General features: G+C 49.4%; 5 protein-coding genes and 1 pseudogene across 5 annotated transcripts; 3 read left to right on the top strand and 3 right to left on the bottom strand.

Annotated features, from left to right (window-relative positions):
• Positions 1-10090: 10090 nt before the first annotated feature.
• LOC112877244 (protein TORNADO 2-like) lies at positions 10091-11250 on the bottom strand. The gene has a single exon (XM_025941482.1). It carries the CDS (start codon positions 11070-11072, stop codon positions 10254-10256), a length of 819 nt encoding a protein of 272 aa, XP_025797267.1. The 5' UTR covers positions 11073-11250; the 3' UTR covers positions 10091-10253.
• Positions 11251-12788: 1538 nt separating this feature from the next.
• On the top strand, positions 12789-15250 carry LOC112873459 (protein NRT1/ PTR FAMILY 7.3-like). The gene is made up of 4 exons (XM_025936405.1): positions 12789-12797; positions 12904-13051; positions 13475-13692; positions 13781-15250. The coding sequence occupies exons 1-4, from the start codon at positions 12789-12791 to the stop codon at positions 15248-15250; spliced, it is 1845 nt and encodes a 614-aa protein (XP_025792190.1).
• A 31082-nt stretch (positions 15251-46332) lies between these two features.
• On the top strand, positions 46333-47833 carry LOC112874725 (ribose-phosphate pyrophosphokinase 1-like). Its single transcript, XM_025938226.1, has one exon. It carries the CDS (start codon positions 46549-46551, stop codon positions 47701-47703), a length of 1155 nt encoding a protein of 384 aa, XP_025794011.1. The 5' UTR covers positions 46333-46548; the 3' UTR covers positions 47704-47833.
• LOC112874724 lies at positions 47769-50887 on the bottom strand. The gene is made up of 9 exons (XM_025938225.1): positions 50570-50887; positions 50366-50493; positions 50191-50262; positions 49962-50107; positions 49768-49882; positions 49615-49695; positions 49011-49148; positions 48371-48458; positions 47769-48267 (listed from the first exon to the last, which is right to left on the bottom strand). The coding sequence occupies exons 1-9, from the start codon at positions 50793-50795 to the stop codon at positions 48101-48103; spliced, it is 1161 nt and encodes a 386-aa protein (XP_025794010.1). The 5' UTR covers positions 50796-50887; the 3' UTR covers positions 47769-48100.
• A 141-nt stretch (positions 50888-51028) lies between these two features.
• On the top strand, positions 51029-52486 carry LOC112874726 (annotated as a pseudogene).
• Positions 52487-58314: 5828 nt separating this feature from the next.
• Positions 58315-59176, bottom strand: LOC112875711 (probable pterin-4-alpha-carbinolamine dehydratase, chloroplastic). Its single transcript, XM_025939657.1, has one exon. It carries the CDS (start codon positions 59131-59133, stop codon positions 58414-58416), a length of 720 nt encoding a protein of 239 aa, XP_025795442.1. The 5' UTR covers positions 59134-59176; the 3' UTR covers positions 58315-58413.
• Positions 59177-70889: the final 11713 nt, after the last annotated feature.

Here is a 70889-nt window from a genome sequence, read left to right as displayed (position 1 = left end):
ATTTGCGGGATAGCATTCCAACGAAGCTCATTTTTTGAGAACGGCGAATTTGCAAATTTATCTGTGAATGCTGGGAGGGATGGTAAACTAAGACTATCTCCAGCGACATCCTCTAGATCTCATCCCCTATCCTTTTCCTCCACATCAACTTCATCCTCTATACCAAACTTAACTCCAACAACATCCTCTATTTCCATCCTCTATACCCCACAATCTCAATTTTTACATTTCCTCCAACTGCCCTTTCCCCAACCGCCCCTCCTCCCGCGCCCCTCTGCCGCACTCCGCCCCGGCCCGCCGCACTCCGCCCCGGCGCCCTCCGCCCCGCCGCACGCCGCACGGCGCCCTCCGCCCCGGCCCCGGCCCCGCGCCGGCGCCCTCCGCCCCGCCGCACGCCGCCCCGCCGCCTTCCGCCCCGGCCCCGGCCCCGCGCCGGCACCCCCTCCGCCTTCGCCCTCCGCCCCGCCGCACTCCGCCCCGGCCCCGGCCCCGGCGCCCTCCGCCCCGGCGCCCTCCGCCCCGCCGCCCTCCGCCTCCGCCCCGGCCCCGCCCCGGCGCCCTCCGCCCCGGCCCCGGCGCCCTCCGCCCGCCGCACGGCGCCCCGGCGCCCTCCGCCTCCACCCCGGCCCCGCCCCGGCGCCCCGCCGCACGCCGCCCCGCGCCGTCCCGCGCGCCGCCCCGCGCCGTCCCCGCGCCGTCCCGCGCGCCGCCCCCGCGCCGTCCCGCGCCGCCCTTCCAGCGCGCCGCCCCCGCGCCGTCCCGCGCCGCCCCCGCGCCGTCCGCGCGCCGCCCTTCCAGCGCGCCGCCCCCGCGCCGTCCCGCGCCGCCCCCGCGCCGTCCGCGCGCCGCCCCCGCGCCATCCCGCGCCGCCCCTCCAGCGCGCCGCCCCGCGCCGTCCCCGCGCCGTCCCGCGCCGCCCCTCCCGCGCCCTACCGCCCCCCGCGCGGGAGACGCCTCGAGCGCCCAGCCAGCCGCCTCCCTCATCGTGCGCTGCTCCTCCCACACTATGGACTTCGAGGACTGGTTACAGCAAACGGAGATGGAGCGAGAAGCACATCAGCGATATATGGAGATGGAGCTAGACGATCTGGAGGACTTCACCCTCATGTCGATGTGCATGGAGGGTGCCCAAGTGCCTCGCGAAAGGGTGCCTCGCCAAATCGTGCCTCGTGATCACCATGATGGTTTCCGTCGGATATGGGCAGACTACTTCGCTCCCCAGCCGGTGTATGGGTCCCGGCTGTTTCGAGAACGGTCCGTCGCATGCATGTGTTACATAATGTTATCTGCGTTTTCATGGCGAGTGGACTAATTCTTGTTGTCTTTGACTCCGCAGCTTCCGTATGCGACGGCATGTGTTCCTTCGGATTGTCGACGCGGTGCAGAGGGTGGATCCTTATTTCATCCAGCGTCCGGACTGCACAGGATATTGAGAGAGCATTTGGTGTGCTTCAGGCCCGGTGGGCAGTGATTCGAGGGCCGGCCTATCCATGGGACAGGGACGACGTGCGGGATATGATGACCGCATGCATAATTATGCACAACATGATCATCGAGGACGAGGGCGACAGGGCAACGAACACCATCTTTGAAAATCCCGGGCAGCATGTCGACCTATCAACGGGGAACTTGGGGGACCGACATGCTTTTGTTCAAGCACATCACCGGCTACGAGATCGTGATGTCCATTTTCGCCTGCAGTCGGACCTAATTGTGCATAATTGGAACCTACATGGGTCGAGGCTTACCAGTGCGACGGATGTGCCACATGTGTGACCCCATGCACGCCAAATCCCGATAGGTACTACTTTGTTCCAAATGTGAAATTATCATACATGCTATGCACTGATAATTGTCATACTATTCCAGTTGTACACGATCACCCGGGAGGGGGGGGGAGGGCAGATTTTCATTAAACTAAATAAGCATCCATCTTATTTTTGTTTCTTAGCAGCCGTGGACCATTTACCTTTTGCATTCTGATGCTCTAATCACTTTTTTTTCTTTAAAAAAATTGTTGGCACCACCTTTAGATGGTGGTGGTAGTGGTGCTTGTTCAGCAAAGCTCAAGTCAATCCCTGTCTTGCAATATCTGTAAAGGTTGAACCAAAGAAAGGGCTAAAACTGAAGGCAACAATATATACCTAATGACCCTGTATTTAGTAACTAAGAATGATGGTCAATTATGTTGGGCTATACATTATACAGAACCAAAGGAGACCAATGGATAGAATGGAGCTCTTTGCTGGGCAAGTGTCTACATTCATGATGCTAATCTTAGTTGACTACTACTTACTAAGAGACCAAATCCCGATACACCAATCTGCAAAGAAAAGTCAGTTATCATTGTGCATAATGCCTCTTTATTCATTGTTTAACGTTGCAAATGATGAGCACCTGATTTTGTGAATGTTGACTGATCAATAATAAAATATATCATTAGTCTGCATGTTTGGATGTTTTTCATCAACACAAAGTGGTGAAATGCAATTTCTTATTCCTGCAAATTAAGTAATATAGCCATTTAGGTGTTAAACATATACTTTTCAGAAAGGAAGCTGCTTCCTCCTGGGTAGTTGCAAATGAACCTGCTGTCAATGGGAATCGATCAAAGGATTGCCTATAGAATACAAGACTGTTTCAAGCACTATTTTGAGTGTTTAGTGCCCTAGTGTCTACCTAATGTTCTTAGGCTATTAGAAAATATTTGTACACTGCTGCTTCCTTACTTCTTCGTTGGATGTTTATATGGTTATGCAACCTATTTGCGCATCCTTGTTTTTTCTAATAGTTTGCAGTTTCTCAGAATTTTGTTGTACCAGGGATAGAAGTAGTGGTTGGCAGAAGTACACCTGAGAGACTAAATTCTCGCTTAACCTCTTGCGATTTTGAGACCTTGCTGCTCTTGTGTCGTTTTGTAAAAATTCTTGTGATGCTGAGAGGAACTCTGGAAGTTTGCCAGTGGGTTGTACGTTTCAGCTGCGCCCCTTTGTGCTTGGCCTGGCTGCTAAATGGTCGGTTCAGTCCGCTGTACTGTACTGTGATTTCATTTCTGGTAATGAAATCTGGCTATCCACGTATTTGGAAAAATGGATGTGAGATACCGAGTTGGACTTTGTTGTGCATTACTTTTCCTAAGAACTGAGCAAGGCTGATAAAATGAGCAGCTCAAGATGGTGCACTGTAAAATGGCGCAAGAAGAAAAGGCATCACAGGCCTCAGCTCAGATCAGAATTCCATTTCGCCCTTACGGGTAGCAAGACCCTGACATACGCGAGATGAACGCAACACATATAATGGAAACTAGTAACTACTGCTTTGCTTAGCCAGCGACCCATTCGGTCGCTGCAATCGTTGTGACTAAGATTATCTAAGATTTGTTTTACATTTGCACTCATCATTAATATTTCTCAAATGCATATAAACTCAAATCCTACAACTTGTATAACGACCATTAGGCCCTCCACAATGTGCACCGATTCCCTGCTGATTAATTGAAGGAAACCTAAATCTCTGCACTTGATTCCTTGTGCGCACGCTTACAAAGACTTTTGGAAATAACCGTGTTTTCCAGATTGATAAGTGTTTTCCAGATTGTTTTCCAGTTCAATAGTACGATTCCTTGTGCTGCATGCTCGTACAAGCTGCAATCACAAAAGATTTCGAACCACACATATCTATGTAACAAGCACAATAGTTGTACACACAGTTTGGGCACGCAAGCGGCATCTCAAATTTCCAGCACACAGTTCATTTAAACAATAGTTCTCGCACTTCATACAACACTCAACACTTAAAGTTCTCAAACAGGTAACAGTAGTTCTAAGAACAACAATGCACGCAAAGTTCCGGAATCGTACACAAAGCTCTCAAATAATACAGACAACACAGAGTTCGGAAGTCCGATAGCAGTCACGGAGGAGGCAACGAGTACTTTGCAAGGATCTGCTCCTGCTGTCGCTTGTAGAACAGTCGTAGCGCTGGCGAGCACCTGTCGAGATCTATACTAAGAATACGTTCCTCTTCCGCGCGTTCTTCCTTGGCGGCCCGAGACCGCTGCATCTCCATCCGACTCTCCCTGTCACTCTTCTCCATCTCCAGCCGACTCGCCTCCATTGCCAGCCGACTCTCCTCAAGCGCCAGACGACGTTCCTCCAGCTCCCTTTCCGTAGACATCTTCATCTCCTGCAGCTCCCTGTCCGTACTGATCTTCCTCTCCTGCAGCACAGCCATCGTGGCGTGGTGGGTGGCAATCTCAGCATGACTCTCCTTTATTAATGACAGCTTGTTGCCCCACATATCATTCATTTGTGAAATGTATTCCGACGAGGACGACGACGTGGCGGCCTTTTTGCTCGCTGATTTACTGGAATCCCTCCCAATCGGCCTCTTGCTCCCGCTGGAGGCCGGGGCATCGGACTCGGCTAGACCGCCCACTCCGTTGGCACCGCCAGCTGCTGCATCGGAGGAGTCGTCGTCAAGCACATGTACCTTGGAGTGAGCCCCAATGCACGCCTCCCACTTTGGCTCATCCTTCAATAACTTCCAGGAGTGCATCTAGGTGAAAGGCTTCTGCAATGCCGCAGCATACCGAGCCATTGCCTCCGTCGTCTGCAGATGCTCAGAATACAGAAAAATGAAGGGGTATCAATTGTATAAATTGGTTATCTGTATATAAGTGAAATGCAGGTCCATGTTGTCCATGAATGCAACCGTACAGAACTTGAGAAGCATGTCAAGTACCTTGTCCGCGTCCGACATGCCGCTGGGATTCAAACGCAGAACGGCACTGTAGAACTCCGAAAACTTGGTGTAGCACTCTTTGATGTAGTCCCAACGAGTCGTGAGCGACTTCTGAGACCTCTCCGGGTAAACCCCTCGAGATGAGTTGTAGCCTTTCATGATCCGTAACCAAAACCCTTCTTTCCGCTGCCCGGTATTGACAACCGGGTCAGTACTTATGTTTAGCCACCACTTTGTCAGGTTTACGTCCTCTTCGGGATTGAAATTGGGAAGCTTGACCTTAGCACCACTTTTCCCAGCATCGGGCTCGACCACTCGGACCCTCGGAGCTTCACTGACATGCTGCATTGGGGGTCCTACTGGAGGCGGCACGGTTGGTGGAGGAGGGTAAAAATAAGGAGGTACTGGTGGCGGCATTCCATATGGATGGAAGGATCCCATCCTGGCAGCAGCTTCAACCTCCTCTCTCTCGTCATTGCTGCTGCATCCTTGCATGGCGTAATTGGTCACGCGGTCCATGACCCTACAAATCAAAAACCACAAAAAGTTGTCAGACTTACACTACAAAAGAGATATATATGGCAAAATAATAATGATAGCTCTTTCGCTCAATCTATGTGTTGATGTAAAGCTGTTACTCTTGCGCCGGCTATATATGCTTGATGAGCATGCTTAGTCAGAATCATTGCTCATTACTAAAGGAAGTTTTAGAACCTGAAGTGACTTCATTTTGATTTACATACCTGTCACTTTGTCAAAGTTACTTTGAATGATTCATTAATACGGCGCTGATAAACACTTATGCTTGAGGTTTTCTTGCTATGAAACATATTTATTAGTAAATGATTAAAACATCTATGGGCACAGGATTGTATCAGGATATCTATGGCAAATCCAGATTAAGTGAGAACTGGGATGGATTTGTTAGTTTGTATCAGGATATTGATGCATATCAGTTACATCCTGGATATGGCATGTTTGCTTTCATGCTTTGTAACTGTCAATAGTGTAGTGTATGAGAATCATGGTATGCTATGCAATTGTAGTTCCAGGTTTGACATATCACAAATGTTGCATCTCAAGGATTGCAGTTGTAGCATTGCTCCTTATCTTGTACAGAGTTATTGCAGTTTCAATCATAATATACTTCATTTGCATGACAACATATTTTTATTTTTCCAGAATATAAAAGACTAGGTCCACTGAAATATTTATGTGGAAGGTAGCAGCAAAAATAACTGTTATATTAACTAAGCAGAAGTTATGAGCTACATGTTGCATGCAAGGTTAACATCAAATGTGCCCCACACCAGCATTCACTTTGTGCAGCATAGCTTCAGATATACGATCACAAAGATGATCTAAACTTAAAGCCACATAGACCAGAGCCAGCCTAGTGTCATAAGAGGAAATTCAGAATTCTAGATGGAACCATACAATCAACTCTTACAAAAGTCATGTCCTGTTAGGTGCTCATGTTAGTGGAAATGTGGGATTGTACTTGTCATATGTGTCCTGCATTGCAGAATATGGTAATTTTTCTGCTTCCTATATTTGCAACAATTTCAATTACTAAAACATACTGGCCTATTACAAGAGGAGCATGTTGGCTTCAAGTCCTTCAACTGAGAGAATGACAACTGTTATCTAACATGCTAGATGAAATGGTCCAGCTTTAAGATGAACTGACCATACCTAGTAAATCTAAGTTCCCCATGTAAAGTTGAACGATTCGTAGTCCTTTTATTTTTAGGAGGTATAGGCCCCTTTGCTGGTAATGTGAGCCGTGATAACATAGTCCAAGACTAATTATAAGTTCACATATTCTCCGGAGGAAGAAAGTAGTGTTTGATCAATATATTTTGACAAGGAAATCCCTCTGTAAACACAACTTGACCTTTAGGGGAAAATCTCATCAGGTACACAGCAAGAAAAGTATAAACATGAACCGACTGCTCAACCCCGGCAATCACAAAACAATCTTTTTGCCATCAAATTTAACAAACACAAGTACAATCTTATTATCTGCCTGAAGTCAAACTTCTAATCACTTAAGAAAATCAAATCATTAATAGAAAATCCGGAGCACTTCATCCAAGTACGAGAGGTATACCTTCCCCTCCGGCGCCGCTTCGAGGAAGACGGGATATCCGCGGATCTGGAGATGAACCGCCGTCGAGGGCGTGCCGACCGCCGCCTCTTTCGTCTCCCTTCGCCGCTGCCCCCTCCCTTTGCAGATGACGGCCGGGAGTCACTCTCGCCTTCCCCTCGGCCGGGCCCGAAGGAGGAACTGTCGCAGTCCTTCAGATCCGCCGCGTGCCGGGGACCCTGCTCGGCTGCTTCCTCCTGCGGCCGCGCGGAATCACCTGGTGAAGATGCGGCCGTGGGCGACCAGGATGGATGACGCCAGCCGGGACTCCCTTCTCCCCGTGCGCACGCCCCAGCCGCCGCGCGGAGGCCCTCCAGCGCAACGCCGCGGTGGACCGAGACGCGTCCGCCGCTCCTGCGCCTCCTGCCGATCTGGCCCCGCCGCCCCTCTTCCAGATCTACTCGCCCGCGCCGACCCGCCGCACCCGGCAGGCCCTCCCCCACCGCCGACCCGACGGCGGCCGTGGCTTTCCCCTCCCCGGCTGTTTCCTCCCGCGCCCGCGCGGAAGAGGCAGCTGGAGATCCGCTGGAGGGCGCCCGGGATGGAGGACGGCGCTCGTGGCCGTCTGTGTGCGGGACGCGATGGAGATCCCCCATTTTACCAGGCGCGATGGAGGCTGCCGCTGGAGCGGTACAGGCGCAACAGTAAACTGCATATTAAGAGTACCGCACGTGTTTTAGAGATCCTCGCTGGAGACAGCCTAAAGCCAGTGGAGGGTAACTGACTGCTGGGCTGCCGGCGGAAGATGAAGTGACACGACGTATCATTTCAGCGAAGCGGTGCCTCCTTAGCTGCCCGGCTCCCACAGTCGCACCACAACCGCATGGAGCATATTTTTTGTATTTTAGTTCTTTGTTGAAAAGTTTTTTTATATTTAAACCCGGCGGAAAGAATTGCAGAAATGGAAGTTAGCACAGCGTCAAAAGTTATGGTGCCGTTGTATAACAGCGCCGCGCCGTAAACTTTAGGGCCGTGCTTTTTCACGTGATGCCAACCTTGAGAGGTTTAGAGACACGGCGCCGTGCTGCCATGCTGCAGGCTGAGGCACTTTCTCCGGGCGTGAGGGCGACTAGCAGCGGTAGCAAGCAGTACTGAAGAAGGAACTTAGGCAGTGCAGGCAATCATAGTGCTGTGGCCTAGCAAGGGCTAAAGGAGAGGGTAGGGTAGGGCCGTAGGTGCCGCGCGCACGAATATACTCCAAGGGCAGTAGGGCTAAGGAGTATTTTTTTTTTTTGGTTAGAGATGAGATAGATGCATGCACGCCTTAAATGCTACCCGCCCTATAATAGTGCTTGCTCTTGCGTGTAGTAAAATTCACGCATGCATACTGCGTGCATGGAGAGTGTGAATGCATGAATTTTTACCGCGGCCGTAAAGTTCACTTGTGAACATATTTAATTGAACGTGTAAAATATGCCTCTAAAAATTACTTTTAATTGTTAAATCAAATAATGCTAGTATGATCCTGTAGCTTCCGCGATACTTGATTTTTGCCAACACGGGAAGCCAAAGCCACCGCGAGCCTCCGTCCGTCCATATGTAGCTGCTGGAGGAACTCACCCAGACCAGCCAGCCAGCAGGCCGTGAGGCAAATATTGCGTGCGCACCAGCACAGGATCTGCACCGGAACTAATGATGCCATCGTCTGTTCCAGAATGCAGTATATGTTGCACTCCAAATATCAGCGAATATGAATGCATGCATTGCAGAAGAGAAGAAGATCGGACTTCTATCCTACGGCTTGTCAGTCGCAGTGTATGCTCGCATGCATGGAGCAATCGCTACTAGAAAAATGGTACCGGTTGGTAAGGCTTTAGGCACAAGTTTTCCAAATGATACCGCGAACCCGCGACCTCTTGGCTCGCGCATACCTTTATTACCATCTCATCTACACAACATTTGTAATTAAGAGATACTTAACCCATGAAGGATCCCTTAGTATCGGATGTTGTTAACCGGATGGTAACACCACCCGGTACCAAAGGCTAGATATTGGTACCGGGTGGTATAATCACCGGGTGCTATCCTGGTACCAAAGGCTAGATATTGTTACCACCCGGTACTAAAGCGTCCTTGGATCTTTCCATCCATCTTAAAAGTACCTGCATAAAAAGATAATCCGGTACTAATACTATGTTGGTACTTCGATGCCGTCAGTGCATCAAAGGGGAACACTCAAAGATAAAATAAAAATTATTACTAAGAAGACGTAAAAATATTCATCATAGGAGAGACTGTTTGAAGATAAGTATGCCGAAAATAAAATTAAATATCATAAGAACAAAGTATGTTCTAAAAAAATATTTTAAAAAATTATTTTGTAAGGATTGTTACGGTGTTATCTGAATTTGATTTGGATTATTGCTTTGCGAAATAATTTTTTTAATTAGAATAAAGTTATTGCACATAAACCGAGACATATCAGTGCGGCACGGACCTTCGCTACGGATGAGCACCCACTCACGCGGAGATGCTATGATTTTCTTCCCAACGTGACTAGTCCAACAGTCACAGTCATGTTCCCTATAAGCTCTCTCTCTGCACTGCACGTCTTTACCTCAGCCTGCAGCGCAGCGCCACGATCTTTGACGCCGTGCAGTAAAGCACGTCGCCGTGTTTTTTGACCTTTACATGTTGGCATCTACGTGGAAAAGCACGGCGCCAAAAGATACGGTGTCGTGCTCTTATACGATGGCGTTATGGTTTTTGACGCCGTGCTAAGAGTCTATTTTTACAATTTTTTCTGCTGGGATCCAAATATAAAAGATTTTCTGAAAGACTAAAATGCAAAAAAATATGTCCGGATGGACTCCCGGTCTGATCGCGAAATACTGTAGCAGCAGCAGCTTTTTTTTTTTACATTTTTTCTAGTCTAATGACACGACGCAGACGTGCGCTCGCTCACCATATCTCTGTCTTAAACCAAAATTAAATAACCAGTGGTACTTCTTGACTTCACCCTGTGTGTATGCATTTCACTCCTCCATCGCAACCCGCTAATATTAAAATTTTAAATAGCCGGTTATAGCGGACGCTATAGCATTTAGTTCGTTAAAACCGGCTATAATTCGCTAAATACCGGTTACACTCCATTTAAAACCAAAACTAATATATATAATCTCACCAGAGGCGGCGACATCAAGCTGGCACGTCGTCCTTGATTAGCGAGACAGACGATCAAGAAGCAAGCAAGCAACGTTGGAGAAATATATTAATTCGAATGTGAGGTGACGGACTAGAAAATGCCCACCAGTCCAGCTCCAGTCGGGCTGCTGCAAGCCTCACTCCCGCTAATACATATGCATGTGAGTGACAAAAATAAAAGGGAGGGAACCCGGTGTGGGGTTCGTTGCCTATGTGGCTATGTGTAGCCCTGCCTGTAGCGGCGAAAGAGCTCGTCGGTCTTGGCGGTGCGGAAGGCGTAGCAGCCCATGGCGTAGACGGCGAGGAGCGCCGCAGCGGCGACGGCGAGGATGAGGTCGGCGCGGCGCCACTCCCTGCGGAGATTCTGGAGCAGGCCGGCCTTGCAGGAGGCGCACGAGTAGCAGAACTTGGCCTGCTCGTTGCTCCAGGCGGCGCAGTCGGGGTCGGCGGCGGGGCTGATGGGGCTGATCCAGTAGGTCGGGGTGACGAAGGTGTAGCCGCACCTGGTGGGAGGCTTGCAGCAGCCCGACTGCAGAGGGCTGAGCGAGGCGGCTGTGAAGAAGCCCTGCGCTGTGGCGTAGGCAGCAGTCTGATTGAGGTCGGAGCAGGTGGGTGTGGCGGCCAGGCAGGTCTTGATCCGGTCCCAGCGGCCCGGCGCGTCCAGGCGGGCGCGCAGCCATCCCGAGTAGTCGTCGAGGTCGTACTCAAGGAAGGCCCGGCTGGGGACCGGGCGGCCCGAGGAGGCGGCGGTGACCGCGAAGACGAAGGCGGCGAGGCAGGCGAGCGCGAGGACGAGGGCGAGCATGGCGACGAGGTATGCGAGGAGGAGCCAGGGGAGGCGCCAGAAGGCCCCCACGAAGCCGGCGAGGCCGACCGCGAGGACCGCGACACCGAGGGCAATGACAGGCCACTGGAGGATCTGGACGCAGGCGTTGTCGGGCTGCGTAGACAGCCAGATGCCGGCGGCGATGACGGGGATGGAGAGCAGCGCGGCGACCAAGTTGATGGCGGCGACGGCCAAGTAGTTGAGAGCCATGGGCGATTATTGCTTGATTGGTGGTACGGTCGGTGTTGGCGTGCGATGCGATCACAATCTCATGCTAGAGCATAGCATATATGCTCTGCAGCCTTTATGCGTTGCTTTCTCTGCAATTCATTCCCTCCTCGACCGACCGAGGAGGAGGCAAGGGCAACAAGCAAGGCAAGCATCTTTCTGTTCCCTTTTCAGTTTCCCACGCACGCAGCCGGACAGCAAACTCGACTTGGCCGGCCCACTTCCGCTTGGGCTCTCATTGTCATTGCAGGAGAACACGCATGGGCTGGAATTTGGCTGCTGGATTGATTCTTGATCGATGTACGATGTATGTTTGACTAGCAAAAGGATCCTTCGATTCCGTCGTCCGGTGTATATACCCTATACTAGCTAGGGTTAGGTTTATCCATGCCGGAGGTGCCGCGTGGATCCTTCTACTGGTGCCGCTGCATCTCCGGCGAGCGACGGCGTGGATGCGTCGAGGTTGGTTCGTGGCCAGCTCCTACGACGTCTACGCCGGTTTCCCTGCCTGCACGGAAGGTGACGGCATCAGGTATTTGACCGTGCCGGCGCTGAGGCACAGTCTTGCCTTCCTGTCCTGCTGCGGCTCCAACGTGCGACGGCGGGGATGCGACGAGGTCGCCATGTCGACTTTCGGCGTGGGCCTCTCCAACATGTCCGGCGGCTTCCCCGACATCGCGAGCGGCGGCAACATCAAGTTCTATCCCTTCCTTGTCTCCGTGGTCGCCGGCAGAAGATTTGGAAGGTATGGCTACCAATTCGATGAGAAACTAGGTTAGATTTTGGTTCTCACCTTTTTCGGTGGTTCTGTTCCCCTCTTGAGTTTTGCCGTCGTGCGGTGAGCCAGAGTTTCTGGTGGATCTTGAGGCGTCAGATCTCTGGTCTTCCAGCGAGGTGATAACTGATGGCCATCTTCAGCTAGGATGCTCAGCGGTCATACGTTCGATATACTACTCTTGGTGGCAATGAAAAAATATGGTGTTTCGTCGTCGAGAAGGGGATCGGCTGCGGATGGCTGCTCCGATCGCCGGCGACGAGGAGGACCGGGAAGTTCTTGCAAGGGCTGGGTTGTAATTTATCTTTTTCCAAAGGGTGTTTTTGTAAGAATGTAAACATTAAGGATTATATGTAATATATAAACCCGTTTCTAAAAAAAGCAAAAGGATCGAGAAGCAAGCAAGACAAGCCAAGCCATGGCCATGACGTGAGCAGGCAGGAGGAGACAGACAGTGGATATTGGTGTCTTGTGCCTGCGGACGATGATAAATGTGCCAGAGCCCAGATCTAGCTAGGCACCCACCCACAGGCCACAGGGGATGCGATTGCAGGCCAGGGGATCATGAACTTTCTTAACAAGGATATAGTATACTGATGAAATTCAATCCAGGCATGCAATTAAGACGACGGCACGCATGCCATCTCCTTGTCCGATCGACCACGTTGCACGCGGCGCAGCCCTCCTCCCGGGCCTCCTCTCCTTCCTACAACAACAAGAAGTCTCACGCGCGCACAACAAACACCTACCACCACCCACATGCAGACATCATCATCCAGCATCTTCTGTACCAAACAGAACAAACTCCTCTCCTCTGAATCCTCTGATCGCGCGACTGGCCATCCCCGCCCGTCCCAAGAACTTAACCATCTCGCTAGCTCGCTCGCTCGCTCTCCGAACAATTTCATTTGCGGCAGGATATGATGGCTGCTGTAAGTGGCTGGCATGCATGCGCTGATTATTCCATCTATCGATCGCTTCCTTTCATCAGCTGTATCCATCACATCGATCGAGCGACTGCATGCCCTGTTGTAACAGGTTCAGGACGAGGAGCATGGGCAGCATGGCTGTGCCGCCGCTGCTAGGGCGGCGAGGACGGCGACGCAGGATGGGTCGGTGGATTGGAGCGGCAGGCCCTGCCTCAGAGACAGATCAGGAGGATGGCTTGCCGGCTTCCTCATGCTGGGTAAGTTAATTAATTCCATGCTCCTGTACTGCATGTTAATGGAGTTTAATTTCTCTATCAACATGCAGTGGAAATAAACTAGCTAGCTAAACGCTACCTTGCTTGTCAGTTATTCATTCTACAATAGTTACTACAAAAGTAACTATACCAGAAGTTTTAGCTACACTCGCTATCAGTATATATTAGTATATGTATGTAAACATGCTCATTTATCACTTTGAGTATATTTATATACTAATTCTAAGATACTTCAAAAGGATATATAACATATATAACATATATACTATTATAGATGTTCTAATATGATCACATACTTCATGTACATGCTCTTCAGATTAGATACATTCTACGTGTAGAATAAAATATATATATATATATTATACATACCCTACCGTACGATGACCGGTCGGCCGGGCTGGGCAGCGAACCAGACTCTGGTGACGTTCGCCGTCAACTGCGTGGGGACGAACCTGGTGACGTTCATGGCGGTGGTGATGACGCTGGACAACGCCGACGCCGCCAACCGAGCCAACAACTGGGCGGGCACCACCTACGTCTTCTCCATCGTCGGGGCTCTCGTCAGCGACTCCTACTGGGGAAGATACAAGGCCTGCACCATCTTCCAGATCATCTTCCTCGCAGTGAGTTTAATTTAGCTTTGCTTTGCTTAATCAATTGAGATCGAGACCATTTAAACAAACAACAATAATGCAAATTAAAACCAAACAGGGTTTGGTGGAGCTCTCCATAGCCTCCCATCTGTTCCTTGAGAGATCCTGCGACTTCAGACACGGAGAGGCCGGGAGACAAGCACAGCACTGCAGGCCACCAACAAGAGCCGAGTCGCTCGTCTTCTACATCTCGATCTACCAGATCGCGCTGGGAACCGGAGCCTACCAGCCTGCCGCCACGACGTTCGGCGCCGACCAGTTTGATGAGATCGACGCAGGCGAAAGGAAATCAAAGTCCGCCTTCTTTGGCTACTTCTTCGTCGCCAACAACCTGGGGGGCGTGCTCGCCGTCACCGCCCTGGCATACATGGAGGACAAGGGCCAGTGGGTCCTGGCATTCTGGATCTCCACCGCGGTGGCGCTCGTTGGTGTCGTCCTGTTCGCGCTCGGAACCCTCAGGTACCGGCACTTCCTGCCCAACGGCAACGCTATCGTCAGCGTTTGCCAGGTCATTGTTGCCGCGACAAAGAACAGGCATGTCAAGACTCCGCAGCAAGCACAGGATCTGTACGAGGAGGCTGATTATGGGAACGACGAGGATGCAGCCAAGATTAAGAAGAAGAATAAGATGCTGCTGCACACACCAGATTTCAGGTGTCTGGACAAGGCAGCGGTGGTGGTTACTACTTCTACTCCACCAACAAGGCATCAGCGCCAGTCATGGAGCCTCTGCACTGTTACTCAAGTGGAAGAGCTCAAGTGCATCCTGCGGCTGGCTCCAATATGGGTGTGCAGCATCCTCTACTCCACCGCCTACTCGCAGATGTCATCCGTATTCATCGAGCAGGCACAGGCCATGGACGCCTCCCTCTGGGGTCTCAAGATCCCTGCTGCCGGGATGGGCGTTTTCGAGATACTGGGCGTGACGGCCTTTGTGTTCATCTACAGCTTTTGCATTGCCAGGATCGTGTCCAAGGTCGTGTCACGAGAGCCTACCGAGTTGGAGAGGATGGGCGTTGGGCTTGTCATCTCCACACTAGCCATGATCACGTCCGGTCTGGTGGAACAGCAGAGGCTCAAGCATGCGACGACGCTGACACAACCGTCGTCGTCCAGCTCCCTGACCATCCTTTGGCAGATCCCCCAGTACGTGCTGATCGGAGCGTCCGAGGTGTTCATGTACGTCACTATGACGGAGTTCTTCAACGACCAGCTCCCCGAGGGCCTAAAAAGCCTCGGGAGCGCCATGAGCGTCGCCTCCATGTCAGCTGGCAACTTTGCAAGCAGCCTTCTGGTTACTGTGGTGATGGCCATCACCTGCAAAGGCGGCCAAGCAGCTGGGTGCTGGATACCTCAAGATCTCAACCAAGGCCACGTGGACAGGTTCTTCTTCGTCATAGCGGCGCTCAACGCCATGGATCTGTTGGCGTACGTGATCTTTGCAAAGAGGTATAGACCTGCTCCACTCATCAAACCTGCAGGAGCAGATGAGAACGCATCCCCAGCTGATCATGAAATGTATATATAGTTAGCTACTACATATATATGATGCAATGTATGGAATTATGGATTGGATGGATACCTTCGCTCGTATTCGTTCTGTTCCAAATTATAAAGGTCATTTGATTTATATAAATTTTACTATATATCTATATATATATATAGATAGATATATGCTATGTCTAGATAGATACACCAGCACTGAAACCGTTATTGGTTTTTTGATATTTGCCCCGGCCACAGACCCTAGGCATTTGTCCCGGATTCAACGGCTAGGGGGCATGGGGCTCTTTAGTCACGGTTAGTAGCTGCAGTTCAAAACTTTTTAGTCCCAGTTGGTACCACCAACCCAGACTAAAGGGTCACCCTTTAATCTCGGTTGGTGGTCCTCCACGGGTTAGTTTCAAAATGAAAGCATCCCAACTAGAGTCATATGTGTTGGGTAAGTGGGATGGTAAGGAAGCTATGCGTGAGGCATCTCAGGTTCAAATCCTGCGGGGTGCATAATTTTTCTAGCATCACAGACCCTTTAGTCCTGGTTTTTATGAAGATCTAACGGCCTATAGTAGCTTAAATAATCCATATCAACTACACCTCCCTTCGCTACCAGAAACCAGATTTATCTTGGCGGTGCAAACCCGCCAAGGAATATAGGTAAACTGCCAAGGTAAATGTCCTTGGTGGCCGACCACTAAGCAAAGTCCGCCAAGTACAGAGAGCTAAAGAAAGTCGATATACTTGGCAACTGACAGCTAAGGATTATTTTCTTGGCGGTTTGGCCGCCAAGCTAACCATACGCCAAGAAAATGTTCAAACCGCCAAATAAATTTATATTTTTGCCGGCCGGATCCCGCCAATTAAATTATTTTTCTTGGCAGTCCCTCCCCGCCAACTTAAATTCTTTCCTTGGCAGTCGTTCCCCGCCAACTTAAACTATTTTCTTGGTGGCCGCTCCCCGCCAACTTAAACTATTTTCTTGGTGGCCGCTCCCCGCCAACTTAAACTATTTTATTGACGGTCGGTGCCGCCCCCCAACTTAAGTTATTTCCTTAGCAGCCGTGAACAGCCAAGTAAACAACTTTGCTTAGCAGCTGGTCTCCGCCAACTTAACTTGTTTCCTTGGTGGCCTTCAACTGCCAAGGTAAAACAGATTTAACTTGGCGGCTAGTCTCGCCAAGATAATTCTAATTTCCCTGGCAGTAAATTGCCAAGTTAATTCATTTCCAGCAATTAAATTAGCAAGAATATATTTGCACAGAACCAGGAAAATACAAACAAAATCATTGCTTTAGCAATCACAGTTCAATCGAGCCAAATTGGATTATATGATTGTATCAACAATGTATGGATCATATTTCCAACAACCATTTGCTCAGCACAAGTCCATTTTGCATAGGGCAAACATGTCACCACCACATCATCATGCCTACAGATAATCTAGATGGCAATATTGTATCATGCCTACATGCCATCATCACACACTCACAAAATCACAAAATACTCAGCAAAAGCTCAGCTACACATCATATGTTAGCTTCTACCAAAATAGACCAAAACAAGTTAACATCACATCCTGCACTGTCACTAGTAGTTGGCATTAGTGGGTCTTATACCAATTCCATTTGATGCTTGTACATCACAATTAAGGTCACTGCAGCAGTTATCAACGATCGCCTTCGACGGCTTCCTCGTTATCAGCCTCCTCTTCTAAGTCAGGATCATCATCGCCATTTCCTTCAAAGGAGCCATCGTCGTCATCATCCTCTTCATTGTAGCTGTTGTCGTCATCATTGCTTTCATGAGTGTTCCCACCATTGCGCCTGTCATCAACTGAGTGGGAGTATCCATGCGGAGATCCAACAGCTCTCCATGATGATGTGCAGAAAATTTGTACCATCTGCACCAATACAGATAATTCCTAGCCAAAGAAGCTAAGGGCCGGACCAGCAACAAAAGGATCACACAGTCCCCAACAGCAAGGATCATAGATGAGAGACACTATATATTTTTCCTGCTAACTCATCATGGTTGGATATTGGAGGAAAAACTTAGTAAGTGAAATAAATCTGTGCATGCTATATTTTTTGTCAACTCAACCTAGCAGTAGAAAAAATATGAGCTGGTAAGAAATAGGAAGATGAACCTAGCAGATCTTTTTAGTTGATCTTTGAAAACAACTGTTAATGCTTAAGGAGCTAACCAAAAGAATTAGGAGTATTTGCCAAGCAAAACTGAGAGGAATCAGCCAAGACAAACTGATCTTGGCTACCTTACCATGAACTTAAAACTAAGGCTGACATTTCTAATCAACAAGAAGCCAACTTTTCACTGCTGCAACTCATATTGGCATTCTGCCACCAAACAGTATTAATTATCTAGATGAAATATCCTCAAAGTAAAAGGCATGAATTCTACAATCATTCAATAAAATTTGTAACCTGTTTACGACGTGCATCAAGACTTTCTAGATGCCGCAACAGCTCTGGAGGTGGTTCTTTTCCAAAATCAGAATACATTGTATGCAATTGAAAATGTACCCAGATGAAGATGCATGCATAGGACATGTTATTTGATAGAAGCAATGAAACAATTATTACCATGATCAGTGCACGATTAACATTATTTTCCTCAACGAGTATCCCATTAGTCTCTTTCAGCTGCTCACTTTCTTTGAGCACTTTTCATAATCAGCAGGATTGATTGGTTTAAAAGGTACTGATTTACTATGTATTAGAACGATTGCCTTGTCCACAGCACCATCGCCTGTTGGAACGCGCCCATGCTTCATGCCATTTCCTACAATGTGCAGCGCCTTCCCATCAAGTTCTTGTGAATTCTCATCTGGAACTAGCTCTCTGTAGTCATCCTAAAATAAGCAGCAAAATATAGACATGTGAAAAATATTTATTGTACCATTATTATGGAACTAGCACTCTGTAGTCATCCTAAAATAACTAGAAGATATTGACTGTACCAGAATGTAAGATTTGCTAAGAACAAAACTGATCAGATACTACTGACAAGGACCTTTAGATTGGATATAAACTAACAACAACATTTGAAATGAAGCTAAGGTAATCAAGTAAATAATGCAAAGCATACCAAGCGGCTTTGTGCTTTTTGGCTGCAAATGGGACCAGCCCTTCCAGTGCTGTCTACAGTTTTGAATCCAGATTTCATTACAGCATATGTGCTTAAAGTGCCACTCTTCTCAGGACCGTAAGTATGTTCCTATAAGAAGGGAAACAAAAAATTATGCAAGGGAAAATATTGTAGAGGTCAATCAATGGCTTAAGCAAGACAAGGATTTGTTATACCAAAAGTTGTTGCGTCTCTGTAAAATTTCTTGAACCTCCTCTGTTTTGAGCATTATCTTCAGAACTCATGCACGACCGTTGGGCTCTCTGTCTCTTTCTCTTGTACTCATCAGTAGTCCAGTATTTGGAGAACCAGGCCTAAGGCTATATCCAGCAGCGTTCTCTAAATTTCGTTCTCTAAAGGAATATTCCCTATCCTTTACAGACTCCCCTAAAAAGATTCCGTTCTCTATATCTCCTACTCTGCAGCAGCGTTGTCTAAATCTCGTTCTCTATATCTTACCATCCTCAAAAAGTCATCTTTCTCTAAAACCGAGACCTAGCGCTAGCGTGTTGCGGCGGCGGAAGCAGTGGATACAGAAGGGCGAGCGAGACGCCACATTTAGCAGCACTGGTGGCCATCCGCTAAAATAGCGCACGCTTTACCTGCTCCCGCTGGACCGTGCAGCGACGTCTCCCGTTCGCTAAATTTATGATAGCGAACATTTTACCGTCTCCGCTGGAGACAGCCTAAGCTACCTTATTGCACCATTCCAGCCGACAAGTTAGGTACTGTTCTAGACCACGTCCTCATCTGGGAACGAGTTTCCAACGCAACCACCCTGTCGGTTAGAGTGGATATCCATTTATCCATGCGCTCAATGGATTTATGGAGCCTGAGGTCCCTGATGGCGGCGGTGATTGCCTGTGTCATAGTGTTTGTCATCACCTGCTGCCCCTGCTCGATGGCCTCACGTAGTTGATCTTGGCTCACACACTCATGGAAGTATTTGGGGGTGCCACATCCATCATCACCTATCATTGTAGACACAAGACCAGAAACAAACAGTGAAGGTTATCCCTAATAATCTACTACGCAGGAACAGTGGTGCCTCTCAATAGACACCGCAATAGGAAAACACCTTACCAATCTCTTACAAGGGTCTTACTAGCAAGGCAAAGGATACATGGGAGGCGTGCTCTGCGATTGCAAGGGTAAAAAACCTGCTGTCCAAAAGTTGTATGTGGAGCTATAGGAAGGCCAAATATATGAGTGGAACACAATTCAATAACAAATAGTAATACTGAATAAATATCCAAAACTACATGTCCTTAATTGCTGGTCTACTCGTGTCCTGGGAACAGTAGTGTCAACAAGAAAGGCACAAGGATGAATTTGATGAACAGCAATGACAAGATCAACAAGTATCTAGCAGCACTATGAGAAACAACAGGTGAAAGCCTCCTGTTTTGTCTTTTAGCACTAGTAGGAATCAAATTTTTATTTTTTTACTTTTATTTTTTTGATATTTTTTCTCAACCAGGGGCACAAGAATCGGAACAGTACCAAGGATCAGCTCAAACCGATGAAAGATGTGATCGGTAGAAATTCGTGAGCGTTTGGAAAAACTGGTGTTGGAACTTCGGAGCTCGAATCAAGTGCCTTCCTGATTTTTTTTAATTTTTTTTGAGATCGCTGCACCCGGCATAGCGGGTAATCATATGTGCAATTTTTTGAGAGCTTTTCGGGAAAAAAATCACCTCAATCGGAGTTTCGAGCGAAAAGGTATGCCCGTTCTAAGGAGGACCCTCCGAATTAGGTTTTGCTAGTGGTTGAATCGGAATCGGATGCGAATCGGGTGGGGGAAACAAGTGTGCAAATGATGGCAGCGGAAAAGGGAAACATAACGAACTAAAACAAGAACTAAACCAGTAACAAAAATACGAACTAGGACACAAACTCAACACTACGGACTATGAAGTAGAATTATGCAAACGGTTAAACACGGTCTAGGAAGGAGATAATTTTTTTTTGGCTTTTCTGTGGATTTGTTGTCGGTCAAAACCCACCGGCGAGCAGCGACAGGCAACACGAGGAGCCAGGAGGCTTCCGGGACTGCTGGTGGGCCCCGGTCCCTCGGTCAACGGCCCAAGAGTCCGGCACACGCCCTGGCTTGGTGAAGTGCTAGGCATGCCACCTGACCTGTACCTGATCAGGAAGGTGCAGAAGTCGTTTGTCAGCTATCTTCCTGCATGCACAGACACGTTAAACATTAGTCCGAGCCGTGATCGGCTCTTACAATGACCCCCAAGATCAGCTAAAGAAGCCGACGGAGTCATCGTACTAGGTCGGACCCATCCGGACAACAGGTTGAACCTTCGGGTACTTATCAGAATCGGCTAGAAGAAGCCGATTGCCATGTTTAACAGATCGGATCTACTAAACATATGATCATTCGCACAAATCCGATGGAAAAGATAGAAACATGCTATGTAATTACCAAGCTAATCCAATCTACGACGATAAAAGCTTTCACCATGTAACCGGAACATCCTATGCGTAGTTAAGCCTAACGAACATGAAAGATAGCAATACTCTAACCCAAAAAGAGGCCTAAAAACCAACTAACAAGTTGATTCCCGGAACAATCCCTCGTCAGATTATCATAAGGCACCAAACATGCAGCCGGAACATTTAACCCGTTTGAAAGGGCCGAATCATACAGATATTAAACCAATCCTCTGTAACACAAAGAACTACCATAACAGATTGGATCTACCATGTAACAACAGAGCAAGGCGCTGCCCCTGCGCCCGAGATCGAACGTAAGGATAGCTAAACGATTATGAACAGTGAGCAAAGCATGAATCTACTATTCGGAATCATTGCAGCATCATAATCGTTTAAGATAACTAGTGCTACTCGCCATCAAAAACGCTTCAGTACGAACAACACAAGATAAACAGATAAACGTGACGATGCTCCGACCATGCAGGACATGATCGGAGCAGCATGTCGATTACCTGGAGAAAGCCCTTGGAAAGGGGTGGCGATGCGCCGAGAGTTTGTTGTGGATGATTGATTCCTTTATTGATTCTCACGATACATATTTATAGTCCGGAGACTTTGATCTTAACTAACCCTAGCTGATTACGATTCAATCTCTAACTTACTATATTTAAACTATCCTTAGATACACGGCCATCCTGGCCCTTGACACGTTTACACAGAGGCCAATTCGCAGACCATTACGCTGATTTCCTTCAGCCCATGTTGCTCTCGGCCCATCCTTTGGCCCAGTCAAATTATGGCGATAACACATGCCCCCCTGGTTTTGGCAATGAAAATTCCAAAACCATTGTTTCTTCGACTTCTCGGACTTGTGCACGCGCGTACTGCTCCCAATGCCGTCAGACGCGGCCCTTCGACTTCCTAGGTCCGTACACACGCATCACCTTCCAATCTCATTGGGCGCGACCCTTCGTCTTCTCCCTCGAGAAACGCGCTAACGCCGCTTCGCCTTCCATCTCTGCTTTTATAAAACGGTATCAGCGGATTCACCTCCACCCATCTTCTTTCCCTGTGTATTAGCCGTGCTAACACACTTTGCATCCCCTGATAATGGCTTCCTCTTCCTCTGTCTCTTCCAACTCCCCTTCATCTTCTTTCATCATCTCCATCACTTCTCCTGACTCTGAAACCATCTCCATTACTTCTCCTAACTCTGAAACCTCCAGGGAGGCAACACCGGAGTTCGATCCAATGGCTTCATACGAAGATCTCGCTCCTCTGCATTGGGACGCAGAGGAGTGGAACTTTAGCACTTGGTCAGAGGACGATGAGCCCCTGATCGATGATGAGGACCTCCAGATCCTTCTTCACGGTGCTCTGGACGAAGACGACGACAACTCCTGGGATGGCGACTTCTTTTCTTTCTCGGAAGAGGATACCCAGATTACTTCTTCAGATGATGATTCAGCAGCAGGAGGATACCTTCGTGGCGGATCATCGTCCTCAGAGGACGACGAGGATTCCAGGAACGACGCCAGTCGTAGCAGCGATGATGGTGGCGACAGTAGCAGCACTGGCGGTGGCGATGGCAACAGTGATGACGACACCAGCATTCCTCCCCCGTACAAGCGCCGCAAGACCCTAAGGACTTACTGGTGGTAGTTCATAGGGTCTTCCGCCATTACGCGCAGAGCCGGTAGATCGGCTTCTTTTGTAGTCCCCCTTTTTGTAAATAAATCCCTTATTTCGGTCCAGTGTTTTAAGAATCCAATCTTCTAAAGTCTAATGGCATCGCATCGGCCTCTTTTCCTGCATTGCCGAGTTCTTCCTAAGTTGTCGAGTCCAACCTCGAACTTTTCTTTTATCCCAAGAACTCGAGTACCCTACAAATCTCGCTAATAACAGGAGTACTCCGCAATCAACTTCTTTGCTTGTTGTTAGATCTCGATCCCCAATCAGGTCAAAAAGTACCTAAAAACCTCGAAAAGAGGTCGAGCCTGTTCTTCCCAGATCAAGAGACACCTGCGATCATCCTCTCTGCTTTTATCGAGACCCGGAATTTGCAAGGCCTGATCATCGCTCTTAAAGTCGATGGCTCAACACCGGCTGTTCAATCTCTTAGATCCGTGTATGGACCGGCACTGCCTTTTTCTTTACAAATCTAGCTTGTCCGTCTCGTTCCTCCTTATAGCCTGATGCATTGCATCGGCTTCCAAAGTACCTGATAGATACTGTCCTGCAGCTTAACATACCACAGGGTACCCGGCCAGATCAACTCGATGTACTGCACAGTACTCGATTCCATCTACTTATAGCCCGATGTATCACATCGGCTTCCCTCATAAATACTCTGATTGGGTTAATCCACAGCCTGATGCCTTGCATCGGCTTCATTACTCATCTTCCCACATGCTCGGGAAATATTTCTTGAGATGCTGACCGTTGACCGCTACCGGAAATTTAATCCCATCCAATTCCTCAAGCATGTATGCATTTTCTGGCAGAGCTTGAACAACTCTATAAGGCCCATTCCAATTCGGAGACTATTTACCATATGCTGCATCCTTAGTCCCCAATGGTAGCACCGCCTCCCACACTAAATCCCCAGCTCGGAATTCTTTCGGTTTAACCTTCTTGTTGTATGCACGGGCTACCTTGGCCTTATTTTCTTTGATCTTTTCCAGTGACCAGAGCCTGAGTTCTGTAATGTCTTCCATATTGTCGCTCATCAGCGCTGCATACTCTTCAGCAGTCAGCTCAGTCTGAAACTCTATTCGTCTTGAACCGGCTGTAATCTCCCATGGCAATACGGTCTCTTGTCCATATACCAGATGGTATGGTGAAGTTCTTGTTGCCCCATGGCATAAAACACGATAAGCCCATAATGCTTCTGATAACACTTCATGCCAGCGCCGTGGGTACTCATCAATCTTCCTTTTGATCAGCTTGATTAAGCTCTGATTGGACGCTTCGGCTTGTCCATTTGCTTGAGCATAGTACGGAGATGACCTGATCAATTTAATCCCCATGTCAGCAGCGAACTTTTTGAATTCATCAGATATGAATACTGACCCTCCATCTGTTGTAATGGTCTGAGGAATCCCAAACCTATGAATAACGTGTTCCTTGACGAAATTGATGACGTCCCTCGACGTTACTGACTTCATAGGAACAGCCTCTACCCATTTGGTAAAATAATCTGTGATGGCCAAAATAAACTGATGGCCTTTACTAGATGGAGGATTAATCTTACCAATCATGTCCATGCCCCAGCCCCTGAATGGCCAAGGCTTGATGATGGGATTCATGGCCGATGCTGGTACTATTTGTATTCTTCCAAACCTCTGACAGGCTTGGCATCCTTTGTAGTACTTGAAACAATCTTCCAACATATCAGGCCAATAATATTCCGAGCGCCTGACCAACCATTTCATCTTGTGAGCTGATTGATGAGTCCCACACGTACCTTTATGGACTTCATGTAAAAGCCGATTGGATTCAATCGGCCCCAAGCACTTAAGCAATAATCCTTCCAGAGTTCCGTAGAACAAGTCGTCCCCTATCAAGACGTACTTCATGGCTCTGTAGCGTATCTTCTTAGGTGCCCCCCGAGCCGGATCCTTCAAGTAATTGAAGATATCGGCTCTCCAATCTCTCTGATCCAACAGGTTTATTGGAAAATCAGCTCCATCCGCTGTGTCCTTGTAACCGGAGGCCATTTGGGCAAGATCATTGGCCTCAGAATTTTGCGCCCTTGGTATCCAGTAGAAGTTTATATATCTGAACTGGGCCATTAACTCCTGGCATTGCCTCCACAAAGGAAACAACAACTCGCTCTCACATCGATATGTCTCCGTAAGCTGAGAGATGACCAATTTAGAATCCCCAAAAACTTCTACTGCTTCTGCTCCAGCTTCAATGAGTAACTCCATACCTTTATGCACCGCTTCATACTCGGCTAGATTATTGGTGCAAGGTGCTGGCAATCTGATTGAAAAGGAATATGTTGCCCCCGAGGCGAGACGAGCAAGATACCTATACCGGAACCATCTCCACAGACTGACCCGTCAAAATACATCGCCCATGCGCGGATGGAAAGCGCTGCTATGTCTGTGCTGGTTCTTTCCGCAATGAGGTCAGCCAGCGCCTGCCCTTTGACTGCTTTCGCAGGTTGGTACCGGATATCAAATTCTGATAGAGAAAATATCCATTTGCCAAGTCGGCCTTTTAACACCGAGGCCGATAGCATATGCTTGATCACATCTGATTTGCAGATGACAATTATCTCGGCAGAAAGCAGGATGTGGCGGAGCTTTGTACAGGTAAAGAATAGACAAAGGCATAATTTCTCAATTTCAGAGTACCTTGTCTCCGCATCTAACATCCTTCTGCTGAGATAAAAAACAACTCTCTCCTTGCCATCCTGCACTTGTACGACGACCGAAGCAATGGAAGTGGTACCTACTGATAGGTAAACATGAAACGGCTTACCCTGCTGGGGTGGTGATGCGGACATCCCACCCATACATACGACTCAACCAATTAACCAAGACCAAGATACATCAAGTAATATAAATCAAGGACCTTTGACAAGAAGTCGTGCCAAGAAGTTACAACAACAGGTGACTTCACTCCTAGCTGAATTTGATAATAATATCACGGAGAATTTTATACTACCTAAAAGTTATACTTTGGTCATTATTAGGTTCAAAGATGTAGGATGTGAAGACCCTCAAGACGTGGAGGAAGCCTACTGTATGGATGATACGTGCTGCCAAGATCGGACCACAAAATCAGAGCACCATCATGTCAATTCGGACTGACAAAAAGAAACTTCCATATCTCTTGATTCCCGACGACTCTTGGAGTGCCTAAGTACTCAGTGGAAAGATAATCAAGTTAACTTTCTAATACAACAAACGGCTCGTCATTTGGACTTCCCAGTCAAGAGTAATAAGTGTTTTACTCCAGAGGGGTCAGGAGCTGAAAGGACTGCGCGAGTGCATTTCGTGGTGACTCTTTGAGTCATCTAAACCCACAAACTGAAGGGTCCTTTCTCACCTAAACTAGGAGGGATGTTCCTAGTATAAACATGTACTATCTCTCTGGTTTCCACAGACTGGCATAATCAGAAATTATTCCCCTTTGTTTAGCTATTTGCTATCAAATTCAGAGAGTGATCTCTACCCCTTTGCTCTTGTGATTTCCTCGCGAGATTATAGAAGCGGCCGCTTCATCGGCTCCCAATCGGTGCTCCTGGTCCATCGATTCCAGGTTATGTGGATTGGTTCTTGAGAGTGTGGTTAGGCGAATCCTCGATTCAGGTTGCCGGTTAAAGACGGTGGTTGGCTTCGAGTTTTATTCGTCAGGTTGCACTAGTTATCCCGGCTGCTTGCAGCTAGTTATCTTGTTCGTGATCCTACGTCGTGAAGATCGGGACCCCATCCGTATCAGGTGGGACTAACACAGGCGGTTTGGATAAATATTCTTTGATATCTTCAAATGCCTGTTGCTGCTCTGCCCCCTAGCGGAACTCATCATTGGCTTTAATTTTTACCAACTCCATGAATGGCTCAATTCTTCCTGACAGATTGGAAATGAATCTCCTAAGAAAATTGATCTTGTCGATGAGTTGTTGGAGTTCTTTCTTTGTAGTAGGTGGCACCATTGTTTTTACAGCTTTTTGACTTTTTAGGCCGATCTCAATTCCCCGTTCATGAACCAGAAAACCCAGGAACTGACCGGCCGATACACCAAATGCACAATTCTTAGGATTCATTCTAAGCCCGAACTTCCTAGTTCGTTCCAAAACTCGCTGTAGATCTCCTAAATGCCCTCAGCCGATGCAGATTTCACCACCACATCATCAATATAAATCTCCACCAGCTTGCCAATCAGATCATGAAACATGTAGTTCATGGCCCGTTGATATGTAGCACCAGCATTTTTGAGCCCAAAGGTCATGACCACGTACTCGAATAACCCCACTGCACCCGGTACTCTGAATGCGATCTTATGAATATCTTCTGGAGCCATAAAAATCTGGTTATAACCAGCATTACCATCCATGAAACTCAACATCTTGTGACCAGCAGCTGCATTAATCAATGTTTCCGCGACCGGCATCAGGTACTCATCTTTTGGTGTAGCCCTGTTAAGATCTCTGAAGTCTACGCAGACTCTCCACCGGCCATCCTTCTTCTGTACAGGTACAACATTAGAAATCCATTCAGCATACCTGCAAACCCTGATGAAGCCGGCTTCTATCATCTTTTCGACTTCTTTCTTGACTTCTTCCAGGACTTCGGCCTTCATTTGTCGTGTCCGTTGCTGGAACGGCCGAAATCCTAGCTTGAGAGGGAGTCGATGTTCAACAATACTTCTATCCAACCCGGGCATCTCTGTGTACTCCCAAGCAAAACAATCCATATATTTTCTCAGTAGTATTATCATCGCCTCTCGCAACTCCGGATTTAACTTCTTGCTGATAAATGTTGGCCATGGCTTATCCCTAGGACCAATATCGACTTCTTCCAGCTCGTCAGCAGATGTAAACCCGTATCCTAGCTTCCCTTCATCCATCAAGTCGACACTGCAAATAGATAATGGATGTGATGTAAAAGGATTTGGCCGATCGCAGGGATCGGCCGACTTGTTCTTTTCATTAACTTGTGCTTTTTTACAATTAACACATGACCGGCTGCTCAAGCGGGCCTCCCAGTGAACTAAATAATAATGTGGCATGGATGACAAAAACAACTCGAATTCTATTTTTTGGGGCTGATCGCGGGGATCGGCCTCTCCTGTTTGTCCGGTGCAAAGTGACTTTGGCACCCCATCTACTCTGTAAGGCCAGTGGATAAGACCAGCCTCAGCCCATTTTTTGTAGCCTCCACACGGTCGCAGCCCTCCAAGCTGATCCCTGAGATTGGTTCCTGGTCTTCTGCATCCCAAACACTCATGGCAGCATGTGAAACTTCAGCAGAATCATCCGCGTGGACTACTTCTACGTCATCTCCATCCCATTGAATTAGACATTGGTGCATCGTAGAAGGGATACAACAATTGGCATGAATCCAATCTCTCCCAAGCAGGACGGTGTATGAGCCCTTGCTGTTGACCACAAAAAAGGATGTAGGGACAGTTTTACCTCCCACCGTCAGATCCACGCTGAGGACTCCCTGTGCTTCTGATGTTTGTCCATTGAAGTCACTTAGCGTGATGTTGGTCTTGATTAAGTCCCCGAAAGAATGCCCCAGCTTGCGCAGCACTGAGTACGGCATTATATTGACTGCTGCTCCTGTATCAACTAGCATCCTGCTGACGGGTTGGCCGTTGATGTACCCTTTGAGATATAAAGCTTTCAGATGCCTGTAATTCTTTTCTCGGGGCTTCTTGAATATAACTGGTCGTGGCCCCAAGTCGAGCTGAGCCACTGGCACTTCCTTACGGCCTGGTGCATGAAACTCTACAGGGAGAACAAACTCCATGTGCGCATAAGCCAATGTATTCACATCGGCTTTCGACTTCTTGGGCCGCCATACTTTCTTGGAGGAACTTTCTACTTGTCGAGGATTGTGGACCTTTTCTGCCAAATCTGGCCACGCCTTCCTTAACATTTCCAAGTACTGGGCCTCGGCTTCTTCCAGGCTGCGCAGCCGCTGCACCCTCCGCTTCTGAGACCGGTTGAGCCCATCAGGGCACCAGCGTGGTCGGCGACATCTATCTCCTTCATCTTCTGGATTCCCCCCCGTACATGTCGACTTGTCTTGTTCATGGTGAGACTGCCCTGGCCCCAAGTGCTGAAAAACTGAAGCGCCTTCCTTAACGGGTTAGGGATGTCCCACTGGGCGTGCCAAAATGTGTTGTCGGTTAAAACCCACCGGCGAGCAGCGACAGGCAACACGAGGAGCCGGGAGGTTTCCGGGACTGCTGGTGGGCCCCGGTCCCTCGGTCAACGGCCCAAGAGTCCGGCACACGCCCTGGCTTGGTGAAGTGCTAGGTGTGCCACCTGACCTATACCTGATCAGGAAGGTGCAGAAGTTGTTTGTCAGCTATCTTCTTGCATGCACAGACACGTTAAACATTAGTCCAAGCCGTGATCGGCTCTTACAATGACCCCCAAGATCAGCTAAAGAAGCCGACGGAGTCATCGTACTAGGTCGGACCCATCCGGACAACAGGTTGAACCTTCAGGTACTTATCAGAATCGGCTAGAAGAAGCCGATTGCCATGTTTAACAGATCGGATCTACTAAACATATGATCATTCGCACAAATCCGATGGAAAAGATAGAAACATGCTATGTAATTACCAAGCTAATCTAATCTACGACGATAAAAGCTTTCTCCATGTAACCGGAACATCCTATGCGCAGTTGAGCCTAACGAACATGAAAGATAGCAATACTCTAACCCAAAAAGAGGCCTAAAAACCAACTAACAAGTCGATTCCCGGAACAATCCCTCGTCAGATTATCATAAGGCACCAAACATGCAGCCAGAACATTTAACCCGTTTGAAAGGGCCTAATCATACAGATTAAACCAATCCTCTGTAACACAAAGATTTACCATAACAAATTGGATCTACCAGGTAACAACAGAGCAAGGCGCTGCCCTTGCGCCCGAGATCGAACGTAAGGACAGCTAAACGATTATGAACAGCGAGCAAAGCATGAATCTACTATTCGGAATCATTGCAGCATCATAATCGTTTAAGATAACTAGTGCTACTCGCCATCAAAAACGCTTCAGTACGAGCAACACAAGATAAACAGATAAACGTGACACTGCTCCGACCATGCAGGACATGATCGGAGCAGCATGTCGATTACCTGGAGAAAGCCCTTGGAAAGGGGTGGCGATGCGCCGAGAGTTTGTTGTGGATGATTGATTCCTTTATTGATTCTCAAGATACATATTTATAGTTCGGAGACTTTGATCTTAACTAACCCTAGCTGATTACGATTCAATCTCTAACTTACTATATTTAAACTATCCTTAGATACACGGCCATCCTGGCCCTTGACATGTTTACACAGAGGCCAATTCGCAGACCATTACGCTGATTTCCTTCAGCCCATGTTGCTCTTGGCCCATCCTTTGGCCCAGTCAAATTATGGTGAGAACAGGACTCTAGGAGAAAGGCAAAATAAATCTAACAAGGGTAAGATGAACCTAACGGTAAACCTATCTCTGGATACCACTTGATGTAGACTTGAATTTCCAATCTTCCGAAAGGTTCTGATAGCTCTCGATTTGGTGGAGTCGCTACACAATTCAATCCGGCTTCTGAACAACACGTTCTGAATCTCGCAATCGCAGCACAACATCTTCTCTGGTTATCGACTGGCGGTGCTTGGTCGACCTCACCAAGAAGGCTAATCCTTGCCTGCGAATCGAAGAACACAAGCAAGAACAGGGAAGAACGCAACCAATTTGCAGATGAATGATTAAACTCACAAGTTGGGGTCTCACAAATTGATGAACGGAGATACTGTTCGATGACAGATTGAATCTAAGCAAAACCCAAACCCTAAAGTGGCGATGACTATTGAATAAAAAGGAGCTAGGGGCATGCACGTCCCCTGGACCTAAACCTAACGGACTCCAACACGATACACGGGCCAGCGGCCCAAAAGATGGTGACGCAGCACCCTGATAGATTCTGGGCGTTCACTTGTCGGTGTTTTACCGGCTGCCCACCGAGGGTTATACCCGAGGTGGTAAGTTTAGGTGAGGAGATACTGAGATCAGGAACTCGAAGGTGCAAGGAACACAAGACTTAGATAGGTTCGGGCCACGAGGTGCGTAATGCCCTACGTCCTGTATGGTGGTTTGTATTGCCTTGGATGTTGATGTTGTGTTTTGAATGGGTCCCTGCCCCCTCTTATATATCCGGGAGGATAGGGTTACATGAATCCTAGCCCAATACTAGCCAAGGAATCGTACCCGAGTTAGTTTCCTTCTGTACCGACTAGCTTTATCTCTTACTCATACGAGTAGAGAACAACATAAATAAGAGATAAGACAGGCTTTATCTCCTAGTCCTGCTTAAACTACGTTATGTACATAGTCCCGTAGCCCCAGGTCTGACAAGCCCCCGAGCTCTTCGTAGCTGAGTACTGCAGGCTTCTCGAGTACTTTCGAAGTAGGCTTCGGCTTCTTCTGAAGCTCCATCCTGAAGTTCTTCTTCGAGTACTTTCTTGACTACATTGAAGCTATGAGGTGCTCATGCCCCGAATTACTTCTTTGGTATGGTGTGCGATTGAAAAATCACACTTCATATAGAGTAACCTCCGAGCCTTAGGTTGAATCGGAGAATCAGGCTGAGGTCACATTAGTCTTGAATCTTTCTTACTTACTTTTCAAATAAATTCGAAAAAATAAGTAGCCGATGCCACATATCCCGCAGCCCCCGAGCCTTGAATCCAAATCTCTCAGGGTTTGGAAATAAGGATCCAAAGGTCGTGGCATGCAGTGAAAAAAATATTGCCATGATAAACTTTTTCAGTACAAGTATGTTGGTAAACTTTTTCAATAAAACCAGCTGTGAGTAGTTTTGTTAGCTCTTTCTTGATGGCCTCCCTCTTGTCGAGGGCTAACCGTCGTAGTCGTTACTTTTTTGGAGCAGCTTTAGGGTTGACTTTTAGGTAATGCTCAATCAACTTCTTAGGCACCCCTGGCATATCCGCTGGTTTTCACGCGAATATGTCCTGGTTAGCCCTAAGGAAGTTGATGAGCGTGCTTTCCTATTTGTCACCTAAGCCGGCCATGATCAAAGCGGTCTTGGATGGGTTGCCTTCTTGCAGCTGGATGGTCTTGATGCCGACATCACTGGTGTTGGGTTTAACCCTCGACTGGCTTGGCCGCTGGTTGGAGATCTCCATCTCTGTGTTGGTTAGCTTCAGTGCGGCTACGAGTACTTCTGCAGACGGCTCGGGCACGCGTGAAGTCGTGGCATACTCGATCGCCTCCTGATCGCAGTCGTACGACTTTTTCAGGTCACCATAGAGTGTGAGTACAGCTACCTTGCCTGGCATCTTGAGTAGCAGGTAAACATAGTGGGATGGTGGCGTGCGTCTCAAAGAAACGCTGTGTGTAAGACCTCAGGGTCTCGTTCATTTCCTGCTTCACCTAAGACAAGTCGTGATGAGTGCCCGTCCTGATCATGGATCCCAGGAAGTTGTCAATGAAGGCCCGCTTGAGGTCCTCCCACGAGTCGATGGAGTTTGGCTTGAGGCTTTCAAGCCATGTGAGGGGCGTGGACTCCAGAGCCACCGGGAAGTAGAAAGCTTTTGTAGAGTTGGATCCCCCTGAAACTTCAATGGCGACGGAGTAGCAACGAAGCCACTAGCACGGGACCTACTTACCGTTATACTTGGGGATTCCGACTAGTTTGAAGTCCTTGGGGTAGGACTTATCAGTGATGCTGGTGGTGAAGGTGGGGAAGCGGTCGCTGTCATCATCGTTGTGATACCTGCCGGGACAGTCCCTTCTCCTTGCTTCAATAACAAGCCGCGTGTCGCGGCCCTTGTTGATTTTCTACTGAGGTCGACCGTGGGAGCATCATGGAGGTTGGCCTCGACTGGATCTTGGCCGTGGTGGTTTGCCCCGCGTTGGTTGTGAGGGGGTTGTTGTACTTCTTATTCATTGTTGCCACGCGCGGACGGGTGGCCCTCATTGCGCTGGCAGTTGCCGTGGCCTCCTCCAGTGGTGTGACTGACCAGCGCAGTATCACCATGGTGCTCAGATCTCAAGAGCATATGCCGAGTGGAGGACACTGGATGTTGCCCATCAAGTTGCATGAGCACGCGCTGGGTCAAGTACAACAACCTTTGTATCTGAGGATTAGATGGGAGTTGTTGAGCTAGTAGTGCTACTTCTGCTATGGCATTGTCGGAGGAAATCTCCATCCGGGTGGCGGAATGCACCCGCCTAATCCTAGTTTAGGATGTGTTTGGGGAAGTCAAGGAATGCAAGATCAAAAGGCCAATGAATTCGGGGGACACACAAGGATTTAGAGTGATTCAGGCTGCCGGAACATAAAACCCTACGTCCACTTGTATGTTGTATTGCTTGTGGGAACTTAAAGCTTGGAAGCGAGCTTGAGAGCTTCAGACTTAGGAGTTGTGTTCTAACGTGCGCACTCTGTAGGCTCAAGGGGAGCGCATACACTGAGTGGGGCCCTGACAGGTGGGTCCGGCGACCTATTAAATAATGTACACACTAGAGCCTTTAATGCCAAGATACAGAGATCTTCCACTCCAGCTCCTTCCTATAGTCCTTTCGATCGAGAAGTTGATGTGCGTATCTACAACCGGGGTGTGGTCATGTGCCGGCACAGTGCCTGCTGTCAGTGACCTGCACAGTGGAAGATATGCTGTCACTGTTGGATCAATTCCCGCTGACAGGCGAAGGGGCTATGTTGACCCGCTGCGCCGTAGCCTCCGCGCACACTGTAGCAGCGCATGCCGCAGCCCTCCTGCAGCAGATCATAATTACCCTTTGTTCACGCACGCGGCACTGTGATGTGACTATACGCCGCCTGCCTGCGCCCGCAGCGCAGAGATGTGACGCGCCGCCTTGGTAACAGGCGGGATTACCGTGGTGTTAGCACACCTACCCGACGTGTCAGTGGACAGCCCACGCCTTGACCCGGGCACACAAACCCAACCTACCCGCATTTAATGCGGTAGTTGGGCTGGCGTCCCGCAGAAGGCTGGTTGTGGACATGTGGCACAGCTGGCCTAGTAGCTGCCTCCTCAGGGGCACGTGGCCGCACCGGACCTCCTCCCCGGAGGGAAGGGAGGTCCGAGCCCCCGAGGCCGACATTGGTGCACAGGCCCCCTGGGGGTCCGACTTCAACACGTGGCGGCACCGGACCACCCCGCGGTGGTTCGGGCTCGTGGTGGCCGCTCCTGAGCACCTTGTCCTTGTGGGCTCGTACAGGCGCCGGTCCTGCTAGAGCGTGGGGAGAAGTCTGGGGATCGTGTCCCCAGCTGCCAGGCCCGGGCCGTACGCCCCATCACCCAAAGGCATAGCGTGAGGTTACGGATAACCTCGCGCCCCTTGGGCTGGATACACTAGTAGGAGTTACCCCTATCTGTACGTACCGACAGAGGCCCCCGGGCCCGCCTTGGGTGAGGAACGAACCCGCAGGTGGGGCCATAATCTTGTGTTGCGCCGGGTGGACAGCTCGCGTCCACAGCGAAGGGGTAAGAAAGACCTTTACCCCTCGGCGAGATCCCCGAGGGGCCCGTCCCCTGCCCGCATTCTGCGCGCCTGACGGTTTAGCTTCTTGTCTTATTCGAGTTCGTCCTGCGGTACTGGCGGTTCAGATTTCACTTTTTCCCCCCGCCTCCAGCGACCGCTCCTTTGACTGGCAGGCCCGGGCCCACCAATCATAGAGGGTGAGAGGCGGGGGCCTGGTGCGAGCGACCCTTCGACTTCTCCTCGGTCACCGTGGAGTTCGAAAGGGTGAGCAACTTTACTTAAAGGGATGTGCCGTAGAGATCGGCTATCTTTTCGTACTTGCCTTCTCCAGACGCCGCGGTGCCCCTTCGTCTCCACTCGCACATTTGCGATCTGCATTTTGCACCCGGCGTTTCTTCCTCTTCCTGCTCCCTTGCAATCCATCCCTCGCAATCGCAGCAACCACCGCCATGTCTTCACTTCACCAACCCTGCCGCTTTCAGCGCCAGAGCTAGCTTGACGCGGTGCACCGCCTCCTGGGGTGGACCACACTGGAGCTTACCGGGAAGATCCGGGCAGGCTTGAGCTCCCTCAACGACCTGGTCGCGCGAGAGTTCGTCCTCTTCAACTCGTACATCACCTGCGGGCTGGTGCCACTGATCTCCTCCTTCTTCCTCCTGCTCCTGTAGGAGTTCGGCCTTCAGCTCCAGTACCTCACCCCCACTCCGTCCTCCTCGTGGCCGTCTTCATCCACTTCATGGAGATGTTCGTGGGGGTCCGTCCCTGCGTCACCATCTTCAGGCATTTCTTAACCCTGGTTGGGACAGGGAGGAGCAAGCGCGAAGTTGGCGCCTACTACTTCCAGCTCCGGCACGGGATGTCGAGCTCCTACATCAGTGCCTTCTCCAGCGCCAAGTGGGAGGACTGGCGTGATGACTGGGTCATCGCCATGACCGACGCCAACGACCACCTCGAGCTGCCAACGGAAGGGCCCCTCCTCGACCACAGCTGCTGGAAGGCCAGGCCAACCTTGCCGGTGGAGCTTGACCCAGTGCTGGGCTGGGTCAAAACTCTAGCGAGGGGTGGCCTGACATCCATGATGGTGCTAGGCGACTTCCTGAGGCGCCGCATCGCTCCCCTGCAATAGCGATCCAGGATGGCCTGCATGTTCACCGGGGTGAACGACTGCTGCAGGATCGTGCGCGGGGCCGGCACAGATCTGTCTAGCACGGAGCTGGAGGCCTCGATCCGGGCGATGACCGGTGAGTCGTACACCCCGGAGTCACTGGTACTCCCAAGCGGGATCAAGGCCCTGTGTGAGGACTAGGCAATGCGGACAGCGGTCCTGGCGTCGTTGCCGACACTGGCGAGGGTGGCCTGGCGATCCGGCAGGTGGGAGGCGACCCCAATCGTGGAATCCGGATCCCCGGCACCTCGCCCGACAGCCAGCAGCGTGCCGACCAAGGCCCCGGCGAGTCCTACCATGGAGGTTCGGCCCCCGCCGGGAAAGGGAAAGGGAAGGAGCTGGAGACGGAGCCATGCAACAAGTACAACGTGGGCTCCATCCCGATCCGAAAGGATGTCGAGGAGCACGCCATCCCGATCCGCAAGGATGACGAGGTGCGAGAAGCGGCCACCACACAGAGCAGCCGGGACCATGAGGAGGCCAGGTCACGGAGGCTCTGCCGCGGCGAGGGATCCTTCATGGGGGAGCCGGCCACCAAGCGCTAGAAGACGGCGGAGTCAGGGGGCAGAGTAGCTCCCAGGATCCACCACCCCCACCGCGACATCAGCAGCCGCAGGGGGGGCGGAGGAGACGCGGCGGTCTTCGCCGCATCGACCACCACCACCGCTGCCAACACAGCAGCGCCAGGCATCACCACCACCACCACCATCCCAGCCGCAGCCGGAGGTCCCACCTCCGCCGCTAGAGGCGCCTTCAGCGAAAAGACCCCACCAGTCACCCGAGGCACCCTCCTCCAGAAGGAGGGATACCCTGATCACGCGGGCCGGATGGGTGGTGCACGGCTTCACGTAAGTGGCTAACTCCTCATGTTTTTCTTTGCTCCATTTAATTTCTGGATCCTTACCTTGATGATACGTGCCAGGACTACTTGCCCTGCCACGACCTCCGCGCCCTCCGGTGAATCACCGGCCGGGGGTCCCGTCCCCAGCCAGCTCCATCCACCACCGCTGAAAGGTTGGCGACAACACCGGCTGCACCACCGTCCCCGCCTGCATCGGTAGGGGCCCGACCCGGAGGTCCGGAGCCCGAAGCCGCACCCCGGGAGGTTGAAACCACATCCCAGGATGAGGCAACCCCTTCAGTCGCAGCAGGCGGGGAGCCAGCCGCGACGGCCGCACCTGGGGCCACGGCGGAGCCCCCCTCGGCAGGGCCGGCTGCAGAGGAGGTTGCGGCGACAGTGGAGGCAGCCGCAGCGGAGGTCGCAGAAGTCCCCAGCTCCGACCCGCAGCCCGCACAGGAGGACGCGCCGGAGGTGGTGTACGGGAGGCGCCTCCTCCCAAAGCTAGTGAAGGTCCCATTCCCCTGCCTCATGGTTAAGGCCCAACGGGTGATGGAGGAAATGGAGGCGGGCCTCCGGTAGGAGTGGGAGGAGTTGGAGGCAGAGCGCCTTGCTCCGCCTGGGGGACCGCATCCAAGCGGTTACCTCCCGCAACACCGAGGAGTGAGCCCAGCTCGAGCGGGAGCGCGATGTCCTGGCGAGAAGATGCGCAGGACCATCGACTGGGAGGCGGCGGTTGCCCAGCGGTAGAAAGCGATCGTCCAGCGGGAGAAGGCGGCGATCCAGGTAGGCCGCTTGAGACATAATCAACTACGCCAAGGCTACGGCGAAGATGATCGATGAGGAGCGAGCCGACCTCCAGCAACGGGAGCTGGCCGTGGCGGAGGAGAGAGCCTGCCTTGCTGCCCGCCGGGTAGACCTGGAGACCCGGGCCCGGGACCTCAGGGAGCGGGAGGTGGCCTTCCAGGAGAAGGAGGCCAAGGTGGAGGAACTCCTAGCGGAGCGGAGCGAGGGGATCGAATGGGTTGTGAAGTGGGTCGGTGAAGCAAACCCCACCCTCGATACCCTTGGGCTAAGTCCCATCCGGGTTGCAGAGGCCCCTCCTTCACTTGGCGCCGTCCTTCCGGCACTGGACTCCGCCGCAGAGTGCTTGCAATGCATGGAGTCCACCATCCTCAAGCGCCTGGAGACCGAAGGGCGGGAGGTTGCCTGGGCGATGGTCGAATACGTCCTTACCTGCTTTCGGAGCCACGACCCTGCGGTTCCGCTAACTCCGGTCCTAGTTGGCCCCGTACCAGAAATGGTGGCCGCTGCCCGGGAAGGAGTGCAAGAGGCGGTGGGGATCGTGGTTTCCCACATCGAGCGCCTCGCCAAGCCGGACCTGCCAACAGGGGGACCCCCCCCCCCGGACCACCAATAGAATAGGAGTAGCCTTTTTTTAAGTAATGTAATATTTTGTAAATGATGAGCAGACTTATCTGTTACGCAAGAAAACTTAGCCATTTTTCCAATTACGTATTCTATCATGTGCTTTTGGATCTACCGAGGTCCCTTGGCCCTCTAGGAGGTAGTGGCAATGAATTGGGACTAGCTACCATTTAAACGAGGTGTAACCCTGCGCATGACTTAGAATTGTTGCTTAGCAATCGTACCCACGGGGTCCCGGACCTTGCGGGCGAGGGTCCTTCGAGATGCATAGCGAATCAGAGCACCAGGGCCTGAGTTCAAGGATTGAAGGGGTCCAGGCTTCCGGGACCGTGGCTCGAGGTACTACGGTGCTTATCCTAGGGAGGTAGAGCGTGTAGGCTTAGGGTACAGATCCAGACTAAGCGGCTACACAACTCTGGACCTCGCAGAGGACAAGTACGTTTCCCTGAGACCAGTCCCCAGAAGCCCGGACCCTTTCTTCCTATGAAGCAGAGATCCTGGGCAGAGAGACAACGTAGCAACTCAAAGCAGGCCTCGGGCATGGCGTGGGAATAAGGGACCACGTGGGGGTTACGTTAAGCAGGAAACAAGGAAAAACCGAATTGCATAAACCTTACAGACGTATTGAGAATAAATTTTTCCTTAATAAATTGGTACAGATAAAGTGTGCGTTGGACGCCAGGGGCCGGGTTTACGAGGACGGACCTCCACCGCCCTGGTCCGTACTGGGATGCTACCATTTACAAAGGAAAGAATTTTGCTCTCAGCAAAGCCTCTAAGGGTAAAACTTACGAAGGTGCTCAATGTTCCACGGGTTGGGTAATTGCATGCCTTCCTCCGTAGCTAAGCGAACAGATCCAGGTCGGCACACTTTCATCACCTTGAAGGGGCCCTCCCAGCTGGGGGAGAGCTTGTGGAGCCCTTCTCGGTTCAGGATTCGCCAAAGGACTAGGTCCCCGACCCGGAGCTCCCTACTATGCACGAACCACTGATGGTACCGCCGGAGCGCTTGGTTGTATCGTGCATTTCGGACTGCTGCTCGCCATCTTCGCTCGTCGACGAGGTCTACATTTTGGTGATGCTGCCGCTCCTGCAATTTCTCATCGAAGGCTTGGACCCGTAGTGAGCCCATGGTGATCTTTGGGGGAAGGCATGTTTTGGCCCCGTAGACCAGGAAGAAAGGGGTCTCCCCGGTCGCTCGGCTGGGTGTGGTCCGGTTCCCCCAAAATACGCTTGGAAGCTGGTCAATCCACCTCGCACCATGTTTTTCTAGATCGTTGTAGGTGCGGATCTTGAGCCCCCTGAGTATCTCGGCATTAGCCCACTCCACCTGGCCATTGCTTCTGGGATGTGCCACAGAAGCAAAATAGAGCTGGATGCCGATGTCCTCACAGTACTCTTGAAAGTACTGGCTCTTGAATTGGGTCCCGTTGTCAGTGATGATTCGGTTTGGGACCCCGAACCTACACACAATTGACTTAAGGAACGCAGTTGCAGATGCCTTGGTTATGTTGACCACAGGGGTTGCTTCCGGCCACTTGGTGAACTTGTCAATGGCAACGTAGAGGTACCGGTACCCGCCGACGGCCCTGGGGAAAGGTCCCAATATATCCAACCCCCATACAGTGAAAGGCCACGAGGATGGAATCATCTGCAGAGCCTGAGCTGGAGTGTGTATCTGCTTTGTATGGAACTGGCACGCCTTGCAGGACCTTACCAGCTCAGTTGCATCCTGGAGCGCTGTCGGCCAGTAAAAGCCATGCCGGAAGGCTTTACCGACCAGCGTGCGGGATGAAGAATGGCTTCCGCACTCGCCTCCATGGATCTCTATGAGCAAATCGCAGCCCTCTTCCTGGGTAATGCACCGCATGAGGATGCCATTGGAGCCGCGGTGGTAGAGATCCCCTTCTACCACCACGTATCGCTTAGCCAACCACACTATGCGCTCAGCAGATGCTTGGTCTTCAGGAAGGAAATTGTCTTCAAGGTAGTCCCGGATCTCGGAGATCCATGCATCGGGACCCCCCTGAGAAACTGGGTGTGGCTCCACGAGGTCTTCGAGGCCCTCAAGGGTGCACACAACCCTTGGCGGTCTCCACGGATGGAGCACCGCCGGGACCGCTAGCTTCGAGGTGCTAGTCCGACCCCCTTCACCCAGTTCGGCAGGCTGGGCGGATGGCTTCAGCAGCCGTCTTTCGAAGACGCCCTCTGGCACGGATGCCTGAGTTGATGCCCTCGTGGAGAGCGCATCTGCCGCCGAGTTGCCCTCACGTGGAACGTCTTGCAGTTCCAGTGCGTCGAAGTCCTTCTCCAGCTTCCTCACGTGGATGAGGTATGCAGCGAGTTGGGGATTGTTGCAACAACACTCCCCTCGTACTTGCCTGATAACGAGTTGGGAGTCTCCCTTAACTAGGAGCTCCTGGACCCCTAGGGACAGGGCCACCGTTAGTCCGAAGATCAAGGCCTCATACTCTGCCATGTTGATGGCGGCCTCAAAGTCAAGGAGCACCATATACTTGACTTGTTCGCCACTTGGGTCGATGAGGACCACGCCAGCTCCAGCCTTCTTGCTGCCTGCGGACTCGTCGAAAAAAAGCGTCCAGCGGGGTCCGGTGAATACCGGCGCCCTTGCTTCTGGAGGTGGGGGATCTGAACCATGGTCCGGACCCTAGGGACTCTTGGTGAAGGGGTCCACTCTGCAACAAAGTCGGTGAGGACCTGGCTCTTGATGGCGTGGCGGGGCTGGAAGTCGAGTTGAAATCCAGCAAGCTCTGCAGCCCATTTGACGATATTGCCCGTGGCATTGGAATTGTGGAGGATGGCCCTCAAAGGGTAAGAGGTCACCACCACGATCTTGTGAGCCTGGAAATAATGGCGGAGCTTCCGGGACGCAATGAGTATAGCATAAAGGAGCTTATGCGTCTCAGGATACCTGGCCTTTGCCACATGCAGGACCTCGATGATATAGTAGACCGGCCTCTGTGTGGTCTTGACTTTGCCAGCGAGACTGGGTCCTTCTCCCTGAGCTGGGAACTCGCCGGACCCCAGCTCTTCTGATTCTTCCCCGGGTCGGGACCCGGCCAGACCCTCCGAAGCAGGGTCAGTTGTCACTTTGGTGGAGGCCGGACCTCCACCTCCTCCAGGGGGGACCGCGGAGGCCCCCTGCAGGAGTTGCTCGGACCTCTCAGCGACCAGCACCATGCTGATCACTTTAGTCGTTGCTGCATGGTATAGAAACAGCGTCTCACCTGGGTCCGGGGCTACCGGGACCGGCAGGGAGGTGAGATACTGCTTCATCTCCTGGAAGGCTTGTTCTGCCTCTTCAGTCCATGTGAATGGACCGGACCCCCTCATCAGCTTGAAGAAGGGGAGGGCCCTCTCCGCCAGCCTTGAAATGAAACGGATGAGGGCTGCAAGGGACCCCGTCAACCTCTGCACGTGGAGGTCGCGCGTAACTTGTCGAAGACTTGAGCTAAATTTTTTAAAAGGGAATTCGATTCTCTAGTCTTGACAACAATGTCATCAACATACACCTCAACTATGTCTCTAACCAAATCACCTAATGTGATGTTCATTGCACGAGCAAAGGTGGGTAGAGCATTAAGCAGTCCATATGGCATTACAACATAGCAATAAAGACCATCCACTGTTACAAAAGCTGTATGCTTCCTATCATCCTTAGCCATTTTGATTTGATGAAAACCAGAATAGGCGCCTATGAAGGACAGCAAGTCACACCCGGAGGTGGAGTCTACAATCTGGTCTATTCGAGGAAGTGGATAGGGGTCTTTTGGACATGCCTTATTGAGGTTGGTGTAGTCGATGCACATATGAAGCATCCCATTAGCCTTCAGGATGACGATCGGATTAGCCAGCCACACAGGATGGAAGACCTCTTCGATGAAGCCAGCCTGCAGCAGCTTGCGGACCTCTTCACGGATGAAGTTCTGCCGCTCGATAGACTGCTTCCATGGCTTTTGCCACACCGGCTTGGCGTCGGGGTGGATCTTCAGATGGTGCTCAATCACCCCTTTGGGAATCCCAGGCATCTGTGACGGTTCCCAAGCGAACACGTCGACATTTGCCCGGAGGAAGGCGATGAGCGCACTTTCCTATTTCTCTCCCAGGTTCCCACTGATGTGGGTGGTCTCGGAGGGCTCCGCTCCGACCTGGATGGTCTTCTCAGGAACATCGTCCGTATCAGACAGGGACCTTGGGTGCCTTGGCTAGCACCCTGGCGCGTGATGGTGAGGGGGCTATGTTGACCCACTGCGCCGTAGCCTCCGCGCACACTGTAGCAGCGCACGCCGTAGCCCTCCTGCAGCAGATCATAATTACCCTTTGCTCACACGCGCAGCGCTGTGATGTGACTATACGCTGCCTGCCCGCGCCCGCAGTGCGGTGATGTGACGCGCCGCCTCGGTAACAGGCGGGCTTACCGTGTGTCAGCACACCTGCTCGACGTGTCAGTGGACAGCCCACGCCTTGACCCGGGCACGCAAACCCCACCTACCCGCATTTAATGCGATAGTTGGGCTGGCGTCCCGCAGAAAGCTGGTTGCCACTGGACACGTGGCAGAGCTTGCCTAGCAGCCGCCTCCTCAGGGGCACGTGGCCGCACCGTACCTCCTCCTCGGAGGGAAGGGAGGTCCGAGCCCCTGAGGCCGACACAGGTGCACAGGCCCCCTGGGGGTCCGGCTTCCACACATGGCGGCAATGGACCACCCCACGGTGGTTCGGGCCCGTGGTGGCCGCTCCTGAGCACCTTGCCCTTGTGGGCTTGTACAGGCGCCGGTCCTGCTAGAGCGTGGGGAGAGGTCTGGGGATCGTGTCCCCAGCTGTCAGGCCCGGACCGTACGCCCTGTCACCCAAAGGCATAGCGTGAGGTTATGGATAACCTCACGCCCCTTGGGTTGGACACACTAGCAGGAGGTACTCCTGTCTGTATATACCGACAGGCACCAATCGGCGTACGGTACTCGCGATCCACGATTGCTGCAAAAGTGTTGTTGAGATCCCTTGGTTTGCGAGCGCGATTCTGCGCGTTGCGCCTGCGTTGAGCACACTTGGCGTTCTTTGCTCGCCGGATCCGACGGTGCTCCTCATCTTCATCTTAGGGAGCATTAGCTGTGGGCTCGTCGGCTGAGATGTCCTCGAGTTGTTCGTTGTCGTACTGGGTGCCCAGCTCGTCTTCCTCCATGTTGCGAAGGGAGGCCATGCAAACTTGACGATCCAACGAGTGGTTAGCCCTAAGGTTGTACTCGAGTAGCTCTGTGCTACTTTCTCCTTCTTCCGCGATAGGAGAAAGAGGTTTACCCTCTTAGAAGGGTAGTTCCTGCATGAAGGCCACAAGGCGGGACTCATAATCGAGTAGTTCGGAGGGCTCAAAGCCCCTCCAATACACGAAACGTCCTTGCAGTGTTGAAGTGATGGTTAAACCTAGAAAGCTACCCGAAAAAGATTCAGTGTGGCCGTCAGGTTGCGAGTGATTTTCAAGGGCGGGGGCCGCCCGACAAGTGGTGACTCCCTCATCTCCGAGTCTTTTTTGGATCCGGCTTGAAGGTGTAGTACTGCATGGGTAGTACTCATCGTCGGAATCCGAGTAGATGTCGAAAACGGGGGCCTCTCGGCAAGCGGTGGTGCCCGCATCCTTGATCTTGAGCAGCAGATCCAAATCCTCCTCCAAGTCGGAGAGTGATTTAGATCGTGAGGTCTTTTCAGATCGGTTTGAATCCGACCCGAATAGATCTGATGCATCACGAGTGGAAGTCGCGTTGGAAACGGACATCTTTTCAATCTGCTGGGCCAGATTGGGAAGCAGCATGTCGTCGAGATTGTCGATGAAGTCGTCTAGATCGCTGCTTGAAATTGATGAAGAAGCCTCCGGCTCCTTGGAGTTGGCTAGGTGGCTGTTGAAGCCTCCCAAACCATTGGCGACGCAGATCCAGGAGCCGAAGATGAAAGTCCCGCCCTCGTCGAGCACGGCGCTGGTGAAGTTGAAAGATGCCATCGAATTCTCCGATGAATGCTCGATGAACACCCCTACCTAGCGCGCCAGCTATTGGTGTTTTACCGCCACGCCCACCGAGGGATACCCCCGAGGTGGTGAGTTTGTAGATAGGGTGTCGCTGAGATCAGAAACTTGAAGGTGCAAAGGAACACAAGGTTTTAGACAAGTTCGGGCTGCCGAGAGCGTAATACCCTACGTCCTGTGTGGTTTGTATTGCCTTTTGATGATGATTATCCCCGAGGGGGTTCCTGTCCGCCCTTATATAGTCTGGAGGGGATATGTTTACATGGAAGTCCTAGTCGGATACAAGCCCAGGAGTCCTACCCGTGTACTTCTCGAATAGTTTCCTACCGTGTCCGACTAGTTTCACTACTGCACGAGTAATCATACTACATTACGAGTAGTTACAACAGATGTAGTATGTGGGCCATGTCTCATCCCGTATCTTAGGAGAAGTGTACCATGTGGACAGTCCCGTGCAACCGGATCTGACACCACCTCCCTCTCTCGACTGTTTGTAACTCTTACTGCAAACCAGTCAAGTTATATGAGCAGCCACGAACTGGACATAAGGACATTCCGCCTGAACCAGTATACATCCTAGTGTCTACTTTGCACACCATCCGAGCCAGATGCGCAATCACAAATTCAAATTCACTAGTCGGCGGTTCGTTGGTCTAATCTGAAAGAAGTGGTTTTGTTAGGAGAGGATCGAGATGACCACATCACAGAGGAAGCCAGTAGCATCTTTAGACTTTAACCCAAAAAACTAACGGGCCGTAGCATGATAATGGATAATCGTATATTCGCATGGAATAGAGCTAGAGGCTGCAACATAGCACTTGATCTTATGTCACCGGACCTGCTAATTCTTCCCTTCTCACCCTCCTCCCTTCTTCGTCTTCTGTTAAGCCGGCACAAACTGCAAGTGGTAAGGACACGAGAATTGCTTTGACAATGCGGCGTGTTAGTTATTGCCAGGCAAACTTTAGGTAAGGCACGTCTAAGAGTTACAAGGAAGCGACGTAGGTGTGGATCAATACAGAAAATGTAGGAGCTGATCAAGCGTGGCATCTATTCTTAAAAGTAATAGCAAACATGTTTGCGATGAGCTGCATTTTTATAAAAAAATCATCAAGAAAAATAAAGATTAGAATGTTGCAAAAGCATAATTAGATGATATGGGAAGCATAACAGGTAAACATCATATGTGTCAACCTCAGGCAGTGACAAAAGATTGATGAAAATGTGGATTGACTGCACTATGCTATTTAAACAGCCATTTGGGTAAGGCATAGCCTGCAAACTGGATGGTGGCTTAGTGATGAGAAAAAATTGGATCGTGCAATATCTATATTTTTTTTGCAAACTCTTATAAACACTTAGATCTATATGAACTATTCAATTGATCTATGAGAAAATATTTAAGTTGATTAGATCTTGAAATTAGAAATATATATGAACTACCAAATAGATATGTTGATCGATTGTATATATGCGAATTTAGACTATACGACATTTGACAAAAAAACATGTAGACAAGACCTTCATTGAGTACAACAAGTAAATAAAAATAGGTTGTAAATGTTAAGAGGGTTTAGGAATTACTATGTTAATTGAAAAAAGTAAAAAAAAATATATACCACTGAATTTTACTACAATTTAATGCCTTTGATTAACTATGGCGCTACTCTGGCCTTGATTTACCTTGGTGTTATAATTTTGATGGCCTAGAAATTTACTTGATCTCGAAACAACAAAATAAAATTATTTAAATAAATTCATTTTTCAAATTAAAAGAAAAGACACCAACTATTGGGCTGAAAAATCTAAATACCCGCGCAATTTGCGCGGGCACACTTTGCTAGTTCATACTATGTAGAACAGGACCAAAGAGTGTATATATATATATGTATATATATATATATGTATTAGAAAAAAGTTTTTTATCTTCCTGGACTTTGGGACAAGTCCATCTTTCCTCCCTAGACAATGAAACTGTCCGTTTGGACTCCTCGGATTTGCAATACCGGACACACGACCTCCCTAGCTGGTTTCTCTCAGTGGTTTTTTCTTCTTTTCTTTTATGTTTATTTTGGTTGAATCTTTGAAAAATCATAAAAAATTATAAAATGGAAAAAAATTCAATTTTATTGGACTCTATATGAGTATATCTATGCAGTGAACATATAATATGATATAATTTAGCAAAAAATTTATTGTACTTTGGATATATATTTTTTTAATTAATTCATATCTATAGTTTCCGTGTTTCAATTATGGTAAAATTTTTATAGTAGGCTAATGATTATATTATTGACCTGTAGTAAAAGTTTCATGCTCATTGTATCATGTATGCTTGAGCAACTGAAGAGTCTCTGATATACCTTGGAATTTAGTTGCTCAAGCATATATGATCCAATGAGCATGAAATTTTTACTAAAGCTTAAGCATATAATGATTAATCCACTATAAAAATTTCACCATAATTAGACCACGAAAACTGTATCTATGAATTAATTACAGAAAAGTGTATATCTAATAGTACAACAAAATATTTTTACTAAATTATATTATATTATATGTTCACTGCATAGATATACTCATGTGGAGTTCAACAAAATTAGATTTTCCATTTTATAATTTTTTATTTAATATAGTTTTTTTAAAGATTCAGCTAAAATAAACATAAAAGAAAATAAGAAAAATCATTGAGAGAAACCAGCCAAAATGGTTTTATTGTCTAGGGATAAAATAAAGGAGAGGTAAAAATAAATTTTTCCTACGTATTATTCATCGGGCATTATTCCGTGGGCTGCCTGGCGACAGATAGATATATAGATCAAGGCCCATTAAGAAGCATAGAAGCTAGTGGTTCTTCCTTGTCTGGTTGTCCCCTCCTCTTCTCTTCTTTCTTATCCTGAGACGGAGAGGGAAGGAAAGGTGGGAAGAGAGCTAGTGGGCATGGCATTCGGATTCCAAGCAAATTAAAACAAGCAGAGAAGAGCTGCTGATTGATCACCGGTCGGCCGATGATCGAGCTCTCAATCCCAATTCCCATCCTGTATTTCATCTAAATAATGGCCATGGCCGCCGGAGCCTGCTGCTGCGCCTGCCCATCGCCATCCTCGTCCCCCTCCTCCTCACTTTCCCACCGCCCTCGGCGCAGGCGGCAGATGCTGACGCCCGTGTCCATGTGCTGCAGCAGCAGCAGCTCATCTCTTCTGTCGCCGCCGTCGCCGCCGCCCCCAGTCCCAGCAGCATTGGCACTAGCTCGCGGCAACGGCGGCGGCGGCCGCCTGCGCATCTTCTCCGGCAGCGCCAACCCGCTGCTGGCCCAGGAGATCTCGTGCTACCTGGGGATGGAGCTGGGCAAGATCAAGATCAAGCGCTTCGCGGACGGCGAGATCTACGTGCAGCTGCAGGAGAGCGTGCGCGGCTGCGACGTGTTCCTGGTGCAGCCCACCTGCCCGCCCGCCAACGAGAATCTCATGGAGCTCCTCATCATGATCGACGCCTGCCGGCGGGCCTCCGCCAAGACCATCACCGCCGTCATCCCCTACTTCGGCTACGCCCGCGCCGACCGCAAGATGCAGGGCCGCGAGTCCATCGCCGCCAAGCTTGTGGCCAACCTCATCACGGAGGCCGGCGCCCACCGCGTGCTGGCCTGCGACCTCCACTCGGGCCAGTCCATCGGCTACTTCGACATCCCCGTCGACCATGTCTATGGCCAGCCCGTCATCCTCGACTACCTGGCCAGCAAGACCATCTGCCCCAGCGACGTCGTGGTGGTGTCGCCGGACGTGGGAGGGGTGGCCAGGGCGCGCGCCTTCGCCAAGAAGCTCTCCGACGCGCCGCTGGCCATCGTCGACAAGAGGAGGCACGGCCACAACCAGACCGAGGTGGTGAACCTCATCGGCGACGTCAGGGGGAAGGTCGCGATCATGGTGGACGACATGATCGACACCGCCGGCACCATCTCCAAGGGCGCCGAGCTGCTGCACGAGGAGGGGGCGCGCGCTGTCTACGCCTGCAGCACCCACGCCGTGCTCAGCCCTCCGGCGCTGGAGAGGCTCTCCGGCGGCCTTTTCCAGGAGGTGATCATCACCAACACCGTGCCGGTGGTGCAGCACCAGAGCTTCCCCCAGCTCACCGTCCTCTCCGTCGCCAACCTCCTCGGAGAGACCATCTGGCGTGTCCACGACGATTGCTCCGTCAGCAGCATCTTCCAGTGATCGCATTCGATTCAATGCATCCATATCCATGATGATCCATTTCCTTGCATGCTCACATTTCTTACTTACATCGTACTACATACAGATCTTCTATAGTATATACAGAGAGAGATACAGATTGTTTAAAAGATACAGATTGTTTTGCAGTAATGATCCACAGCTCCTACATACGTACTATTGACCGATGGGTATCCCAATCTGACTTGAGCAATTCCTGCTTGCAACGACACAAGCAAACATTATATCCTAACAACATCATGTGCTGCCTTTTCAGGTCCAGCTATATATAAACTAAATATCAATACATGGACTTCTCATGCAGTTGGAAAACAATTCCATCGCTCAGGAGGCATAACCTACCTAGCTTCTATACTACTGGTGAGCTTGGCTCAAGCCTTCAGGCCTTAGTTCTGTCTCTGCGTGCTGGATCGCATGAACCCTGCTCCCTAACCTCACCCACGCAGGCACCCATTTCTTCCGAAAGTTTTATGCCACCCACACTAGTCCTTGACTCGACTCTTGCACCTTGCAACTTTTTAATCTTTCCGCTAAGCGAGCCACTAGCTGCAAAAGGTAGGGACAAAACAAACTCCAGTGAGTAAACAAGAATACGCAATAAGTATCCACTAACTCTGGTATTGCTCCGCAACAGGAACTGTGTTGGTACCTTGCCACTCGTAAACAACTTTTGACTCCCCCTTAATCACCTTTGGGTACTGATCTATGCGAGAATCTTCTAGTATCAGTTCTTCAACCTATGTCAAAACAGAAATGAGAATCGGAGCATGAGTTTTTGTTAGTATAGAGTAATAGCAAGTGGTGAATGTTTAGAGGCTCTTAATATATATTCTTTCAACAACAAAGGGTTGAACACTCCGTTGATTATCTGGCCAATAACAAAGATGTGCACGACACAAGTATCCCAAACAGCCTTTTTCACTGCCATCGACAGAAAAAATGGGTATCCTGAATAAGCTGCAGCAAAGAGCAGTCTTTTCTTTTTAACTACTTATAAAATATTTCAAAACTATTAGATTGAAACCATAATTTCATACTACTATCCAAGAAACATAGCATTGATAAATCATTTTATGCACATGAAATTGCAAGTATTATTGCTATACATGCTGCGAGTAATTACATTTAATAGGAGAATCTATTATCTAAAGTATGGCAAGTAATCCATACATTGCTTGGATTACAGGCATTGCCATGACATTTTGAGCCTGTAACAGCCAGCTTTTCTAAACTCATAACGACTATGGTAACCCAAAATAATTTAGATTAATGCCAGCAAAGATAACTACCTTCTTCCACAAGGAAGCATTCTTTCTCTCTCGAGGAACCAGCAGATGATCCCTCAGCCAAGACGCAACCACCCAAGGCTCACAATCGGAATTGCCAATCTTGGCATTCACAGCATTATCTTCAAGGATTTCACACACCTACTGAATGAAAACAGACAAAGGTAGAAGTACAAGAGGGTCCGAAAAGAGTTAGTGCAAAATAAAATTCAACCCCAAATGATGTAAACAACACTCTGAATGTGTATTAACAAAGCAGAGAAATTGTCCGCATTCTCCCTCACACATGAGAAGCGAACAAAGTGGAAATGGTTGGTAAGTTGCATAAAATTTAATGTTAGTATTGGTGTTATCCCAAACAAACTTTCCAGACAACAATACTAACAGGTATAGAATGTTACACTTTTCTGGTTCGTTTATCCAAGTAAATTCAATTTGCCATAGTAGTTAAATGTCATTATCCATGTGATATATTGCAAAATAGATTTTTTTATATCAATAGAACACCAATTGCCCCAGCATGATGCAAATCTAAGCAGCAGTTAATCTTTCACTAGATAAACACTTGAACAAAGGGGGGGGGGGGTGTGGGAACAAAACATGATACCTGCTCATATATTTTCTCAGCTCTATTTGATAATGCTTGTCTCCAGTAAATGGTCCACAGTCCCCAGAGCAGTGCTGCAAACTTGGGTTCCATCATCACTTGAGCTGCCTATAAACAAGCTGCATGCTTAAGATAGTAATGCCACGAGCATACCAGGATAGAAAAGCTTGCCGCAAAGATGATATTTCTAGAGATCCATTGACGAACTTGACAAGTGAGGGGCATGTGATGCTCTGCGACCAGCTCAGGACATTTAAATGCTTCAGCTCTGAAGGGGAAAAATTAAGAGGGTTACGCTTAGCATCCACCATTTTTCTGTCGGGGATAAAAGTTGCGAGATAGCATACTGGTTGGAAGTAAAAGTTGTCTCGAAGAAGCCCTGAGCACTGTCCAGCACCCTAGCTTTCACAAGTTCAATGCCATCCTCAGTTAAGCCAGCAGGATTCTTTGATAAGAGTTTATCGACTGTATCTGCGACGTCATGCTTCTGAAACTGGAATTCAGGAAACGAGTTGAGCAGGATATGGGGACGTAGCAGCCAGTAATAAATTGAAGAGATTTGAGGTGTGGACAGACCAAGATTTTGGAGGGCTGGCCGCATAAAGCACGAGCATGCTGATCGCAGATCCTCAGCTGTAGCAACTCTGACTTGATTTGTAGAGAATAGAACAAGAAAAGAAGACCGGTATAGCCTAGGCATGAGTTCGCAATTGCAGGCAAGGAAGGAAGAAAGAGAAGGCAAGTGCAGTACAATCTTGGTAGCTGTTTGGCTGAGCAGTCCATCCTCTATGCATGATCCACCGTATCTCTTGAATCCCTGGACGCACTCCAGCAGACCGTCCACACATCGGCCGTTCTGGGGGCAAGGTTGACACGAATCTGCGCGCCTTGCCTTGGTTACTTACTAGTTATAGCAGTGAGCAACGGAAGTACTACGGAGCAGCGAAGGACGTACCGTCGGCGTAGTCATCGGGCGATTGGACGGAGTCGCAGAAGGGCTGAGGGCGGCGGTTGAGCCGGCTGCAGGCCGCTGCGGCTGCGGCGGCGATGGCGAGGACGGCGAGCAGGCGGAGGAGGTCCTCCCTGGCTGGGAAGAGGCCGGGAGGGGGCTCGGCGGCGCCCCTCCGTCTGCTGCTGGCGCTCGGGAGGGCGCCCGGCCGCCGCGGCGAACGCGACGGCATCGTCGTCTCCTCTCGCCGCCGCCTCCTCCTTCTCCTCCTCTGCTACTGGGAACTGGAAGGGAAGGGAAGGGCCGCCCATGTCGCTGTCGGGGGGAGGAGGAGGAGGAGGTTGCCGGGCCCATTTTCGGCCCGTTGCGGATAGGTTTGGTTGGTAGTCGGTCGGCCCATGAAGAAAAGGAAGGCCCATCCCATAGCAGCAGATGGCCTAGGCTCGTTGGGCGTAGGGCCAGCGCAACGCCGCGGCCGACTCGGTGCCCAGACCCTCGACCTCGAGGATGGCCGCCACCACAGACCAAGGGACTTTCTCCTCAAAAGATCCCCAGATCCTCGACGAGATGTTCCGCTTCCGCTGGAGCGCCGTCTCTTGCGGCAACGAGAGCGTCGTCTCCGTCGGCAACCAGAGCCAGAGCCGCAGCGCAGCAGTCCCCAGATCTATGGGCCCAGGAACCTCGAGGATGACTTCCTCCGAGGCGACCCGAATGAAGAGAGTAGAGCGGTTCTTGCCAAGATCGGCAAGTGCTACAACCGGTTGAAGAATCGGCAGCTCGGATACGGCGGCTTTTGCTTCGGCCTCCTGGATCCCTCCTCCAACATCTATGTCAACTCCGTCATGGCTCCAGATGGTTGCTGCCCTGGTGGCTGCAACTGCAAGAGGAGGAGATGAGGCTGCGGCGGACATGATCCAGCGGTCGCTCGATGGCCTCCTCGCCTTCCTGACCCGCCTCTTCCCCTACCTCCCCAACGTCGAGGCCGTGCGATACCTCGACGCAGCCGAGGCGGGCCCCCCTCGTCGCCTCCCTCCGATGCGCAGCAGTCGCCGCCCGCCACCCAGATCCGCAGAAGCTCGTGCTAGTGTGGAAGCTGGTTTCACCTGGCCTGAAGAACCTCCAGCCGAGGCTTCAATGCAAGTCTGACCAACTTCTGCTCCGGCTGGATCATGTAGCATCGGATCCAGTTCTCCAACTAAAAGAATCCTGGGAGCTCTTGCCAAATCTAGGCTCCGGCGCGCAAAACCCCCGAGCACTGCCTCCTACCCGGGCAGCCAGGAGGCGTGTGCTTATCGCAAGAATCCATCGTTTCTACCTAGATGCGCTGGCCAGGCTGCCCAAGGACGAGCTGTGCTCTCTCGGTACCACCACAGCCTGCTCAAGGCGGGCCTCTGCTATATCCCACTGGACCCTGTCTCCAACATCATTATCAACACCATTTGGTACGACAAAGCCTACCCGCCAAGCGAACAATTTACAATACAAATGATCAGCACCAGGTGCCTGATGCGAATCGTGGCCCGGTCATTCTGACCTGCGAGTTGCTGATCCCACCTTTGGTGATATGCTCCAGGCGGCGGCTAGGAGGAACGATAATACACTGAGCCTTCCAATTTAACTCTTTGTTTCCATGGTTTAAGGTGGACAAGTATAAGCTTCATTTATATGTGGTGTCAATGGATGCGTATCTGGCCCGGAGTACAACCTGAACATAGGATACAATCCAGGGAATCCTTTAAAATATTATCACAGCCATAACAATTTTCTTGCAACTTGTGAAGACCCTCAATCTGTTCATGCTCCTGCAAAGCTCTTTTTTGCTGAGTGTGGCAACTATAGCCCTAATGAGTCTTGGTGCTTACCTATGAATCTGGATCAAGACACTGGTATGCTTTATTACCAACCTTACAATTTCCGTGTTAATACCCTGTGTCATTATGATATCAATTTCTTGATGTGTTGTGATATAGTGCACGTATAGGAGTTTGTGTTTTCTGGAATTACATAAGAGCTGGTTAGGACTGTTTAGCTTATCTCTAATTGAAAATCCCTCATGTTGCTGTGTACATAGAGATATTAAATAATAATAATAGTAACACTGCTAAAGCTTGACTAATTGAAATGCTAGAGTAGATCTGTATAGGGTCAAGTAGATGCTAGCCCATGACATATACAGTTACTAAAAGATGCTTCGTCCATGATAGGTAATACAAGATGCCAATGTAATTCTACATTGTAGAATGCTGGAGTTGACTACTGTTTGTTATATTAAAATATTTAGAAGTAATTTTCTTTTGGAGCCATCATGCATTGCAGCATCGAATTCTGAACATAGGATATTACATAATCCTAGATGTGGACCAACTATACTGTAATGATGCCTTTTTATTTATGTAATTTAGAGACATTCGTTCAAACTTGGTTAAAACCCTGGATCGAACAAATTGTGTATCTTTGTGCGAAATCCACGGTTATTAAGGTGGCAAGGCTAGGTGTGAGTGTGTGGCTTACCCACCCCCGTTCCAAATGCCTAGGAGTTGCGTTAAAAACCACTGGAAAATCCTTTGATTTGGTTTTGCCAAATTAGCTTTGCCAGTTTAATGTTTGGTAGTCATCTGCATTGGTGTGTCACAACTTGTTTTTTGATTTATCACAGTAAATGCAACAAAGATTAGCAGCTTATCTTGGAAAGGGACATAGCGTCAAACTATTTCTCTAGAAGCTAGACATCATCATGTTTCAATAAGATTTGGTATAACTGGATCAGTACGTAATTGGTAAAGCAACTGTAATCTGCCTACCATATATTGCCTGTGCTATTTACCTGTTGGAACCCGTGGCCTCTTTCTGCAATAACTCCACAACCATATTACAAATAATAGTTAATCATTAGGCATCCAATCTGAATATTTTGGTTGCTTGGTCTGCATCAAACATTTATGGGTTCTTTGGTTTGAGGAGTCATCTCATACTAGATGGGGTGATGCATGATGAGTTGATTCCATAAATTTGGTGGAATGACCATATTCCTCATGGTTGTACTATTTATGTGTCTATATATGAGGAATGAGATGGTGATGGACCAACCTATTCCACTCCTCAAACCAAACAAGAATTTAAGGAATAGGCTCATGGTGCACCACATCATTCTTCAAACAGAACACCCCCAGTGAAAAATGCTCTCCCTAGACTCTTAACACTTTTTGGAAAGCAAAAAATCCATTTTATGGAAGGAAAGGCCTATTATATTGACAGTCTTCACCCCAGTTCTTCATTCTGAACTTTTGGTTTGTTTTGAAAGTCTAACATATAATAGGCGCACTTAAACACCTCTTAAGCATGTAAATGTAAGGAAATATGCCAATAACATTTTTCACTTCAAAGCACCTCTTTTGGTATGCCCATATGTGAAAGCCCTGCAACACCAATGTACCTAGCCATGGAAAAAGTGCAGAACAGAATTTTCTTGTTAGAGAAATGTTAATTAGAGAACAGTTGGCATTTTGACGAGCTTAGAAGATGCTATGGCATTTGTAACCAGGATACATGAAAGGGCATACCCTGAATATAACCAGAATAAATCATGGTAAGAATTTGAGATATGCTACTCAGAGATACGATCAACTCTCATCTCAAGGAACCTTCAGCTCTGGTTCATCCATGAAATTTTGAAGGGAGATTTTTAGTAAATAACAATCATAGTGTAGCAATACATTAATTTCAGTTGAATTGTAGAATGCATAGCAATGCTCTTTATATGATGATTACCCCTAGATCTAAAATCCGAATGCCACGGAAGAAAGTGGACGCTTTCTTTGTAGTAAACATGCAAAATTAAGGAAGTAAGCTTATTTAAAGAAGGCTCCCATTATAGTGTGCAAATGGTTTGCTCCTTTCCTATATAGTGTGCAGCTGCGCTAGAAAATCTCTTCACATGAAAAGTTGTCACCAGAATGCGATGCATGCTATCTAAGGTGCTGCTTGGAGAACGTCTTTTTCGTGGATCAGACGCAAGCAGGTACACCAACAATCGTCTATATGTCAATGCCCCAGATAGGCTGCTGGGTCATCTTCAAGATGACTGCATCTACTCTGACTATGTCCTAGATCCTGACGCTAGAAAAGTTGGGCCAGAAATGCTCCGGTTCGTTTCTCTTTTGGAAGTAGGACTATCAAAAGAGAATAGAATGGACGATTATCAAAAGAGAATAATTTTAATTGTGTCTTTGGTAGTAGCAGAAGCTAATGACAGAGAAGTAGGGGACAAGCTCTGACTGCACAGCAGATGCTAATGATAGAGTATTTTTGTGCCAAGTTTAATACAGTATCGTGTAACGCTAATGATCACCGGATGTGAAGAATCTGCTAATGATTAACACTCGTACGATGCCGTGATGCTGCCCCAGTGGCATTATTTTTTTTTTGAAGGAATAATCGCATTCCATTAAACCTCGGGCACGGCAATATCGCCGGCCACCAAGTCATGCAGGCGGAACTTCCCAAAACCGGTTAGTTCCATAAGGACACTTACACCAAATCGCAGCCACAGCATGCGCTACTCTATTACATTCATAAAAGCAATGATTAGCCAAAAAAGAGGCAAAATTTGATATCATCGTAGACTTTAGCTCACAGATACAGGGGCTGATTGGTTTTCTACCTAACTTGCCACAGTCTGCCACGCCTAAAGTTGGGCAGGTTTGACTAACTTAGGTACCCGTTTAGTGTGCAACCACAGTTGTGGTAAGATTCTTCTGCTGTTATTTTGGTCTCACTTGTCAATGACTTGTAAAAATGTGGCAAGATACTCTTAAACATAGTAAAGTGTGGCGAAGAATTCGAGCGACTAATTTTAGGCAAGTGTGGCAAGAAAAGAAAAGTTGTGGCAACTTATAGTATGTTGGTTATGAAACCAAACAGCCCCATAACCTCCCATTGCCGACAACCAACACAGCATCAGTTTCCAGGATTCCATGTGTCATTCCCATCGAAACAGCCGATCTGATCGCCTCCCATGCCGCTATGACCTCCGTTTGGAACGCATCCATTGCAAACGGTATATGATCTGCTCCTGCCTTCCAACACCTCTCCCCTAGAATTCCTGATCACGAACTGATTTTCAGCACCTCTCCCCTCGGCCTTTGCCAACCCTGCCCGGTCTCTCGAGCATAGCTTATTTTTTCATCCGAATCATTCAGAAACTTCTTCTCTCACCCTATTTCTCTCTTGCCACCACTGCCATAACAAGTTGCAGGTCAAAAGTGAAGCTGGTCGTTTCTTCAGCTGTTTGCACCTCTGCTAGTCTGGCGTGTGCCCTCCAAAGCAAGCTCGTGCCACAGCTGCTTGATAAACTTACATTTGAAAAAACAGATGTGTCCCATCCTCATCCAGCCAATCACACATAACACATTTTGTCTCCAGTTCCATCCCCTCTGTTTCAGCGCCATTCTTGTTGCAACTGTGTTGTGTGCCATCCTCCATATGAAATGGCGAATCTTGCCTGGACACTTCAAAGCCTATATTTGTTTCCACTGCTCCCTGTTTAAACCCCCTCCCCTGCTGCTCAATCGATCTCCTCTCCTCGAGGTTCTTATGTTTGTATGCAGACTTGACAGAGAACAAGCCTCTTTTATCATAGCGCCATGCCACACAATTATCCATCTCCACATGCACCGGTAAGGCAAGGATCAGATCAGCATCAGCCCGGCAGAAAGTTTGTTCTACGAGCTGCACATTCCACATGCCTGTTCCTGGATCAATTAGCTCATCAACAGTCTGCAACAAAACAAATCGGGCAGCAGTGCAACAAATCCCTCACTCTGCAGGCACCCCAGGCGCGAGCTAATTTTCCTTTGTGCCCAGGCGCCAGGCGGCGGCGGTGACCAGCGTGCCAGCCTGCACAGGGCGGCGGCGGCGGCAAGGCAGATAAAAAAAATATAGAAGGGCAAAACAGTCAATTCACCTGCCAAATACATGAAAAGAAAAGTAAAAAAAGAGAGGAAATATACCTAATGACAGCAGAATCAAGTTGCACATGTTTAGAGTTCTATTTTTGCAAGGACGATGTTAGAAATGGCAAAACTGCGAAGCGCGATGTTTGGAGTCCCAAATATGCAATTTTCTCTAATGGCCTGTGCAATGGCTTTGATTAAAATCTCTTTACCCGCCCGTGACAACATTTTCTCCTTCCACCCTTGTATCTTCTACCATATACGGTCTTTAAGAAACCCAAACGCTTTTGTTCTTGATTTACCGATGAACACTGGCAATTCTAGGTACCTTTCGTTCGCTGTTTCCCTCGGTATATTCAGTGCATCCATCACCTCTTGCTTATTATCCAAGAGTCGCATTGGCGCTAAACATTACTGCTGTTTTGTCTTTGTTGATTACCCGCCCCTGAACATTGTTCATACACCGTCAATATATCTGCGCGTCCTCTCCGTTTGCCTGAAACACTATTAGAGAATCATCAGCAAACAAGTGTGACACGCTTGGTGCATTGTGGCAGATACGAACCCCTCCAATCCGACCATCCACCTATGCATGCATCAAAAGACTCGAGAAGGCTTCAGCACATAGAAGAAACAGATATGGAGATACCGGGTCTCCCTGTCGTAGCCCTCGCTCTGGAACAAAACTCTCCGTCAGCTCTCCATTCACGCGAACAAGGTACTTCACTGATGTCAACACACTTCATGATCAAATCAATCCACCTTCGGCTAAAACCCAACCGTGCCATCATTTGCTCCAAAACCCCCCCACTCCACTCTGTCATACGCCTTGCTCATATCAAGCTTGACAGCAGCATAGCTCGTTTTTCCCTTCCTTTTATTTCGCATATAGTGTGTAATCTCACAAGCAATCAAAATATTGTCTGATATCAACCTCCCAGGAACAAAAGCACTCTGTCTGGCACTACAGTTTTGAGACGATATGCAAGTACTTTTGCAGACAAACCTAGGTTATATGCAAGTAGTGCTCTATTCTGTTCGTTAAGCGCTTCGTCTTAGTATCTGCCGGACCAAGTTTGCCCTTGGCGGGTTTTATTTGATTGGGGGGCAGCAGCAGCATAAGGAGGTTGCATCTGGTTGCTGTATTTCCACATTTTCTTTAGTAACCCTCCAACTCTATTGAATTCATCGGTCCTAAAGCAGCCACACAATGACACAAGTATGTGAAAAATTATATAAAAAATCTCTAACTTTATAAAAATAAAGTTAAGGCTCTGAAATCTAAAAACCCTCTAACTTTAAACACAAGTACGGTTAATGTGCTCGTTTTTCCCGTGTTTAAGCCTCTGAAATATAAAATATTTCAATGTATCATGGCAAATTTATAAAAATGGTCCGCCATAACTTTTGCGAAAACTCCACTTTTTGAAAAAATTAATGAGGTAGAGAGTTGTCAATTATATTAACAAAAGAAGAAAACAACGACCCTGATGAAGTGATGATTGACAATGCAACGGAAGCAAAAATGGTTATGGGCTTGGTCTAACCCACATCTCTGCATCAATAGACAATCTAGGTGCTGAGTTACTCGTTGCCCGGCCTCTTAGTTTACAGTTTACTTGTGCAATCTGCTAGTTTTATTATTACTTGGGTGTGATTGCATGCCTTTGGGCGGATTAATATAAATTGCTCGATGATAAAAGCGATGTATGATGACAATCTGCTAGTTTACCCTACTTCTGTATGAGTAAATTATTATTTTTTTCCTCTACTTACTAATACACACAAACACATGGCAGCAGGAGGAATTGCAAAAATTTCCATTCACTCGTTCGTTCGTAAGTAATTATAATAATTTACTGAAGGGATAGATAAATAAGATCAAGATCCAATTGCATTTCATGCCCAGACTCGCTTCTTGGGGATAAGATCGAGCGTCCTGACTTTGTCTATCCTGGCGGCGACGATGTAGTCGTTGACGGTGAGGCTGTCGCCGGCGCCGGAGGGCGTTGAGAGCTCGGCCCTCACCTGGCTGCTGGGGGCCTCCCAAACCAGTGCTGCCGGCGCGTGGCCGGCACCGTCGAGCGCTGCGTTGATCCTGGCGATGAGCTCCTGGCCGCAGGACTCGTCGCGCACCTTCCAGACGCACTGCAGCCGCGCGGGCCGCTGCTCGTCGTCGGAGAGCACCAGCCTCCATCCGACCACCTTGAGGAGCAGCCGGCGCGCGTCGTCCAGGGAGAGCGCCTCCGCGTCGGGCTGCAGCGGGAGGCGAGCCAGCGAGAGCGCCGACAGGGTCGGGATGAGGATCTGGTGGAGGGTGTCCACGTTGCCCAGCACCTTCTCCCCGAATTTGCTCTCGATCTCCTCCGGGAAGGGGTCGCGCGCGCCAAAGTCGCCCAGCAGGTCGGCCATCGCCACCACGCTGCCGCGCGCCCTACTGCTCCGACCACGCCTCATCGCCACCGCCGCCGGCCGCAGGAAGCTCGGGCAGCTGCTGCTGCTGCCGGCGGCTGCTGCTACTGGCGGCGCCAGGGAGAGCGAGAGCGCCATTGGATGGGAATGGAATATTGGAATGGATGGATGGCAGCTTGCAGCGCGGGATGGATTAGTCGCCACCATCGGCTGCCTTCTTTTATTGTCCCACCTTCTTGTCCTCTTGCTTGCTTCTAGTCTTTTCTTCTTCTGCTGCTGCTGCTGCTGCTGCTGCTTCTTCTTTGCAGCAATTCCACCCACTGGCCGGCCGGCCTACCACTTATTCTTCACACTCTCATCATCAGCCCTAATACGTACACCATACTCACACCTGCTGTACGGGCAGGCGAGACGCTCGTCAATTTATATTCTTAAATATTATATGAGTAAATAGATAAATTTATAAGTTAGATCTAAAGTACTTTGGATGGTAGATGTAATGTGTGCGGTAAGGGGTGGAGTTAAAAGACTAGTATCTAATCTTAGGGCATTAATCTTTGTGTGTAGACAACATCCAGAATGAAACAGACTAGTCATAGATTGCGGCCACACCAGTATCACTGAGTGCGTGCAGCCCGTAGACCAAGGTCTTATCTCCTTATAACTTGCGTCCGGTCTTGTATCTAACGCCACTTCATTGTATCTTGTCCCCTTGGAACATCTATTTAAATCAAAACTCACAGCAACAACCGGGATCTAGTCGGAGCCCCAGTGCAAACGACCTCAAATATGTGCGTGTGTTCATCCCCTTCCAGCTTAGGCAAACTACTCGGTTATGCTTGAGAAATGACTCAGTGGGAGGTGGATTTCCAACAATTGGTATCAGAGTCTAGGTTAAGTATCCTTTGGATCAATGTCTCTATCCGGGAAGCCTGTTAGGTCTAGGCATAACTCGAGGGAGAGCAAGAAGCCGGTCGAGGGTGAAGAAGGTCTCCTGAAGGAGGACCTGACGCCCAAGGACCAGCGGCCAGAAGACTCAAAGCCGCAGGCGAAGAAGGAGAAGAAGCCGGTCGGTGAGGAAGATGCTGGGGGTCATCATCGAATGGCTCTATAATCTCGAGTCGCCACCGGAGGCATCCCTCCGCTTCCCCGGGTGGGCGGCGCTACCGGGATGGGCAGTGGACGGCCATTCAGAGAGTGGTGAAGGAGTCGAGTGGCGCAAAGTACCGACACTGACAAGATCCAACTACACCCACTAGAGCCTGGTCATGAAGGTGATGCTCCAAGCCCGCAACCTCAGGACGCTATCGAGTATGGCGACTGCGATTTCCAGGAAGATTGCATGGCCAGAAAGGTCCTTATCCTCTCAGTGCCGCCAGAGATGGTGCCGCGGTGGCTAAGAAGAAGTCGGCTGCAGAAGCATGGGATGCCATCAAGATGATGTGCGTCGGCAGCAATAAAGTCCAGAAGGGCAGGGCTCAGCAGCTGCGGAGGGAGTTCGAAGCCATGACGTGTCGCAGCAGCGAGAAGGTGGACGACTTCACTCTGCGCCTGTCCAACCTCGTCATCAACCTGGAGGAGCTGGGCAAGGAGATAGAGGAGTAGCGAGTAGTGGAGAAGCTCCTACGGTCGGTCCAACCTCGGTTCGACCATCTGGTGATGTCCATCGAGACGTTGCTGGACATCTCCTCCCTCTCGCTGGAAGAGGTGACTGGGCGCCTGAAGGCGTAACAGGACCGCATGGACTGCGCCGACTCAAATTGCGACTCCGGCAAGCTGTTGTATGCTGATGCATTGGGTCGTAGTGAGTTGGGTGAGGGTCCGTCCAGATCCGGAGGCAAGAGGAGTCAGCGGCGGCGTCCGCCGGCTCCAAAGAAGAAAGAAGTCAACGGCGGTGAGGTGAGGAAGCCACCACGCGACGACACCTGCCACAACTATGGCCGTGCTGGCCACTGGGCACGTGAGTGCAAGCAGCCCAAGTAGGGGCAAACGCACCTGGCCCAGGCGGAAGAAGAGTCGTGCCTATTCATGGCACAAGTCTGCATGGAAAAACCACTCGGAGGAGCCGCAAACTGAGTTGTTTTCTATGCACGAACTCGAAGAAGCAGTCGAGACGGACGTCTGCATGGGAAGCCACTCGGAGGAGCCGCAAACTGAGTTATTTTCTATGTAGGAACTCGAAGAAATAGTCGAGACAGCCGTCTGCGTGGAAAACCACTTGGAGGAGCCGCAAACCAAGTTGTTTTCTGTGTAGGAAGTCAAAGAAGTAGTCGAGACGGTCAAAAAAGGTGGCAGATGAGCACACGGGCGACCACGGGGTTGGCCGCGAGCCTGCTCCCTTGCCTGCGACGACGGCTGCAACGACGACCTGCATCGAGGAGCCTCGAGCTCAAGTCTACCTCGGCATGGGCCGGGACGACGAGTTGATGGAAGGGTGGTACCTGGACACAGGGGCCACCAACCACATGACGGGGCGGTGCGACGTCTTCTCCCACCTCGATCAGGCTGTTTAAAATCGCAGCTCGATCAAGTTCGGTGATGGGTCGATCGTGGCCATCCAAGGCTGTGGCACCATCATCTTCTCTGGGAGGAACAGGGAACACAAGACCCTAGATGGGGTCTACTACATCCCGAAGCTGCGCAACTCCATCATCTCAGTCGGGCAACTTGACGAGATTAGGTCCAAGATTCACATCGAGGATGGTGTCTTGCAGATCCGTGATCGTGAGAGCCGGCTGTTGGCAAGGGTTCCCCGTAGCGAGAACAGGCTATATGTGCTGCGACTGGAGATCGCGAGGCCGGTCTGCCTCACCGCATGTCGTGGCGACGATGCCTGGCGGTGGCATGATCGGTTCGGGCATGTCAACTTTGGCGCCCTGTAGCAGATGGGGCGGAAGAGCATGGTGCGCGGGCTACTGCAGCTGGCTCACATTGAGCAGTTGTGCGACGTCTGCGTCACCACCAAGCACTGGCGCACCCGCTTCCCCAAGCAGGCCAAGTACAGGGCGGACAAGCCGCTCGAACTCGTACATGGCGACTTGTGCGGCCCCATCACGCTGGCAACTCCAGGAGGTCGGTGCTGGTAGATGATGCCACAAGGTACATGTGGGCGGCTTTCCTCGCAGAGCAGAGCAGCGCGCCGGAGTCCATCAAGAAGATCCAGGCGGCTGCGGAGAACAAGTGCGAGAGGAAGCTGAGGGTGTTCCGCATTGACAACGGCGGCGAGTTCACTTCGGCGTCCTTCACCGAGTACTGTGCTGACCAAGGTGTGGAGCGGCACCACTCTGCGCCCCACACGCCCCAGCAGAACAGCGTGGTGGAACGGTGCAACCAGTCGGTGATGGCTATGGCGCGTGCCCTGCTGAAATAGAGGGGCATGCCAGCCATCTATTGGGTGGAGTCGGTGAGCACGGCGGTATTCCTCCTCAACCGCTCGCCAACCCGGGCCCTCTCCGATAAGACGCCATATGAGGCGTGGCATGGAAGCAAGCCGGCGATCCAATTCCTGCGCACCTTTGGGTGCCCGGTGTACGCGAAAGAACTCGGGCACTGCGGCAAGCTTGAAGATCGGGCGACTTCAGGCGTCTTCATCGGCTACAAGGAAGGAGTCAAGGCCTACCGGGTGCTGGACCTGGTGACACAATGGGTGCGCACAGCGCGCGATGTTGTGTTTGATGAAGGTCGTGGCTGGAGCTGGTCGCAGGAGAAACATGGCAACACCAGGTGCAACTCCGGCTTCATCGTCGAGTACTTGGTGGAAGCTGCGGTGGCTGCGGAGGAGTCTACGCCAAGCTTGGGAGGAGATCCGACCCGCACGACCACTCTTGGTATGGCTCCGAGTACTTCGAGCTCCATTTCGAGTACTTCTGGGGGTGAGGCGGACCTCCCCCCCCCTCCCCCCGACTGCTTCCCCAACTCCTACTCCCGCTGGTGCGACTCCGAGTACTTTGGAGGGCACTCCGAGTACTCGTGAGGTCGCTTCGAGTGCTAATTCGCCTTCAAGCACTGCTCCGAGTTCTTCCCCGACCTATGGCAGCAACGACTCGCACCTCGACAACGACCACGATGATGCCCTATTGTGCTATCGCACAATGGAAGACTTGCTCAGTGAGCCACACCCAGGCCTTGAGCAAGTAGAGTTTGAAGAGGTGGATTTGATGCTCACCAGCACGAGGGAGCCATGCTCCTTTGCTGAGGTGGAGCGGGAGGAAGCTTGGCGAGCGGCGATGCGCGATGAAATCAACTCGATTGAGCGCAACAAGACTTGGAGCTGGTTAATCTCCCAGCTGGGCACCAGGCCATTGGGTTGAAGTGGGTGTTCAAGCTGAAGCGCGATGAGGCGAGAGAGGTGATCAAGCATAATGCGCAACTGGTGGCGCGCGGCTTTGTTCAGTAGGCTGGTGTCGATTTTGATGAGGTCTACGCGCCTGTGACTCGCATGGAGTCAGTGCGAGTGCTTCTGGCCTTTGCAACTCAGGAGGACGAGACTATCTACCACATGGACGTCAAATCGGCCTTCCTGAATGGAGATCTGAAGGAGGAGGTCTACGTCAAGCAGCCTCTCGGGTTCGTTGTCCCAGGGGAGGAAGGAAAGGTGCTACGACTGCATAGGGCCCTCTATGGCTTATGACAGGCGCTGCGGGCCTGAAACGCGAAGCTTGACTCGATGCTCAAAGCACTCGACTTCAAGTAGAGTGCGCACGAGCACACCATTTACAGGCGGGGTGGTGGCAAGCATGGGGAGCCACTACTGGTCAGTGAATACGACAATGATCTGGTGATCACCGGATCATCTGAGCAGGCCATCGACAAGTTCAAGGAGGAGATGAAGGGCCAATTCCAGATGAGTGATCTCGGGCTTCTCTCCTTCTACCTGGGCATTGAGGTGCATCAGGAGGGCGGGCACATCACTGTGAGCTAAGCACGATACGCCATCCAAGTCATGAAGATTGGCGGAATGGAGGGGTGCCACCCTGTCCAGATGCCCATGGAGAAAAGGTTGCGCCTAAGCCGCGACAGCACCGCTCCGGAAGTCGACTCCATCGAGTACTAGCGATTAGTCGGAAGTCTCCATTATCTTCTCCACTTGCAACCAGATCTAGCCTTTGCGGCTGGGTTTGCGAGTCGTTTCATGGAGAGGCCAACTGAAGAGCACATGAAGGCAGTGAAGCGCATCCTCCTCTACGTCAATAGCATGCTCGACTACGGTCTGCGCTATGAGAAGTTGACCGAAACAACTTGGTTGGCTAGCTCCAGCGACAGCAACCACGCCGGCGACGTCGACAACCGCAAAAGCACTAGCGGCAACCTTTTCTACCTTGGGAAGTGCCCGGTGAGTTGGCAATCGCTCAAGCAACGTGTGGTGGCTCTGTCATCATGTGAAGCAGAGTACGTTGCAGCTACCGCGGCAGCAACTCCAGCGGTTTGGCTCGCGAGACTACTCGGTGAGCTCACGGGGAAGAAGGCTGAATGCGTGGAGCTCATGATGGACAAAAAGTTGGCACTGGCGCTGAGCAAGAATCCCATCTTCCACGAGCGAAGCAAGCATATCGAGTTGAGGTATCACTCCATTCGCGACTGCATTGAGAAGGGATTCATCAACGCCGACTACATCAATACCAAGGATCAGCTCACTGACATTCTGATGAAGGCACTTGGGCGAATAAAGTTTTAGGAGCTGGGATCCAGGATCGGAATGATCCAAGTTCCCTCTAGCAAGGCACACAAGGCTTAGGAGGATAATTGTTGGGGCATTAACCCTTGTGTGTAGGCAGCATCTATGATGAAACAGACTAGTCGTAGATTGCGGCCACACTAGTATCACTGCCTTCGTGCAGCCCCTGGACCAAGATCCTATCTCCTTAACTTGCGCCCGGTCTTGTATCCGGCGTCACTTCATTGTACCTTGTCCCCTTGGGACATCTATTTAAATCAAAGCTCACAGCAATAACCAGAATCTAGTCGGAGCCCTAGTGCAAACAATCTCAAAGGTGTGCGTGTGTTTATCCACTCCCAGCTTAGGCAAACTATTCGGTTGTGCCTGAGAAACCACTCGGTAGGAGGTGGATTTCCAACATATACTCCCCTTTACAAAACTTGCAATCATGCAAAAATAATAAGAAACAAGGAACTATAACTAAGATGAAGAGAGCGAATCAGGAGATTGTTGAGAGTGTCAAGCATAATATGGTGAAAAAGAGGAGCTAACGGCAAAAGTTGAAACTAATGTCGAGAGATGAGGAAGGTGATGTGGTGGAGGTGGAAATTGATATGATCCTTGATGATGCGGGATTGCCATAGCAGTTCCGCTAGATAAAATGAGGATTATAGCTCAGAACCGGGCTAGGGAATGTCTCAGGAGTTCGTGAGCTTTTGGATCTCCAGAAGTGAGAATCCCCTAATATCCTCTTCCACTCTGAGACTAATATGGACAAAAGGAGGATTGAATGATTTCAGTGGCTGTTATATATGCAGAATATGGTGGTGAGGGAATGCAGGGGAAGTAGTGGTGGTCTTGCCTTGTTTTGGAGAAGAGTGGGGGTTGTTATTAGGAGTTTATCAACATACCACATTAATGCGATTGTACTAGAGGAAGGAATGGAATGGAGACTGACAGGGTGTATGGTGGTGAACCGAAGGTGGAGAAGAAGGGGAGGACTTGACAAGAACTTCTGTGCAACCAATATACAAATCGTGGTTGTGCCTTGGTGATTCAATGAAGTAGTGTTTGGTTGTGAGAAGTGATGGTCAGGCAAGGCTGGTGATTTATATGAAATATTTCAGGAATATATTATCTGTTTGTTAACTTGAGAATTTGAGGTTCGTGGAACATATGTTTACATGGAGGAATCATCACCATAGAGCTGAAGGGTATATAAAGGAAGGATTAGACCATGGCGTGGCAAATGTTGAATGGTGAAGTCTTTGCCCACTGGTGCAAGTAGTGAATGGTGATCCTCAGCATTCAAATCATAGGCCTTTAATTGTGGAGTGTGGAGAAAGGGAACCAAATTAGCTCAGCTAGATTAGAGATGTTTCCTTCAAATTTGAGCCCAAATGGCTCAAAGAGGAGGACTGCCCTAGGCGGGTAGAAAGGGCTTGGGCTGAGGCTATGGAGTTAGGTGTTGTTGAAACGGTTGAGATTCAAAAGAAGATATTGGGTGATCTAAGGAATTAGGATGGAAATGTACCGGGAGAATTAAAAAAATCGGCAAAATTAGGAAGGAGCTAGAATGGTGTAGAGGGGAAGGATTAACTAGGAAAATATGAATAAGGTGCATGTGTTGAGGTTTAAATTGGATAATAGGTTACAAGAACAACTCCATGTTTATTGGAAGCAACCACCCCTTGTGGCTGACAAAGGTAATCGCAATACCAATTTTTTTTTCATGCATGTGCTTCTGAGAGAAGGAGAAGGAATTCCGTCAAGACCCTAAATGATGACTGCAGTGATGTGGTGGCGGGGAAGGCCTTGAATCCTTTTATTACTAACTACTACACAATTCCATTTACTTCGTGTGCAAATGACAGGATGAATGAAGTCCTCCAAATGGTGCGGCGAATGGTCTCTTCATATATGAATGAGTTATTGCTCAAAACCTTCACAACTGAATAAGTAGAGGAATTGTTGAAATTGCTCAAATCCCTAGGGTCGGATGGGATTCCCTCTATCTTCTATAAGTATTTCTAGGGGCTGGTGGGTGACCAAGTGAGGACGGAGGTGTTGGTTGTGCTGAATGGAGGACATATGTTTAGGGGGTGGAATGAAAAAATCCAAATAAGTTGAAAGACCTCAGGCCTATACAAATATGTCGTACAAGCTGATCTCGAATGCTTTAGCTAACCATTTTTTTTCAAGATTCCTCTGGATGTTATTTTCCAATCCCAGAGTGCCTTCGTTCCCGGATGTTTGATTACCGATATGTGCTCCTACACATTTTTTGAGTAACAAAAGGAAAAGTAAGATTGGGCTAGCGGCCATCAAAGCTGACGTCAAATTGAGTGGACTTTCTTGAAAAATATTATGGGGAAGTTGGGATTTGATGCAAAGCGGGTGGATTTGATTATTAAATGTGTGTCTCCTGTCAGTACATTAAAGATCAATGGAATTATCCAAAACAGACTGTGCCACAACAAGGTTTACGTCAAATCGATCCCCTCTCTGTATATATTTACTGTATGTGTTGAGGGTCTTTCAGCATTGATCAGGAAAGCGGAGGAGAAAGGTGATATTGAAGGTATCCGAGTATGTCAAGGTGCTATTCGGGTTAGCCACCTTTTCTTTATGGATGGTACCTTGATTTTGTTAAAGGATACAACTTGGGGAGCACATTGTTTACAGCATATTCTAGAACCACTAGATGTATGCTCGTGGGTTACTACGGGCAATACAAACCATAGAGTACGTCCGTATGTTGCACCCATGTGTTGCCACAAGAGAAAAAAAAACTCAATGCAAATGGAAGAACACAAAAATGTATTTATAAAAGATGACATATAAGATTAACAAAATAACACTAGCCGATTTATTACATGACAAAGCCATCTTGTTGTAAAATGACATAAAAGATTCTAAAATAATCAGAGTGGATTACAGCTTGCTTTCCTTTTGTGGTCCAATAAAATACTCATAGAGATCTACATTCCTCAAAGGTATTCTAGAAAGCTCACAAAAAGGCATGCACCTTTTAAATGGCAACGCAACAATATGTCATCTTTCTACAAGAAACACACACCAACTACCCATAAATTTCACTTGCCGATACAAGTGTCTATTTGCAGTTTTTTAATATAAGATTATCATTACTCTTGATAGGGATGGTGTCCTTCTGCTGCAGGATCTCAGAGTCTAGTGTTGTGACTTGCTAAAAGATCACCGGAACACTCGCAAAAGGCATAAATTCGTAGAGAGATAACATAAGAATAAGAATGACCACACAGGCAATGCCAGACTTGATTACATTACTGTAGAAATGTACATGCCAACCTCTCCACGCTACCGCCTCTCATAAACCATGGCGTATCAAACCCAAAGATCTGCCTACTGTGATCACGTACCCTACGCCGGCAATCTGAACCTGCATGACCTCTAGGTTGCCAGGAACTTCTCCTTCTATCCATTCGCTACCAGTCCCAAATCAAATCTGAAAATAGTGCAAGTTCCACCATACATCTTGGACAAAATAGTAAGCAAATTCCATGACAGAACCTAAAAGAAAACCAAGAATTGCCGATACTTATCGCTACACAAGAATTGCCATATCAACTAATATAATTTGGCAGTTATAGGGAGACCTTGAATCCCAACAAAACAATGATAAAGATGAAATCATTTGCTCAATCAACTTGCATCAAGATTATAAGACTCCCTTAAATCTTTTCGTGGATAAAACCATCTTATAGGCATATCACATTGTATCCCATCTTGGGCGTGGGAATAGGAAACCAGGTCGAGATCTTTTATTTTTGGAAGCAACATTCTGTCCCATCTTAGGCATATGAATAAGTTGTATATTTCCCAAGATTCTTGTAACATCGATTTTAATACAAATTTCATGTATATAAATAAAATGACAAGGAAATCACCTTAATTAAAACCATCAAGGAAACTAATTTGGTTCGATATATTATCTGATATTTAGTTCACAACAAGCAACCAAGTTGTATAATTAATTATCATCTTTTTTGTAATTCGCCGAATGTCAGACCCGGTTGTACGGGACTATCCACGTGGCACACATCTCCTAGGATACGGGATGGGATATGGCCCACGCACTACATCTGTTGTACCTACTCGTAATGCAGTAGGATTACTCGTGCAGTAGTGAAACTAGTCGGACAGAGTAGGAAACTACCCGAGAAGTACTCGGGTAGGACTTCTAGGCTTGTACCCGACTAGAACTCCCATATAAACTTATCCCCCAAGACTATATAAGGGCGGATAGGGACCCCCTCGGGGATAATCATCATCAAAAGCAATACAAACCACACAGGACGTAGGGTATTACGCTCTCGGCGGTCCGAACCTGTCTAAAACCTTACGTTCCTTTACACCTTCGAGTTTCTGATATCAGCGACACCCTACCTACAAACTCACCACCTCGGAAGTATCCCTCGGTAGGCGTGGCGACAAAACACCGACACTGAATCTTAAAATTGGAGTGCTAATCTGAGAAGTACCTCCCTACATCAAACTGAATCTACCCATATTCAAGAATTTCGAACACAAATTTACAAAACTATAAGAGAAAAATGGAGAAAATAGGGAGCACACAACTCGTCTTAATGCTTTATGATGGATGGGTGGACCATTAGCACCAAGTCCCAACAACATTGGTTGGATGGGAGATGCAACTGCTGCAAAACATCATATTGACTTTCACAACATGTTTAAACTAAAAGAACGATTAATCATTCCATTGATGCCTATAAACAAATTCGGATTCCCTTTGTACTCCAAGATCAAGGGCAGCTCGAATTCCTTAGCCATGCAAGATATAATCATATAATGAAATCTTAAGTAACAAATTACACTATTCCTGCTATTGACACAACCTTCTGGTGGTTAGCAACCAAACTTGGTAGGTGCAGTAAGAAAACTCCATTGCAGTGCTACCAATATACGAAATTACAGTTACGAGCTATCGTTGTATATCTGAGCACCATGTTTGGCACTACACTTGATCCCTAACTGATTTGATTCACCATCAAGCTAGCAGTGTCGTCTATCTTGGAGCTTCTCAAAGAGCACGAATTAATCTATCTGGTGACGATCCATGAAATTTGAATTGCAGGTAAAGAAGCACAAATTTCCCATAATCATTTGGCTGGTGAATTGATCCATGAAGGTTGAGAGGGGAGGAGGGGTGGACCTGGCAGATCCGTCAGCCTCCCTCTCCATCCGGCCAACTCGCTCAGCGCATCCTTGCTATTGCCGCCCGAGCCACTACATAGCCGCACCACCTCACTTCGCCCAAGATGTCGCGCCGCCGTCTCGCTCTGCCCGAGCGGCTGCACTGCCATGCCCCATGGCCTGGTGCCTCTCTTAGTCCAAAAAGCTACTTTGCCGTGCCACATAACTGTCGCGCCTCGCTTGGGCCGCCACGCACGCTGCCATGGTGCCTGTCTGCGTGGTATCCTAACCCAATGGGGAGAGGCAGCACCCCACTCTAGCCCCTGCGCTAATAGAGGAGCAATGGCCCCCGCCTCGGCTCCATGCCGCCGCACCCCCGCCCTAACCTCGGTCTAATAGCACTATGTGTGAGTGCATCAATTGAGACAGAGGAGAGATATAGGCGTGCGGGTGTGGGGGGGGGGCGTGGGGGTGGGGGGGTTTGAGAGAGGGAGAGGGAGAGAGCGCGCGCAAGGGATGATGGGAGATAGGGAGAAGAGGTAGAGCCATAGAGGAGCGAGTGGACTCGGATTGATTTCGTTAAAGTTTGAGGGTCTTGTTGCAAAATCGATAGCGAAATGACAAACAAAGAAGCATCTGGAATGTTTGAAGTAGGAGAGATATGAAGATGTTTCAAGCCAAATGGTAAACAAAGAGAAAAGTTCAATTTTGTTTAGCCCCAACATCCCATAATGGAGCAGGGATCAAATTCTCTCTGAGCTGAAGATTACTTAATTGGCATGGGTTACCCGTTTATATTGGTAATCCAAGAAACACGTGTTCAATAAATAGAGAGTGTGGATCCAAATTCAGTGTTGGCAAAAAAAAAATGCTCTCCAAAGCAAGGAAGAAAATTACGATAAAGACAGTAGCACAAGCAATCCCCACATATATCATTTGACCAAGAAACTATGTGAAGAAATATCATACATGATTGGTCGCTAGTGGTGGAGCCAACAAGAAAAGACAAAATAAATAAGATTCATTAGGTGTGCTGGGAGATGCTAACCAGATCCAAAGTAAGGGCGACTTGGGTTTTCAAGACCTACACATTTTCAATTTAGCCATGCTG

The sequence above is a fragment of the Panicum hallii genome, chromosome 9, assembly GCF_002211085.1.
Source record: "Panicum hallii strain FIL2 chromosome 9, PHallii_v3.1, whole genome shotgun sequence".
NCBI lineage: Eukaryota > Viridiplantae > Streptophyta > Magnoliopsida > Poales > Poaceae > Panicum > Panicum hallii.
Note: the sequence above shows the minus strand (reverse complement) of the source record. Positions and strands in the feature narration are given on the sequence as shown.

What these genes read in the sequence shown, in the direction of transcription:
- LOC112877244 (XM_025941482.1), bottom strand. Translation starts at nt 11,072, where the DNA reads ATGGCTCTCAACTACTTGGCCGTCGCCGCCATCAACTTGGTCGCCGCG.
- LOC112873459 (XM_025936405.1), top strand. An exon ending in TGCCGGCTTCCTCATGCTGG is followed by an intron (nt 13,052 to 13,474) that starts GTAAGTTAATTA and finishes CGGGCTGGGCAG; the next exon opens with CGAACCAGACTCTGGTGACG. An exon ending in TCCAGATCATCTTCCTCGCA is followed by an intron (nt 13,693 to 13,780) that starts GTGAGTTTAATT and finishes AAAACCAAACAG; the next exon opens with GGTTTGGTGGAGCTCTCCAT.
- LOC112874725 (XM_025938226.1), top strand. Translation starts at nt 46,549, where the DNA reads ATGGCCATGGCCGCCGGAGCCTGCTGCTGCGCCTGCCCATCGCCATCC.
- LOC112874724 (XM_025938225.1), bottom strand. Translation starts at nt 50,795, where the DNA reads ATGCCGTCGCGTTCGCCGCGGCGGCCGGGCGCCCTCCCGAGCGCCAGC. An exon ending in CTGAGAAAATATATGAGCAG is followed by an intron (nt 49,149 to 49,614) that starts GTATCATGTTTT and finishes TTCATTCAGTAG; the next exon opens with GTGTGTGAAATCCTTGAAGA. An exon ending in AGTTGTTTACGAGTGGCAAG is followed by an intron (nt 48,268 to 48,370) that starts GTACCAACACAG and finishes TACCTTTTGCAG; the next exon opens with CTAGTGGCTCGCTTAGCGGA.
- LOC112875711 (XM_025939657.1), bottom strand. Translation starts at nt 59,133, where the DNA reads ATGGTGGCGACTAATCCATCCCGCGCTGCAAGCTGCCATCCATCCATT.